This window comes from Marmota monax, unplaced genomic scaffold (assembly GCF_021218885.2).
Source record: "Marmota monax isolate L192 unplaced genomic scaffold, Marmota_monax_Labrador192_F-V1.1 WCK01_AAM20220418_F8-fsc00038, whole genome shotgun sequence".
NCBI classification, from domain to species: Eukaryota; Metazoa; Chordata; class Mammalia; order Rodentia; family Sciuridae; genus Marmota; species Marmota monax.
The window spans coordinates 1,590,548-1,657,212 of NW_026692498.1; the positions used below are offsets into that span (position 1 = coordinate 1,590,548).

Below are 66,665 nucleotides of genomic sequence, written 5' to 3' on the forward strand. Positions count from 1 at the left end.
CCCTCAGGCCTGCCCAGCCCTGGGGCGCCCACTGTACGCCTGTCCAGGACCCCCGAGGCCTTCCCAGCTTGGGGATCCTGCAGCTGGAGCCCCAACCTCATCACCTGCCCCCAGCCCTGGGCCTTCTGCCTAGTGCCTCGGCCACCCCTCCAGCTCCTGTAGGGGAAAGACAGGCCTCTGGGGAAAGCTCTTGTTCAAGGCAGGAGACTGAGGGCTAGTGGGTGCAGCTGCAGGGACAGGCATTGGCACTGTGACCGGGGCAGGTCCAGAGCTCAGGCACCTCAGGTCCTGTGAGTGGGGCCCAGGCCAGCCTGGGTTTGGGTACCCTGCATGGTGAGGTGTCGGAGCAGTCCCCAGAGACAATCAGGGAGGGAGGCTGAGCCTGAGGAACCCAGGTGTTCTGGGCTCAGGTACAGCTGGCCTTGGCCTCGTCCCAGTGGTCATCACCCACAGGGCACAGGAGGGGCACAGTGGTGGCTACCAGGAGCAGACTGCAGCAGAGCTTGGCCACAGATGTCACAGAGCCATGGAGGCCGTCCCACCAGGGAAAGAGCAGAGGGGCCTCGGAGATTGGTGAAGAAGAAGGAGGCGGGACGCTGGGACCCCGCTCCCAACAGGCAGGACTCGCCCCTCTGGTTTAGGCAGACAGACTCTGAGGGAAATTTCTTTTCATTTTAAGGCAAAGGAAGACTTTCGGCAGCCATGATCGGGGTAGGCAGGGAAAGCAGGGAGCAGAACGGGGCAGACGCCCCCGAGCCCATGGAGTTGGGCTGGAGGGTGGATATATGGACGCCTGATAAACCTTCCCATGAATGAATAAGTGAAGCCACTGAGACCTGTGGGGCCAGACCAGACCAGCAGATGTCAAAATGGGCCCTGCTCTGAGCCCACACCCCCATGCCAGGTGCGCCCTGAGGCCCACGCGGTGATTCTGGGTGTCCCAACAGGAAGAGAATATGTCCCCAGAGAGCAGGGGCCAAACAGGGCAATTCCCGCGAAGCTCCTAGCCAGCACATGGCCTGTGGGGGTCCTTGCCAGGTTTGCATTCTAGAAAGATCTCAGACAGAGAGGAGGAGGACGGGAGGGGGAATGGCATCCAAACCTGCGCTGTCACCCCAGGAACCAGGTGGATGGAGACACTGGAGCAGTTGGGTCCCCAGAACCTGGTGGCTGTGGGAGACGTGGAGCCAGGTAGGTGCCATTCTCCAGGGTTCCAGAGGAGGCAGGAGCAGCATGGGCCTGTGGGCTCGGGGCCTGCGGGGGTGGCCGGGGGCGCAGACCAGGTGTCCTGGAGACAAGGGGCACGACCTGGCAGATGTGCTGGGCGAGGGCAGGAGGATGCAGGGAGGTGAGGGGAAGGGGCACACCTACTGGGGTGGGGTGCTGGAGCCTGGAGGTCAGGGGGGAGGGCAGGCCACAGATGTCACAGCTGACCTGTGCCTGGCCACATGCCGAGGGAAGTGGACAAGGCACATAAAACCATGCTTTCCACATCGTGACTCCCGGAGACCAAGGGAAAGAGGGCTTAGTGAGCAAGGCCATCAGGAGTGCGTGTGTGGACACATGTGGGTCTGCACACTCAGGTTTCTCCTGCTGGACACGCAGGGGCACAAGGGCGGGTCTCCAAGACCGTCCCCTGCCAAAGGCACAGGCTCCCTGGAGACACAGCTGTCGCAGGGGCTGGGTAGGAGATGCACAGAAGAGTCTGAGTTCTTTTGCACCAGGAAATCCGTAAATGGTCCCAACAAAATAAAATAAAGCAGAGGGTCACGGGTCACGGGTCACGGGACAGAGCCGGGGTGAGGTAAAGTGGCGCTTCAGTGTTCCCCTGCTGGTGTTGCTGAGTGCGGGGGTCTTCGCACTCAGACTGTAAATCTTCAAGGAGGTTAGGAGCGGTCAGGCACAGAGAGCGGCAGAGGCAGAGAGGACCACAGAGGGGACATGGGGCGGGTGTGGGTGCTGGCACACGGCTCCTTGGTACCATTCTCATTCCGGAAACTTTTCTGTAAACTTGAGATTATTACTAAGTCAAACTTCTCCAAATCTTAGGCTATAGAATTCTTAAGCAACAACAGAAAAAAATAAAGCAAAAGCCAACAGGAGTCAGTGGATGGGACTTCAGAGGCCAAGATGTGACAGGAAGGTGCCACCGACCAGGGAACTGGGGCCCAGGTGAGGGTATGCCACGCTGCTCTGGAGGACCCAGGCCTCTGCCCCACTCTGGGGAGCTCCCGTGTGTTCAGAGGAGGCCAAACTGCTCAGTGGACCTCTTGGTCATCCGGAGGGGTCGCCACCTCCCGGGACAGCAGGAGCAGAGGCCACACACTGGACAGAGCGAGGGCAACAGGGTCCTTTGGGGCACAGGTAGGATCAACGGCAGCAAGGTCTGCTGGTCAAGAGGGAGCCAGCAGTGGGTCCTTCCTTCAGGCTGAGCACCCCCCAGACGCCCACCTGCAGTGGCACCTCAGCCACTGGATGCCAGGACCCAGACCAGGCTCTCCCTCCTTCTCCAGCCCAGCCTCACTCCAGTGACCTGCCTCCTCTGTGTTGTCTGGTCCCCAGTCAACAGCTCCCCTGGGCCCTGGCCGGCGTGGGGAGCAGTGGCTCTCCTCCCAGGGTCTCACCCACCTCCTTGAAGCCCTCTTCATGCCTCCGCTTTCCGCCGTCCCTGGGGCTTTAGAGCGCCCGCTCCACACAGACGGCACAGCCTCAAGTGGAGAACCGAGGCCTGGCTCACAGGACAGACCTGGACCCCCAGGGCCCACTGCCCTCGCCTGCTTGGCCCCTCCTGGGGCCGCCCCGCCTGCCTCCACCGGGTCCCCTCCCACCCAGGCCCCCAGCTCTGCGGTCTCGCGGCATCTCCCAGATCTTCCCCACTCGCTCCTCAGCTGTTTGGTTCTGTCTCCCACTGGAGTTGGGGACCTGGAGCTATTCCCTGTGTCTCTGATGCCAGGGGAGGGGCTGGCACACACCCCAATACCCCGTAACTTCCCTTCCAGCAGACAAGTCCCCAGACCCCGGGTGGGGCCGGGGGTTCGCGTGTCCGTCATCCACAGTCTCCATGGAGAGTCCCCAGCTTGCAGGGCTGGGTGTGGCTGTGCCGGGCAGCCCCTTGGTGTCCTGGCTGCGACCAGCAAGGCCCTCGGCTCTGGACAACCATCTTCAGCCACACGGCCTCTCCTCTCCTCGTCCCTGTCACCCGCTTCCTGATCACTCCTGTCATCGCCAACGTCCCTTCTCTGACTCAAAGCCTTCCTGGCCCGGATGCTGCATCCTGCCCACCCTGGGAGACTGCACCCTGGGACCCCCACCTCCACCTCTCCCCTTCCAGGTCGTCCTCGGAGGCCCTCCTGCCCCCCACTCCCTCCCGGCTCTCCTGCCCAGGCCCCTTCGTGCCCAGTACGGGTGTCTGGCACTACCCCAGGCTGCTGGGGTCAGGGAGGAGCCAGAACAGGGCAGACAAGGGGCAGCCCAGGCCCCACTGCCTGGTCCTTCTCTCTGTTCCCACCAACCCAGCCCCAAGCAGAGGCCTCAGGGCAGAGCCAAGGAGCAGCGACCCCTCCACCGGGGCCTGTCCTGGGGACCTGTCCTGTGGCTACAGCTCAGGTGCTGCGTGCAGGGGCGCCAATCTCCCTGCCTGTCACTTGGCTGGGCCTCTCTCCCCACTGCACCAAGCTGTGGAGAAAGCAAGGCCAGACTCCCCTTCACCCCAGGGCCCTTGACGCATGCCACCGCCCAGGGCACCTTCTAGGATGAGCACCGTCCGATACCACTGTTTCCTCTTTGCTCCGCTACCGCCCCTTGGAGAGCCTCTCCCACTGTCCGCCAAGTGGTCCTCACCTGTCCCTAAATCCACTGGCCACCCTCTGCGCTCGTCCTACTGACCTTTCAGCCTGTCCACTGAGTCCTGCCTCTCTTGGCCCCCACCCCTCCTCGGGGTCTCCTCACTGGGCTGGGCGGTTCCTGCCTGTTTTCTGGGGGGCAGAGCAGCTGTCAGCAGGAAGTGCCCACCCCCAGCCCTGCTCGCCACGCTAGGTCCGTCCATCCCCACATGCCCCAGGGAAGTGATTCTACAGCATGGAGCCTTCCTGGAGGCCCCTCCACCCTGTGGTGGCCCGAGCATCCCTCCCTACATCTTAAGGCCACGGAGGCAGAGGCCACGAAGGCTGGCCACACACACGCAGACTCCCTGTCCCCCAGGGAGCACACCTTCGACAGGGAAGCTCCCCGGGGACTGTGCAGGCCTGGGGACCTCCCCCGCCTTCCCCAGGGTCTCTCCACACCCGCCAGCTGAACACAGAGGACCAGCCGACTCAGGTCCCTGGAGGGAGGGCGGAGCCTGGGGTCCTAGGGTGACTGTGGCGGAGCCCCCTCCCCAGGTCCTGGCCTGAGAACACTCGGCAGGGAGAAGCTGGCCTCTGAGGTGCGGGACTGCTTGTTACGGCAGCTCATCTTTCTTCCCTGACTGACCTGACTCTGTGTGAGCTCCCGGCAGTCACAACAGCAGACCCAGAGGGCTTCAGCAGCAGACAGCCACCACTGTCCCTGTCCTGGGGCTGGAGTCTGGGTCCAGGTGCCACGGCGTCTCCTCCCCATGTCCTCACGCAGTCCTCGGGGTCTGTCCTGATGGGCCACCTGGTGACGCGTCTCAGCCTGATCACCTCTTTAAGGACCTGGCTCATTCTCAGTCGTGTTCTAAGGCACGGGGTGAGGGCTTCGTCCTGGGCATGTTTGGGGGTGCAGGCCCGCCCTCCAGCCCCCCAGCCCAGCTCTTCCCAACTCTGCACGACATCCCACCTCAGAGGCCCTCTCCTGGGCCTGAGCCCTTCCGCGTCCCTTTGCTGCTCCGTCCTGTGGACACTTCCGTGAGCGGCCAGGTGGCTCTGGCTCTGTGCCCTGTGGCTTCCTGGCTCCCAGGTGTGGCGCTGCCACCTCACCCAGGCCCTCTCGCTCCCCCAGGACAAGCCACGCCACAGACACCCGATAGCCTGCCCGGTGAGGCCAGAGCCCCCTGGCCCAGGCCGGAGCCCTGGCACCCACTGGTGCCCTGCTGCTCAGGATGCAGTCACGGTTCTGCCACCCTCCCCTTGTGTGGTGTCCACTCCTGGATCCCGTCCCCAGGTCCTGGGCTCTCCTCCTGCATCACCCCATCCACTCTGACCCATCTTGCCACACCTGCCCCTCGGCGTGTGGCCCTGACGCACTGCCCCATGTCCCATGGAGAGGGCCCATGTCCACTCCTGCCAACAGAAGGCCAAGCCTGGGATTAATAAAGGACAGCAATGCCTTTCCCCCAGTTCTGGGAGCTGAAGTCCAGGGCCAAGGCTCTGGCAGATCTGGGGTTTGGTGAGGGCTCTCTGCTGCCAAGAGGGCAGCTTGTCTCTGCAGCCCCACGTGGCAGAGGGCAGAGGGCAGAGGGCAAGGGATGCATGGCCCTGGCCAGTTCCCCTCCGCCGCTGGGCTGCTGGAATCCTGGAGGAGCAGGGCCTCCACGTGCCCCTCAGAGGACCTATGGCTGCTTCCCTGCTCCCCCGTCTGACCCTGGGGACCCAAGCACTTAGGCCACAACACCTCGCACCTGCCACCCCTCTGCCCACCTCGAGTGCCCACCTGTCTCCCAGCCAGGACCTGGAAGTCTCTTTGCCGCATCCCTCTGCCCACTGGGTGGGGCGGTTCCTTGTCCTCAGCGCCTCTTGGAGCCCCCCCACGCCCCCACTTGGCCCCACACCCCTGCCCACTTCAGGACTGGTCTGCTGTCTGTCCCCTGCTCAGCCATGGGGACAGCTGCAGACGTTGGCTTCGACCAGCTCCTCTCCTTCAAAGCATGGTCCCGGGCCCTCAGGCTCCACCCAGCTCTCCCGGGCCCCAGGCCACCTTGTCCCACCTGGTAGCTTTCTGTGTCACTCCACCCAGACCATCTGCGCGTCCCTCTGCCCCACCACCTCATCTCCCACTGCACCGGCACCTGGGCTGCCCTCTGCCCCTCGCATGTCCCCTTGACCATGAGCTGCTTGCTGGACCCTGCACCAGGGCTGAGGAGTGGGTGGAAGTGGCAAGGTCCCGCCCCCCCACATGCTGCCTCGGGGTTTGGGGAGGGAACGATTCCGAGTGAAGCAAAGTCGTGTCTGAATCTTGGGGTGATGCTCAGCTCCCAGGGCCTGTCCCTGAGCCAGTTCCCGAGTCCGCCACCAGCACGGAGTGTGCCGCTCAGGAGCTCACGCGGGTGCCCGATGGGTGATGGTCCCACCTGACACACTCCCCCGTCCACCCGCTGGTCCAGGTGGAGTGGTGACAGGGCGGCGGCCAGGTCCTGGCTGGGAGGGAGGAGAGGAGCCTGGTCTGCAGGTGGCTCTGGCTCTGAGTGTGGACAGTGGGAGGCCTGCACCTGGACGCTGGAGAAGAGGGCGGGTCCCGGAGGCAGGTGGGATCCACAGCGAAGGGCCTGAATCTGCAATGGCTGGACCGAGAGCCCAGGGAGAGCAGGGCTTCGGCGGCAGGAGCCCGCCTGCTCCAGGATTCAAGGAGTGGCTGGGTGGGGTGACAGGAGACACTGAGCTCTGGCTGCCACTTCCTCTGAGAAGCAGGAGGTGGGCAGTGTGGTCTGCTGAGAGTGACGAGGGTCCAGGGGCCTGTGGCTGGGGTGGCTGCACATGGCCCCAAGCATCTTCATGGCAGACCAGTCCTGAAGTGGGCAGGGGTGAGGGGCCAGGTGTGGAGGACAGGGAGGGCAGTCCCAACCCCCCTGGACAAGCAGAGGGGCTTCCAAAGTTCCTGCAGCGCCACAGACGGGTGGGACCGGGTGAAGGCTGGACCTGCAGGCGTGGGCCAGCCCGTCCCTCCCAGCTGCGAGGGCTGTCTCTGCTCCTCGCGACCCTTGGTTCCTTGTTCTGTGGACGTGCTCCCTGTGGGTGTCTGAGACCAGATTTCCCCTTTTCACAAGGACACCAGTCATGCCCGAGCAGGGCCTGCCCTGGTGACCTCACCTTCTCTGATACATCTGCAACCACCCTATTTCCAAATATGGTCACCTCGAGGTCCTGAGTCGGGACTTCAGCAGACATAACAGGAGGGGGCAGGCTCCACCCCAGGCCTGGGAGGAAGTTTCTCCTTCAAGGGCTGGGGTCTGGCTAAAGCTTGGAGGGTAAAAACTGCCATCTCAGATGGGGTTAAAAAGTAGGTCCAGTGGGGCACGGTGGCACATGGCTGTAGAGGCAGGATGATGGCAAGTTCAAAGCCAGCCTCCTTTAGCGAGGCTCTAAGCAACTTTGTGAGACTCTGTCCCCTAATATTGAAGCCAGATTTACAGATAGGTAGTTAGTGTAGTTAGGTAAATAGGGTCTAATATCCAGTGAGATAAAGAAAATGGAGGCCATTTTCGAGAATGGAGTCCAGGAAAGCAGAGCAGAACTTGGGGAAATTGAAATGTTAATGTCCCCAAGGCCAAGCCCATCCATTGGAACTGTTAATGAAGCAGCTCCCAGCAAACAGGGAGGGGCTAATCCAAAAGCCGCCCAGGCCCTTCCTGCCCAGGTGACTCCTCCAGCCCACTGTCCCCCACCTGTTGGGCCTTCCCACCTGCTTTCTATCACTGAGAGATGACGGGAAACAGGGCAGGAGTGTGGGAGAGCTGAAAGAAGACCTTGGCTATAAAAGAGGGATACCTCCCCTTCCACGGATTCCGCCTTTTGGGTCCCCTTCTTGCTCCGGGGAGAAGTCCTTTCTGCTGACCTTTAATAAAGCTTCCACTGTCCACTCTCCACGGGCCTCGGCCTGCTTCTCTGGTGTTATACTTCAGCATTGGGGAAGCGAGGACTCCTCACCGGTCCACAGCGGGAACAAGACCTGGGGATGTAGTTCAGTGGTGAAGCACCCCTGGGTTTAACCTCCTGAACCAAAAGAAAAAAAAAAAGTGGGTTGGACTGGGCAAGTCACAGTGGGCCTCCAGGTCCTAAGGGTCTGCATCCATTTTCTGTTGCTCTGACAAAATGCCTCAGATTGGGTAATTCATGAAGCACTGAGGTTTGTTGAGTTCAGGGCTCTGGAGGCAGGGAGGTCCAAGAACATGGTGCTGAATGTTGGTGAAGAGGTGGTGCTCCTTCATGGCATGCAGAGGCCATCACAGGTGAGACACAAACCTAAGAGAGACTGCTGAGCTATAGGACAAAAGCTCCTTCAAGATGTCCCTGTAATTCCCTGACATGCTGTCCTGAGGACCTGCTTCCAACACATGCAGGTAGGGGACATATTCAGGCCACAGGACTCTTCCCTCGGGGAGGCCCTGCCTGGGTCTGGGCCCTGAGGATGCAGAAGCTGGTCCAGCCTTCCAGCAGTGACGAGGAGAGGGAGGACACGGGCCACCACCTGACCATCCTCTTCAGTCTCACCACAGGACACTGGCTGGGGCAGAAGCCTGCTGACCAGGTGCCTGGCCAGAGGGAGGGGTGACTGGGGGCTGCTGTTTGGGAGCCCACGGGGACCTCTTAGGGTGGGTTCAGGAGGGGGACACACAGAGTGCCACTGGGCCCTCTCATGTGCCACATGTACTCTCAGCCCTGCACCAAGGGGACTCGGGGGGCCATGAGTGAGGATGAAAACGTCCAGCTGATGTAACAGGAGGGCAGCTGGAGAGGAAGCGGCCACCCCAACAGGGCCTGGGTCTTTCCTGGCAGCCCTGGGCCCCGCCTGGTCAAGCCTGCCCAGTGCTTGTGGCGTGGGGACCCGTGCTTGGGGGTGGCGTGGGGACCCGTGCTTGGGGCTGGCGTGGGCCTTTGCTGCCACTTAAGGTGTGTGCGGGTGGATGGAGGCCCCCGGCCTCCTGGGCCTGTCTCCTACCCTCTCTACCTCAGAGCCCTCCCAAGGCCTGGCAGGCAGCGGGCACAAGCAGAGCAGGCCTCGGGAAGACTTCATGCAGAGGCTAAAGTGCTTCTGCGGTGCTTTAGGGAGGGAGAAGCAGCCGCTCACAAATGCTCTTGGGGGCCAGGGCTGCTGGCAGGGGCCCTGGGGTGTCGGGGTGTCCTAGCCGGCTGCACCTGCACTGAGTTGCGGGGAGCTGCCGGGCCCCGCCCCGGCCCTCGTCCCCTCTGGTCACCCTGGGTGACGGCAGCTTACTCAACACTTCCTGATGGCTGCTTGGGTTTTAGGGTTTTTCTTTTCCTCTCCTGTTGCAGCAACAGATTAAAAAACAACCCCCAACCCAAGCCATAGGTCCCAAACCTCAACCTGCATCGAGGAGGAAGTGAAACCTAGCAGGGTGGGGGCCCAGGCGGCTGCGCGCCTGCTAGACACACAGAGTCAGGGCACACAGTGCGCAGGGATTGGGGCCAGGCGCGAGGACCATGGCAGAGGCTCCCAGCGACCTGGGCTCCGAGGAGCAGGAAGATCTGCTAGCAGAGGAAGGCACAGGGTAAGGGTCTGCGGCCATGGCCTGGGCTGGGAGCTCTGCTGAGGGTAAGAGTCTCGGACAACGCTTACTCCAGGGGTTCCTCCCGGGCCCTTCTCACCAAGAAGGTGGGTGACCCTCGGTCTCCCTCTGCAACTCGGCCTCACTGGGGAGGCCAGTTCCCCCATGAGTCTGTAGGGCCCTAGGTCCAGGGCCAGGACGGCGGGGCTGCGGGAGCCAGGATGTGGCCTGCCTGGCTGCAGAAGGCAGTACCTGCTGTGGGAGGAAGTGAGGCGGGGCGCCCTGGGCCAGGACCCTGGTCTCCTACCCGCAGGCCCGTGAGAGAAGTTGCTCTGCCCCGAGACCTGGGAGCTGGCCCGGCCTCAGGAGAAGGGCCACCTGGCCACAGCTCTTCTGGCCATGGTGATGCAGGAGGCCAAGGATGCGGGCAGACACCTGTCCTGAACGTCAGGCACGGTGCTGGGCGGCTGAGATCTTAGGGGAACATGGGCAGAGGCATGTGGGTCACTAAAAAAAAAGGACAGACCTCTGTACCCCCAGAGCTGGGCAGCGACGGGCAGGGATGGGGCTCCAGCCTGGTCTGGAGGCAGCAGCCTCCGAGGAGACACTGAGCACCCATCCTGTGCTGGGGTGGGCCTGAGCGTTGGGCCTGGCGCCCAGGGCCCCTGGGGGGGCCTGTTGGTGGTCAGGCATGGAGGCCCAGTGGGGCCATGGGCCTGAGTTGCCTGGGATCCGTCTCAGGGGACCTGGGGGCAGGCAGGGCGCTGAGGAGCAGAGGAGCACGTTCTGACAGTCAGGGGTAGGGAGCCCGGGGGGGACTCGAGGCTGGTCCAGAGAAGGACAGTGGGGCTGCTGCCCAGGTGTGTGGAAGGGAAGGAGCCAGACACAGGTGAGGGGAAGATGGCGAGACCCCTGGGGGCCTGCGGCTGCTGCCGGCTGCAGGGCTGCTGGGTAGAGGGTGACCAGCAGGGCCCTGCTGTATGCTGCCGTGTGGAGGGCCCCATCTAAGCAGTAGGGTCTCCACAACCTCGGGTGGTCTTGCCAAGCGGCTCCTGGCCCCTGCTCCTGTGCAGATGGCAGGTGGTAGCTCTGTCTGAGCCCACGAGCAGGCCAGAGAGGGGAGCTGGGTGCGTCTGGGGGTTAGGGCGGAGGAGGACTGTCTGCCCTCAGCCGCTCACTGCAAACGCCATTCTGGAATTGGCTTGTGGGCTACCGAGGGACCCTGACCGGCAGAAGGAGCATCGGAGGCTCAGCAGAGGCCAGGGCTGGCCCTGGCTCAGAACGTGTGAGCCTGGCCCAGGCTGTCAGGGCCACCCGGCCCCATGGAGGGGCTCCATGCAGCCTTCCTCCAGGTAGGGGCACGTGCAGCACGAGAGGCCATGGAGGGCCGGCACACACCCCGCCAGGTCTGTATGCCCCCCCCCCCCCCAGCACACAGGCTGCTGGTTCTGAAAGCAGGGTGACTGGGTGACAGCTGTGTCCCGGCTGGGAAGTGTGTCCTCACGTCAATGCCGTCCCCGGTGCTGGACTTCACTCCTGCCACCTCATACCCATAGAAGGACACAGACTAGGCCGCCTGGCTGGCCCCCCTTCCTCCTCAGCCCTTTCTTGGCCACCCCCCTCCCAGCTGTCTCAAATGCCAGGTCGGAGGGGACACGGTCAAGGCTGCCCGCAGCGCTGGCAGGCACAGCTGATCCCCAGGCGTCGTGGTGCAGGCCCCAGGGGCCGGGGCTGCTCTGTGCCAGGTCTGTTAGGAGCTGGAGCCAGGCAGACCCTCCTTGAGCCCTGAGGGGTCCGGGAGACCCCAGGACCCTCCCACAAAGTGTGCAGAGGGAAAGCGTGATATTGACCCGTCAGAATGAAACTGAGACCTGCCGCTGGGTGGGGCTGTCCTTCCACAAGGTGACAAGACAACTGGGTTTTCCCTCTGCAGGGTGTCAGAGAAGTCCCTGGTACCAGGAGTCGGGGGCCCCCACCTGGGAATCCCCATGAAGGCCAAGGCTGGGCAGGGTCAGCGGGGAGAGCAAGGGAGATCTTGGCATGCTTCCCGTAGAAGCCAGGGGCACTGCTCTGGGGGCTTCAGGACACATTTACCCCAGGCCCACAGCAGCTGAGACCCTCCAGTTGGTCGGGTGGGCCCCACGCAGGATGGCACTGTCCTCCTCCCACTGGGCCTGGGCAGGCAGGTCCCCTGGCCCACCCTTTGGACCCACAGAGCTTTGGTTTCTTCCTGGGGGTACTGTCTCCCTGTCCCAGCTGTCAAGACATTAGCTTGCTTGCCCTTGTTCCTTGGGGGCAGGACATGACATTTACACAGGGTCACAAGTGGCTCTGTTAGGATTTCTGGGTGATGCTGAGGGCATTTTTCCCTTCTGTGCTCCCCAATATGGCCCCTAAGAGCAGGGGTTACCCCCATACTGTGCCAAGTCTTCAGAGGCCACGGAGAGGGGCGGGTGGTCATCAGGGTCCCTCAGGGTCCCAGATTCAACACCTCCAAATCCTGGCGCTCCATGGGGTTGCATGCCCCCGGCCTCACTTATACCAGACCTGACTGTCCTGGCTGGAAGTCACCCATGCCCAAAACCACATGGCAGGGTCCTGCCACCTCCCTCAGCAGAAGTCCTGGCTCTCCCCTTGAGCTGTCCCTGGTGCAGCGCTGACCGTCCCTGGCTCACTGCCTAGAAGAGCATCTCTCACGCCCACTGGCGCCTCCCTGGCCAAGCCAAGGGGTGGGAAGGGCAGGGACAGCCCTTTCCGGGGCCATCGGACCCTCTGAACTCCACTTGGAAGTCTCAGGTGTCCTTGGGAGGCCTCTGCATGAGGACTAGGAGTCTACAGGACAGAGCCCCCAGCCCCTGCGCTGGGAGGGGGCCGGGCACCTATCCCACCCTGGAGGGGGTCTGTGAGGGTGGAAGAATGGGGGCCAGGGCCCTGTTTCGCAGGCTGCTGGGGTCTAGACCTGCAGGCAGCAGGGCCAGGGCTGCTCTCTGAGGGCTCCCTCCGCTCTTCCCCTGGGTCAGGGTCTCAGCCCAGACGACAGGTGGGCCTCTTCCCCCTGCGCCTGAGCCTGTGGGTCACCGGCTTCTCCTCTCCTCTCCTAAGCCCCACCTCTCCCAAGCCCCACCCCTCCCTGGGTGGATATCGCAGGCCCCGCGCCTCCCTGGGTGGATGTCGCAGGCCCCGCCCCTCTCTGGGTGGATGTCACAGGCCCCGCCCCTCCCTGGGTGGATGTCGCAGGCCCCGCCCCTCCCTGGGTGGATGTCGCAGGCCCCGCCCCTCCCTGGGTGGATGTCGCAGGCCCCGCCCCTCCCTGGGTGGATCTCGCAGGCCCCGCCCCTCCTTTGGTGGATGTCGCAGGCCCCACCCCTGCTGGTCCGGGAAGCCAGAAGCCCTCCCTCCTGCCCATTCATGGGTTCACCGTCCCCTTACGGAACAATTCTGGATCCCCACTTGGGCAGGGCCAGGGAGGTCTTGGGGACAGAAGGCCTGAAATAGGTTGCCTGACCAGGGTGGCATCATGGGTCTGCAGGAGTCACCCTGCCCTCCACTGCGCTGTGGCCAGCCTGCCTCTGCCTCAGCTTCCCTGGGAGGATGCCGGAGGATGCCCCTGGGGAAATGCAGGTCTCGGTGGGTGAGCATCGCCACGGGGCAGGGCCTGGGGTCTTTCCCACCGAGTGCTTGGGCTGGCGAGGCAGGTGGGGGCGCGCAGAGCCCCGGACACATTGCTTTTGCTGCAGTGGCTCCGACTGGTACTCCCTGGTGCCCTGCCTCTCCGGGGCCTCAGCCTCCCCATCTGTGACTACTCGGACGCATGGCTCTCCCACATGGGTCCCAAGACTTGAAAATGCAGGCTTTGGCTTTACCCCGTAGCCCAGTGAGGAGGGTCCAGGACCCTCCTGTTCACAGACAGGAGCGCCTGAGGCTCTGCTGAGCAGATGTCTCCTCTGGGCAGCCTCCGAGTTGGCTTGGGGCACGCAGGGTCCACGCCTCCTGGGCTCCAGCTGGGGTGCCGGGAGCCAGGGTGGGCTGCACTGGGCTGCCCTTCAAGGGAGCTCCACGCCTTCCAGGGTGTGTCTGGGCTGCAGGTGGAGGCTGCCGAGGGCCGGGGTGACCCAGGGGCGCTGCCCAGGCAAAGCGGAGGCTTGAGTTGGTTCTCGTCAAGGTCCCCAGACAGCAGCCCTTAGCTTCCCGCCCTGCCAGCCTCCTGCCTCAGGGAGCCCCTCTTGTCAGGGGCTTCTAAAGACCTGCTGGGAGATGGGCTCGGGGCCACAGGGTGACCACCAAGGGGGATTCCCAGCTGCCCCTGAGGCGGACAGAATCAGGACCTCTGGATGATGCTGTGGTGAGACCCAGATGGGTAGGAGGGGGGACCCCACCCAGGGAGCAGCCCCAGCCCCTTCCCAGGGTTAGCTTCTCTCCAGCCAGTCCTCCTGGCTCCTCAGTGCCCAGGAGCCTGGAGAGAGCCTTGGAGGGCTGTGTGGCTCAGGGTTTATAGGAGATCGGGGATGGGGACAGTCAGGTGGAGGGTGGGTGGAGGTGGGGAAGCCTCTAGTCTTTCCTTGGGGCCAGGACAGTCCTGGCAAAGCTCCTTCTGCTAACTGCCTGCAAGTTAGGAAATTGTGGGTTGGTGGGGAAAGGCTACCACTGACCCCACTGGCTGGCAGAGAGGGGTATCTGGATGCTGGGGAGCAGCCTCTGTCCCCCATAGAGTCCAACCCCCCAGAATGACTAGGGAGGGACTTGGGACTCTGCCCTCCTCAGTGCAGGGCAGGTCTGTAGAAGGCTTGCATAGGGTCAGCCCTGGTACTCCACACCACCAGCCTGGGATCTCTGGTTGCCAGGGTGTGGAAGGAGGGTGCCTACCCACGCACACACACCTACACTCACACCTGCACTCATGCGTGTGTGTGCACCAAGGGTGTCTGAGGTGTCCAGGGTGTTCAGGAGGAACCATCTGCTGGGTGAGGTAGGTCCTCTATGCAGTTCCTTGGCTTTTCCAAAGATGAGGACCGGGATCCCAATCCTGGCAGGTGGGGCCTCAGATCCTGCTCCTTCCTGCCACTGTGGAAGAACAGAATCCCTCCTCCCATATGAGTCTGGGCCCTCCCTCCTGGACAGGACCTCCTCTTGTAGGGGGTCTCCAAAGAAACCAGGCTGCCTCCTCCTCTCCCCGGTTTCTCTCCTGGAGGAGCTATGGCTCATGATATGAATGGATTCAGCCAGTGTGTTCCAGAGGAATCTGGAAAGAAGACTTTCACATTTCTCCTAGCCCCAGCCCCAACTAAAATCTGACCTTAATGACCACCATCCACCACCTGGCCCTTGCCCCCTGCTTTGGTCCACTTGCCCTTCGTTAGAGGTGCTTACTTAGACAGAGGGCTGCACTGAACTGGTGAGTGCCCAAGGCATCTGGAGGTTGCTGTCTCGGTCAATCAGAAGCTTCTCCATCAGAAGCTCCCCAGGAGCTACTGAGCCCCCAGTCCTTACCTCCTCCACCCCAAGGGACCTCACTGCTCATTGCAGCTCTCACGGAAAGCGTGTGTTTGGGGGATGATGAGAGGGTGTGCTGCTCTTCCCCAGGCTCGGCTCAGCTGCCTGTGTGGTGCTCAGTTTCCTAGGCATGAAGGTAGGCTTTACTCTCAGGCCATGAGCTCATGAACCATGTCTTGCTCACAGAAGAAATGAAATAAGACAATAATAGAAGAATGAAGGAAGGAAAGTAGGAGGTAGGAACATCTGGATGGATGGCTGGGTGGGCAAATGCATGGGTGGATGGGTGGGTGGATGAGTAGATGGGTGGATGAATGGATAGGTCTAGAAATGAGTAAATGAATGGATTGGAATCTGGATGCATAGAACAAAAGTATGGAGGTGGATGAGTAGAGAGCTGGAATACAGACAGATAAATGACTAGACTGAAGAATAGAATCATATCTAAAGAGATGAATATATATGAATGAGGGATAGATGGGCAGAAATACAACTGGCAAATATAATGAGAGAGCAATGAGTGGAAAGATAAATGTATAAATAATAAATGAATAGCTGGATGAATTGGTGCTGGGCTAACTATTGAAGACATAGATAAGTAAACGGACACCTGTCAGTCATAATGTAGCATTCTTCCTGGAATTGTTTCCCCTGCTGCGAGTGCCGTGTTCCCGCACCTCTCTCTTGTATGTTTTTCTCAACTCTCTTGAAGTAAGCTGCTTTTTCCTTCCCATGAGGCTTTCCTCGACTGTGGTACACAAAATGTCAATCCTCTCCAGAGTTTCTTATTCCCCAACCCAATTCATATTTTCTGAGCATTTGCCATCACATAATATATTACAGTATGTTTACTTATTTGTTTCCACTAAAATGCCAGCATCATAAGAATAGGAACTTTGTTAACGCTGAGTCGTCACCCCTTAACAGGGCCTGAAAATCAATATGAATTTGTTGAGTAAACACGCAGACGATGGGTAAATACGTGATACGTAAGTGGAGAGGTGAATGGAGGCTGGCTGGCTGGCTGGACGCCTGAGCTGGTGGGGGTGGGGAGTGCTTGGCCCTGGTCGAGGTGACCATTCCAGGAGCTATTTTAAGCATTAACTCACTTGGCGGACTATGTGTCAGAAGGACCCACACAGGTGGGTGCACGGCTTGCTAGGATGGGAAGCTGGAAGAAAAGATGGATGTGATGTACAACCAGCCTGGAGAAAGAGAACCTCTAGACAGATCAGTGACAACAGTGACAGAGGAGCATTTGGAGATAGAAGCTTGTATTAAAAGGATAATCCTAGCTAGCCAGACATGGTGAACATATAAACAGTAGTGATGAACACTGATGAGTGGTTGTTCTGTTCTAAAGGGATGGGCAGCTTGCAAAATGCTTCTTCTGAGTGTTTTACCTGTATTGAGACATTTAAATATGCAAATGTATGGATGAGTGGGTGGATGGATGGGAGGGTGGGTGGATGGGTGGGTGGATAGATGGGTGGATGGATGGGTGGGTGGATGGGAGGGTGGGTGGATGGGTGGATGGATGGGAGGGTGGGTGGATGGGTGGGTGGGTGAATGGATAAGTGAATGGATGGGTGGATGGATGAGTGGGTGGGTGGATGGATGGGTGGATGGATGGGAGGGTGGGTGGATGGGTGGATGGATGGGAGGGTGGGTGGATGGGTGGGTGGATGGATGGATAAGTGAATGGATGGGTGGATGGATGAGTGGGTGGATGGATGGGAGGGTGGGTGGATGGGTGGGTAGATAGATGGGTGGATGGATGGGAGGGTGGGTGGATGGGTGGATGGATGGGAGGGTGGGTGGATAGGTGGGTGGGTGGATGGGTGGGTGGATAGATGGGTGGATGGATGGGAGGGTGGGTGGATGGGTGGATGGATGGATGGGTGGGTGGATGGGTAAGTGAATGGATGGGTGGATGGATGAGTGGATGGATGGATGGGTGGGTGGATGGGAGGGTGGGTGGATGGGTAAGTGAATGGATGGGTGGATGAATGAGTGGATGGATGGATGGGTGGGTGGATTGGAGGGTGGGTGGATGGGTAAGTGAATGGATGGGTGGATGGATGAGTGGTTGGATGTATGGGTGGGTGGATGGGAGGATGAGTGGATGGGTGAGTGGATGGATGGGAGGGTGGGTGAATGGGTGGGTGGGTGCATGGATGAGTGGGTAGATGGGTGGATGGATGGATCAGAGGATGGGTGGATGGATGGATGGGGTAGATGGGTGGATGAGTGGGTGAATGGATGGATGGATGGGGTAGATGGGTGGATGGGTGGGTGGATGAGTGGGTGAATGGATGGATGGATGGGGTGGATGGGTAGGGGGGTGGGTGGGTGGAGGGATGGATGGATGCCTGCTTAGTGGACCGATGTAAAGAGAGACAGATGGACATGGGTATAGAAGGCTGGATGGCTGGATGATTGAAATGATTGACTGGAAGGATGTACCACGTTTATGTAGATAAGTGAATGGATAGGTATGTTGATGAGATGATGAACTGATAAATGAAGGATAGCAAGACAGACATCACAAAGAAAGGATGGATGGATGAAGAGGGAAAGAGGGATGGAGGGAAAGGTGGTGGGTGGATGGAGAGATTGATGGCTGGGTGGGTGGATGGATGAATTATCATGAAGCTGACGTCAATATTCTGCACCGCTGTCCACATCGCAACACATCCTAGTCACAAAACTGCATACCTGGGCTGCCATGTTGAAGATCAGCTCTTGCCACTCCCCACCATTGACACTTCTGAAGGTTGGCCACCCTCCTGAGGCAGCCCTCTCCTCTGTGGGAATATTCTTCCTTCTTTTGAACCCAAATTGCCTTGGCCACCTTTCATTCCGGTTGTCTCTCCCAGGACAGGAACAGGAGGCAAGGGTCAGGCGGACGTGCTTTCTTCCCCACCTTCCGGGTTCCTTGGTGTGAGGTGCTGAGTGTGGCCTCCACCTGAGGCCCAGCCCTCCTCCATCTGCCTCTTATCCCGGCAGAATCCTGAGGTCTCTGTGGCTCTGTGGGTGCTGGGTTGGGCAGTGGGCCAGCTGTCTCTGTTGTGCGCTCGACACTCCCTGATCCCTCCTGTGTGGTGGTGGGAGGAGAGGAGATGAGTCCCACCACTGGGACTGGCCCTGAGGCCGAGCTTGTGGGTGTGTGGCGGGTGATTCACTGCCGTATGAGCACCCTTGTCTCTTGGATGGGTCCATTCCATAGTCCCCAGGTGCCTGTCTGGCCCACTGGGGAGGTCACACTACCTGGGAATGTGAGAAGGGCCAGTCCTCTGCACATGGAGACAGAGGGCAGCTGGGGGTAGATGCAGCGGGGCGTCCAGCAGTGGGTAGATGGGTGAGGCCCTGGCTCAGCCAGGCCTGGCTCTGTGGTCTCGGAACCCGGTGCTCCTGGCTGGGCCTCAGTTTTCCCATCCAGGACGTGGGCACAGTGGCATCTGCCTCTCAGTGGTGGTGCCTGTTGGCGAGCCAGATGTGGGCCAGCTCGCCCAGAGCTGGCCCGCGATGATTCCCTATGGACGTGAGTCCAGGCCCCATTCAGCCACTAGCCTGCAGTGCTCGGAGTGAGTCACAGGGACTAAGCCCAACCAGAAGAACAAAGGGCTGGGCTGCTTGTCCCTGGGTCTTGGCCAGAGGACAGGACGAGGGGGGTCTGGCTGGCAAGGGTACTGACCGGTGCCCATGGCCACTTCTGGGGACGATGGCTCCCAACTCCAAAGACGCTGAGTGCATGGTGTCTCTGCCTCCTGCACCTCCCTGCCCTGAGGGCTGTCGGGGGGGCCTTGGGGAAAGCAGCGGGCCTCCCCACCTGGGGACCAGGAAGGGTTCCTGGGGTGCCCGGCCGCCCCTGTGGGGAGGCTAAGCAGACGGCTGGGAATAAACAAAGGGAAGATGGAGACCCAGAGGGAGGGGGAAGGAGGGAGGGAGAGGGAGGGAGCGAGGAAGGGAGGGGAGAGGAAGGAGTGGGGGAGGGAAGGAGGGAGGGAGACTGAGATAGGGACAGAGACACCAGAGGGAGAGGCAGAGGAGAGGGCTGAGGGCGGGCAAGGGCAGGAGGGGCAGCGGGGGGGCGGCAGGGCCCAGGCCTGGCGAGGCCAGAGCAGGTCAAGAGCGCGAGGCCAGGAGAGGAGGGCAGCAGGAGGCCCAGGCCAGGGCTAGGGCAGAGGCGACGGCTGGAGACATGGGGTGGCAGGGGTGTCCAGCGCCCAGAGGGAGCGGTGGGCAGAGGAGTGGGGGACAGCAGCAGCGGCCCAGGGAGCCCGGGGAGAGGCCAAGGGAGGAGGCGAAGGGAGGGAGGGGGCAGCGGTGCTGCCCATCAGCGGCCGCAGAGGTCCGGCTGAGCCCCCGCTGCGGGGCTGGGAGGGTTCGCTCTGACATTTTTACTAGTCTGGGAAGGAGGAGGAGGTGGAGGTGGAGGAGACCAGGGGGGCGGAGAAGGGGCTTGGGGGACAAAAGGGAAGCAGCTGTGAAGCCTCCTGAGGAGGAGAGGGGAGCGGGACCCACAGAGGAGGGACCCAGGCACAGTGGACGGGCCTCAGCCGACAGCTGGGAGCCAGCCCAGGACCCCCAGCCCAGGGCCAGAGGGACCGGGACAGGCAGAGAGAGGGACAGGGACAGGGGAGAGAAGGAGGGGCAGGGGGAGCAGAGGAGAGGGAGAAGGAGGGGAGAGGAAGGCCAGGAGGCAGAGCGAGCAGCAGGCCGCAGGCGCCAGCGCTGGGAACGGGAGCCTTTGAAGAAGGCGGCGGCGTCCCCAGGGCCGGGGTCAGGCCAGGTCGCCTGGCGGCCGGGCCAGCATGAGCCACTCGGTGCTCCTCAGGAGGAACTCTAGCACGCGGGGCCTGGAGACGCTCTTGAGGTAGGTCCCTCCTGGCCAGGGCAGGTGCCTGTGCAGACCCCGAGAGTGAGCCGTGGCGCCCAGGCTGGGGCTGGTGGCCCGGCCTAGCTCCCCCCGCAGGGCCAGTGCACGTGCCGCAGACGCAGCTCGAGGTCACCTCCTGCCTGGGCCCTGGTGGCCTGTGCACCCTTCGCAGACCTTCCCGTGCCCTCGGGGTGCAGACTGCAGCAGCCTCCAGGGCCCCGCGCTGTCCTGCCGACCCCGGGGGGACGGTCACCCTTACTTTACTCGCAGCCACGACACTGGCTGACCCTGGGTCTTCAGCCCCACGTGGGAGGCACATGTGCCTTGAGCACCTGGCCCTGGAACCCTGGTCATGGACACCAGGCCTGGGGCAGCACACAGCCCTCTCTCAGGCTGCGTCTTGTCCTCCGTGAAGTATGGTGGGGGAGCAGCTGCTCAGTGGGTCGCGGCGAGGCCTGCCCGGCCCGGCGGAGCCGGTCAGAGCTGCCACTCTCAGTGGCTAGCTGCTCACTGCCACCCTCTGGGCCGCCTGCCGTGTCCTTCCTCCTTCTCAGGGGGTCTTCTACAGACCCCCTGCAAGGCCGGCTCCTCCAGGAAGTCCCTGTGGTCCTCCTGAGCCGGGTGGGGGCTGTCCTCCTCTGCCAGCCAGGCAGATCCGCTCCCTGGCCCCCTTCCCTGCTCGGAGCACACGGTCTCTTGCACCCGGCCACCCCGTGCCCGCGAGTCCTGGCTCTCGGTGGTGAAGCTGCGGAGCAGAGGCCCGGGTGTGTGGCGCAGGGTTGTGCCGTCTGACAGGGCCTGGGAGCTGGCTGCCTCTTCACACCTGTCCCCAGACGCAGCTCCAGCCGGCCAGGGCCCTGAGGCAGGGCTGCAAGTCTCAGTCCAGACCCCCCCCCCCCCCCCCCCGCCACCGCAGCAGGAACGCAGTCCCCAGGGCCGGCCTGGTCCCCAGAGAGCTGTGACAGGGGCTTGGAAGGTGCCTGCATCCGTCCCCAGCACCTCTTAACAACTAGGGAAACTGAGGCCACTGCCCCCACACCAGGGCTGGGCTGCTGCCCGCTGACCAAGAGCGTTCAGAGGGCAGGCCGGGCGTGGAGCTTGGCAGGGTAGGACCAGGCAGAAGACAGTGGGAGGGGCCTTGAGGCCAGGTCCTGTGAGCAGCTGACAGGGTCAGGGGAGAAGGAACTGTCCCCTGGGAGCTGGGCTCTGAGACCGCAGGGAGAGCCGGGGACGCAGCTTTCAGCAGTGACGGGTGGGTGTCAGCCCTGTGGAGGGCCAGGGTCACCCCCAGGCACTCATATATGCTACAACCCAGGACAGCGAGCCCTCTCCCCCACCTGTGGCCGTAGTTCACATCCGACCATTTTCACTTCCCCAGGCCCTGGCAGGCAGGCCCGGCCTGGTCCCTGTTAGATGAAAAACCAGGCTCAGAGAGGTTAAGTGATTCACCCAGGGACAGCCGGCAGAGACCAGTAAGCCTGCCTCCCACAAATACCCTCGTCACCCCAGATCCTTCCCCAGGGACTCCCCAGCTCTCTCACAGGCCTGGAGGCAGGCCTTGCCTGTCTTCTCTGGGACAAGATCTAGAGGGCTCTGCTGGGCACCAGCCGTGGCCAAGGTGTAAATTGAATTCAGTTTAAGCTCATTAAAAAGGATGCCGTGGGTCAGCGGAAAAATGTGTCCTCCTGACCCACCTGCTCTCCTTGTCTACACCAGGGTGTGAGTGGGGCTTGTGCGGCCTGTGGTCACCCAGACCGTCTGTCCCCCGCCTCAGCCCACACAAGGCTTCAAGCGGACAGGGTTGGGCCCCAGGGCCTATGTCCCCACTGTCCCCGCTTTGGCAATCTGCCCACACCCCAACACCCTCCTACCTGCCCCTGGTGGAGTCCAGTCCCTCCCAGGCCCACCCAAGGCCAGGATCGTGTTAGGGTGGTCAGAGACCTGCGCCTCCTGGGTCACCCTGGTCCTGCGGCCCTCAGGGGCTGCCATTGTGAGGGGCCAGGCTGACCTAGAGCACCCCCGTCGGGCACACGGGCTCCGCTGCCCCTGGACGCCTTCCAGCCTGGGCTCCTGGAGGCCTGAGCCCCTCTGTCCCCTGGGTCTGGGGCACATGTCCACCCACAGATACTATGGTCTTCTGCATCTAGGGATCTCCCCAGGGCTCTGGGCACCCTGGTCCGAGGGCCTCTGGGGACCCGTGTGGCCAGTCGGGCAGGGGATAGGGCTGGTAGCCTGCTGGGCTGGCCCCCACAGGGGTGGGGAAAGCAGCCTCCAAACCACAGTGTCCAAAGGGGCGTGGCTGCCGGGCCCATCCAAGGCCTGCGATCCTGAGGGTGGGGTAGCCCCCGCCCTGGCAGGGCCCGGCGTCTGGTGGGCGGCACCGTCTCCGGCCGGGTGGTCTGTTGGCCAGAGCCCATCCTGCCCGGAGCCCGGCTGAGCCAGCAGCAGGGGGTACAGGGACCAAGTGGCCCAGCCCCTGGGCAGGGTGTCAGGGCCAGAACCCAGAGGGCTGCGATTCCCATTCCGGTCCCAGCCGGCAAATCAGAGCTGGGCAGACCGGGCAGCGAGCAGCCAGGGTGCCCGGGCCTCTGGGACTCACCTGCCTGCTTTTGGCTGCTGGAGCCCCCCGGGTGCCCTGCGGCCCCCGGGACCCTCCGTGGGGTTGGAGGGGGCACTGCCCCCAGGGACCTGTGCAGCACTCAGCGGTTCAGCAGAGGATGGTGGCCGGGCTGACCTCAGAGGCCTCCAGAGGGCAGGTGGGCCTGCAGGCGACAGGTGGGCGCTCAGAGTCAGAACCCTCAGTGGCCGGCCCCCGCCGGGGCAGGCGCAGGGAGAGGGGTCTTCAGGCCTGGCCCCAGGTGCTCGTGGCCCTGTACAGGTGGGCTGGTGTCCCCCTGCCACCCTCAGGGCAGGAGTGTGGCCCTGGGCTGGCTGCTGCCTGGGACAGGCGAGGAAGTGAGGAGGTGGCACCTGGAGGTGTGGTGGGGTGGAGCCTGGCCTGGGAGCATGAGGGTCTCCACGGAGGACGTGTCCTGCCAGGCCGGAGGGGACTGACAGCCGGAAGACCCTGGCGGGAGGGCAGGGCAGGGGACTTCGGAGGAGCAGGCGCAGGGGCAAGCCTCGGCGGCCAGGCGAGGGCACCGGCAGGAGCGCTGGCACGTCCCTCCTCTGTCACCTGCACTTTGCGGAGGGGCACTGTGGGCCAGGGGGCTGAGCAGGGTGGCGCCGGGTGCAGGGGGTGGTGGGAAAGATGGGAGCGGTCTGGACAGTCAGGGCAAGCCCTCATGGCAGGGACGGAGGACAAGAGGGAGAGAAGAGGGAGGAGACCAGGGGAGGACGAAGGAACCGGAGGAGGGACAAGTGGCTGCTGTCCTGGGACGGCCGCCGGTGCTGCTGGTCCTCTCCCTGGAGGTCGAGGGAGGCTCTTCCTGCCTCCTGCAGCCTCTGCCGGGCACCGTGCTGGGGCCAAGGGGCTCGCTGACCCCGTGCTCCTACCCCCCTGAGCCTGGACGGCTGCGGGGGTTGCTACGAGGACCCTGGTGTCCTGGGCGGGGTCCTACTTTGGCTCTGTCCTGCAGCAGTGCCGGTCTGGCCCTCAGCCTTGGCTGGGGCCTTGGGATCTGAAGACCAGAGTGGACCTCAGCCACTGTGACTCCCAGAGGGACGAGGGTCTCCCCAGCCGGCTGAGGCTGGCCCTTCGGGTTGGAAAGCAGAGCTTCAGGGTAGCGGAGCAGCTTGCCCAGAACCCTGGGGCAGGAGGAAGCCGGACGGGGGCGCGCAGGAGAGGGACGGAGTGACTGGCCCCTGAGGGGCTCAGCATCCTTCAGGATCTGGAGGAGGCCGAGGGGCCAGGCAGGCACCCGGGCTCCACAGGCAGACCTGGGGACAGCCCGGGGCGAGACGTGGGGAGGCAGGAAGACGGGGGGGGGGCACTGGGGGCACAGCCGGGCACAGGCAGGGGAGTGCCAGCTGCGTGGCCGAAGGGTGTCCCTGCGCCTGCTCCCGCCCAGGGGGCAGCCGAGGTTGAACAACGCGGACGCGTTTGGACAGGGCGCCCTTGGGCCGCGTCTGTGGGCAGAGCCGCATTGAGGCCACAGCCGGCCAGGGCGGGAAGAGGAGGCATGGCCGAGCCCAGAGCTGGCCAGCCACCATCGCCTGTCAGGGAGAGTGCCAAGCCTCGCCTGGCGAGCCCTGCGCAGGAGCACTGTCCAGTATGGAGAGGAGACCCAGCCCGGACCCCGTCCCCCGGAGGCGGCTCTGAGGGGACGGTGCAGACACTCCCCAGGCGCAGCCGCGTCTCGCCCCTGCAGGGAATGCTGAGCTGGGCCCAGCAGGGGCTGCTGGGCACTGAGCCCCTGCGACATGTGGTCAGTGACACCAAGAACAGAGAGGCCTGGGGTGAGCGTGCACAGTGCCGGGAGGGAGGACGGACAGGCGCAGGACCAGTGGGGACCACAGCCACACCAGGATCCAACAGGCCAGGAGGGCGAGGCCTGACCTCTGACCCTAGGTCCCCAGGGGCAGGCCTGACTGAGCAGACACTGGCAGAGACTTAGAAGAGTCACAGTGCTGGGGCGAGGAGGCTGTCAGCATCAAGTTGACCATGGAGCACATCACAAGAGGTAGGGCACCCAGACCAAGGGAGGTGACTGGCTGGACATCTAGCTGGGTTCTGGTCCCCACACTGAGGGCAGAGGTGGATGGGCCCTGACCTGATCTCTGAGGAAAGTGTGGGATGGGGAGCTGGAGGAGGCATCCTAGTTCCAGTCTCATGGGGTCTTTAGGGCAAGACTCTGGGCTCCACAGAACCCAGTCATAGCTCCGGAGAAGGTGCCGGGCCTGACCCCTGAGGTCCGAGCTGTCTGCTGGGGCGCGGCTACCTTCCCCATGGGTGTGTGGGCAGAGCTGGGGTCCGCCCAGCGACTTGGGTGGTGTGATGGGGAGACCTGGGCTGTGGCTACCTGACCAGCACTGGCAGCTGGGCTCCCCAAGGGGCAGTGTGTCCCCAGGGGGTCACCACCTCCACTCCAGGGCTGCAGTTCCAGGCACGTGGCAGGGACTGCAGGGGGCAGCTCTCAAGGGAGGGACTCTTCCCACTTCCAGAGCAGAAGGCAGAGCAGTGGTGGGCAGCGGGGGGCCGGGCAAGGGTGGGCAGCGGGGGGCCGGGCAGGCAGCTCCCTCCAGGCAGGGTGGGGGCAGGGGAGGGATTTGGTGCTGGGAACAGGATGCAGCAGGTGGGGACCCAGGGGACAGATGCCTGCCGATGACCCTGGCACTCAGGGTGGGGTGGGAAGGGCTCTGGGGTGCAGCTGCACGGCTGGCCCCAGGCCCTCCTGGATGCCCTCAGCTGCGGCCCTGCGGCTGTCCCCCTGTGCCCATTGTCCAGTGGCTGCACCCTTCTCGCTGGCGGCCTCTCCCCACACAAGCCCCCAGGGCAGGACAAGCAAGAGGACCCTGCCCCTAGGAGCCTTCCTGCCACGGCCTCCCCACAAACCTCGCCAGAGCGGCCGACGGCAGCCGTGTCTCCCGGCCCCGCCAAGGCCTGTAAGCAGGGACAGACAGCATGTTCGGGCCCTGCCCTCCAGGGAAGAACTGACCACCCTGGGCCCGGGGGATTGGCAGGTGGGGGTGGGGAGCTGGGCCCTGGGGCTGCAGCCCAGGTGGGGACCTCGGGGCCTGGGATGGCAGCAGGCGAGGCGTTGCTGTCCCCTCCCCAGGGCCAGTGGAGACGCCCCAAGGCCGGGCTCATCCTCTCGAGGTAACCTGCGGGTGGCCTGCGCGGCAGCTGAGAGCTGACTGGTAGCCGGGGGCCACCAGGGCCAGGGCGCTAAGGGGGGCCCGTGGGGCAAAGGCAGAGGGGAGGCCAGGGCTGGCTGGAGGGGTCCCCAGTGAGCGGAGCGCTCGCAGAGCCAGAGGGGAGGGAGGTGGGTGGACCTGGGCGGCGGCGGCCCCTCCCTGGGCCAGCCCCTCGTCATGAGCTCCAGGCCGTGGGGCCAGCAGGGGCAGAGCCGCCTTGGCTTTGGGGGTTCTGGCTGGAGGCAGCGGGCTCCCCACGGTGGGGAAAGAGGAGGTGCAGGGTGCCCTGCGGGGCCACACAGGCGGTGGAGGTGGGAGAGGGGCCAGCGCTCAGCAGCAGTGGCCTCCAGGTCCAGGACCCTCTGTGACAGGCGTCCAGGGAGGCTCCCAGACCATCGGCTGCCCAGGCAAGGGGGATGTGGGCAGGGGCCCTGGGAGGCCTCGGCTGGGCCCGGCCTGCTCCTGGGCGCAGGACAGCCCAGAGGAAACGCGCTGCTCAGGGGTCCCCACTCTCACCCTCCGAGCAGGGCCGTGGTCTCCCTTCTTCTGCGGAAGGCAGTGGAGGCTGGGGAGGGTGAGCCTGGGCCTGGGTGTGAGTCAGGGGAACCGGGGCCTGTCCCTGGCCACCTTCCCTGGCTGGGTTCCCTCAGGCACCCGTCCCTGCCGCGCCAAGGGCAGCCACGTGCCCGACTGGCAGCTGCCTCTGGTTCTGGTTCTGCCCGGAAACTTCCATGACTCCCACAGCCCTGAGCCACTCAGCACTCTGTGACCTTCCCCTCCCCGGGGTGTCACGGCCCTCCAGAGAGGTCCCCTCCAGGAAGGACCCTGTTGAAGTCACCAGAAGAGCCGGCCACGTGTGTGGCCAGGCTGGGCTCTGTGTGGGCCGTCCGCCTGGCCCGAAAGAGGAGACTGCAGGCCGCCAGGTTGGAGACTGAGTGTCAGGCTGGCTCCCGGTCCGGTTCTAACTCCTGCCTGGACCATGTGCTGGCCACACTAGAACCAGCAGAGGCCAGGCAGTGTCCCGGGTGGCCATGCCGACCAGGGGAGCCCCGAGGGCCATACCTGGGCCAGGAGGGTAGGGGACCCCTGTGCTTCTGCAGACCCCCAACTCAGCTCCTCTCTGCCACCTCTGACCTGTCCATGTGCTACCCTTGGGGTCCCCAGAGGTTCCCGTCCCCAGGGCCTGTGGGGCCTCCTGCAGCTGTGCCTTGGTGCTGGCTGTCCCCGGGGGATCCCCACACTCCCCCTGTGCACGCCCAGGCTTGACTCAGTGTCTCGCCAGACCATGCCCCTGGTTCTGCCTCTCACACAGACGGACGCCGGGGCAGCTCTGGAGTCCCTGCCCCTGTTCCCCATGTCCAGCACAGCCCTCCACCTTCCTCCTGCCTGGATCCCTCCTCCCTACCCACCCTGCTGGCCCTTCCCAACGCAACTGGGGCGTCCTGACATGATTCAGATCTGGCCACACCCAATCCAGCCAAGGGGACAGCCAGGGCCACCGAGGGGCCCCCCCAGCTCTGCCACCTTCCTGACTTTACCCTCACCCTTGGCCTTTCTCTGGCCCCAGGACCCCTGCCCATCTTTCAGACCGAAGTTCCAGGTCACCTCCCTCCCCTAGAGAGTGGGACAGGGTCACGGCAACTCTCCTGGGATGGTGATGGCCAGGCATCTGGGGGCGGAGGAGCCAGGTTCCCGTGCCCTCTCCCAGCCCCCAGCAGAGAACACCTGCCCACCTGCCCACCTGCCCACCTGATGGCTTGGGCTGTGCTCCTGGCTCACCTGGCACATGTGCCTCCAGTGGCCTCCCCAGGATGAGTGACAGCCAGGCAGAACCACACCCAGGCCAGCTCCCTGGGGACAAGGGGCCTGCTGAGGGTGGCCCAAGGTGCGGGTGCAGGTTCTGCTCTGCCACTCTGTCCCCAGGCTTCCAGGACAGACCTGTCCTCTGCCTGTGGGGGCCTTCTTGTGAGTATCATGGGCAGGGTGCATGCTGTCCCACTACCCTCTGGAAGCCAGGGCTCATGCCCCTGTGTCTGTCCTTTCTCCCCAGGGCTCTGCAGTGGCTCAGGGGCAAATGTCCATCCTGGTGGACAGTGTATGAGATACTGGGGCATCTGGGCTCTTAAAAGGCCACAGAGACTCTGGTGGTTGCAGGGAGCCGGCTCACCTACTCCTGGGGGCCACCAGCCACCTCCCAGGCCTCCTGGTCACCTCCAGCCTCCTAGTCTCCATTGTCCAGGAGACTTGGGGTCAGGAGGGTACGGGGAGCCTGAAGGAGAAGTTGTTCCTGGACATTCTTGCTTTGGTCCCAGTCCCCCAGCTGAACCCTCACGTTCTCCCCAGGACTGGGGACAAACCCTGCCTGATCTTCAGGCTGGGCTGGATGGGGCAGTCACATGAGTAGCCTGCAGGGGGCAGAATTGGGACGGGTACTGAGTCTTGCTGCCCCTGCAGGAACTATCCAGAGGGGGATGGTGGGGGTGGGCAGCTGGGAGTGTCCAGCCCGGGAAGGGCATTTTTGGCATCTCAGTGGGGACTGGGAGACAGGACTGGGGGTAGTGTGGAGGAAGAAAAAGAGATTGGTGTCCCGAGTTGGGGGCGGCAGATGGTGGACATGGTCACCGGGAAGCTCTGAGCTCAGGGAGCCCCACTGAAAGTGGGGAGAGGGTCTGGGGTCGGTGCGAGTCGTGCACGTGGACAGGGCTGAGCCCCGTGCTGAACCGGGCTGTGCCGGCTTGGGGAACAGGGCCCCCGGCCTGTCAGGCTGAGCCCTGGGCCCCGGAGCCAGAGCAGACGCAGGAAATGGCTGATTGCATTCAGCTCAGGAACACCAAATCCCTCGCAGCTGCGCTTGGCGGGGCCTGGCCCCGGGCGGGGTGGCCATCGCCAGAGTCCTGACAGCTCTGCAGAGCGTGCCAAGGGTCTGGGCCGCGGGCCGGGGGCGCCTTTCCCAGGCCAGAGGCCCCCACCCCACCCCAGGAGAGCGGCCCCTTTCAGTTCCCAGAACGGAGCCCAGCTGTGGAAGAGCGAGGGTGAGGTCATGGGGAGGGGGCCGCATGACTCACATCCTGGGGCAGGCGGGAAGGGAGGAGGCAGGGAAAGGGGCCCAGAGGCCTCCTTGTCCTTGGCTGCTGGGTCAGGAGTGGGGGCTGGTGGGACTTCTCCCCAGCGTGGGAGACCCTGCCCTGCACCTTCCCTGTCCCCCAAGCTTCTATCCAAGGAGGGCTAAGTGGGGGTGCCCCTTGGAGGAGCCCTGGCTCTGGAGCGGCCATGTTCCCAGAAAACACACCTTGGCCTCCCCCCAGGCCCTGCTTACTGTTGTCTGGGTGATGTGCAGGAAAACAGTCAATAGTGAGGTGGGGGCACCCCAGAAGGAGCCTGGAACGGGGCAGGACCTGCCGTTGCCATGCCCTGCTCCTACGTCCTGGGTGTGCAGGCCCAGGGACGTCCAGGTGTGGGCCAGGGTTGTGTGGGGTGCCCACTGGGCACAGGAGAGCAAGTGTGTGCACGTCCACCCTGCTGGGTGGGAGCCGGGAGCAGCTCCACGTGCTCACGTGGCTCTGCCCGTGGGCCCCATGGGGCCCCGTGGCCTTGGTTCGGTACCCCGGGGGGTTTGCACCCCTTCTTTGTGCTTTTGGAGGTTCTTGGCTTGATGGAGGGGTCCGAGGAGCAAGACTGACCCTGGTCCCACTCAGAGGCCACAAGGGAGCAGGGCCAGCCCCAAGAAGAAGCTGAGGCCCTGCCTGGGGACCCAGGCCCACATGCCCACTTGGGCACATGCGTCCTGCCCGCACACGCTCCAGAACCTCCCTCCACGTGCGTGTGCAGACTTCAAGGCACACCCAGCCTGTGCCCACAGAGAGCCAGAGGTGGGAACAGCTCACCCTGCATGGGCTTTCCCAGGGGTTGCCCGGGCAAGGCAGGGACACCCCCACCTGCCCACCCTGGCTGTCCACTAGGAGACGGCTGGTGTGCATGGGTGCTAGCAGGAACCCCAAGAGCAAGGAGCTCCCCGTCCCTGGCCGGCAGAGGCCGCAGAGCAGGAGGCTGGCCTCTCTGCGGGTGATGGGAGCCAGGTGTGGGGAGTTGAGGGCTTCACGCGCTGCAGTTGGAGGCCCTGTGAGGATGAGGCAGGCAGCTGGCCGAGGGAGGTGCAGTCCCATGTGGCTGGGGGGGGCCGTGCTGGAGCCTGAGGAGAGGCCTGGCTTTCGTCTGACAGGCTTAGGGGAGACCTGGGGAGATTAGATCATGTGCTGGCAGGGCTGCCTGGCCAGGGGACGGAGGCCCAGAGGGGAGCGGGCTGTGGGGTCATGTGGCGGACACCGGCCGGGAAGGACTGAGACCCCGGCAGAGAGCTGCAGCCCGGTACCAGCTCTGGCCTGGGCTCCTTCCCTGGTGGAGGGGGCCGTGAGCCCTGTAGATGCAGAGACCCTGGAGCCCCCCAGCTCCAGGTGAGCTGGGGGTCGGCTGGGATGGCCGAGCTGTGGTGCCTGCTGGACAGCAGTGGCTAGAGAGCTATGGGCCAGGGCTCCAGATCCCCAGGCCAGCCTTGTGCCTTCCTCTGTTTGTTCCCAACCCTGCTGTGAGGGACTCTTCCGAGAAGTCTGGGGTCAGGGCACTCTGAGGGCAGCTGACCAGCCCAGAGACTAGGGCCTCCACCTTGAACCAGCCCAGAGACTCCACAGAGGACTCTGAGGTGAGGGTGGGGTGCCCGACAGGGGGACCAGCTGTGGACTGGACACATGCTCGGTGGACGTGCGAAGGGGCTGAGGCTGGACAGGACCACATGCTGGGAGGCTGACGCAGGCCTCCTACCGTGACTTGGTGGCAGGGCCACCTCCTCCTGACGCTCGGTGCTGAGGAGCAGGAAGGCCTGCCTAAGTCAGGTGGGGTGAGGGTGGCTGGCTGGCCGGCCACCTGGTGTCTGCTGTCCAAGGTGTGTGAGCACAAGTGGCCATGGCCATGACCCCCAGCCATCTCTTCCCAAGCCCTGGTGCTCTAGGTCCTCGTCCAGTTGGGCCTAGGGAGGCGGGAAAGTAGGAGGGGACAGTTTTGAGTTCCATTTTGGTTTCTTCAGGCCCACCTGGACACTGAAGCCCCTCCATCCCCAGGAGAGTACCTGGATGCCCAGATGCATGGGGCCCAGGGCCTCCACCTGGACCAGAGGCAACTTCGTGGCTTGGTGCATGGCCTCTATTTTAAAGATGGGAAAACTAAGGCTGAGAGAACTGGTCCAGGGCTGTCCACCGCTCTTACCAGGTGACACCCTGTCTCCGCCGTGGCGTGACTGTCCCTCTGTGTCTCCCTCCAGGCTCACCACTCAGTGGAGTGTGGAGGATGAAGAGGAAGTGGCCCGGGAGCAGCGCCGGCGGGAGCGGGAGAGGATGAAGCGGGACCAGGATGAGGGTGGCCCCCACCCAGAGCAGCCGGAGCAAGAGGCTCTGTAAGCCCCCTGGCCCTGGAGCCCTGTGTGCTGTGGCCCAGGGCCTGGGTACAGGGTCAGGCCCTGGGCTTTGAGGTCCCAGGGTAGGACGACTCAGAGCAAGGCAGTGCTCTTAGGGCAAGGGTGGTCAGCAGCCTTGGGTGACCCCATCTGCCAGATGCCTGCCTGGCCAGAGGGTGCGCAGAGCCACGAACGGCCGCCCCTCCCAGCCAGGATCCTGGGGTCTGACTCAGGCTCTGGACACTCTGCCTGGTCCCAGCCCTCGCTTGGACCGGTGCTGACCCCAACCCCGGCCCTGGCCCCCGAGCCCCCCGCCCAAGTTCCCTGCTGCCGGTGACTCACAGAGGCCACGTCCAAGTTGGCGGCCACAGGCCTGCTCGTTTCCTCCCCGGGCCCAGGAGGCCTCCGCGGCTGGGCTGGGCTGTTTCTCCAATAATGCTCCCCTTCCTCCTGGCCCTGTTTTGTTCCATTTTCTCCGAGTCAGCAGCTTAGGGCGGGGTGGGGTGCAGCAGCGGTCATGGTCCCTCGGCCAGGTCTCTCAGTCACCCTGAAGCCTGAGAATCCCTTCTAGCCCCCAGCCCCTGCTCCTGCAGAGCTCACCTTGTTACACTGGAGAGCCCGTGAGGACGGCTCAGTGCAGGAGTCTGGGCCAGGGCAGCTTGGAGAGCCCTAGCCCTACTCCAGGGGTGCCCTAGGCCCATGGGGGAGGCCCAGCCCTGCTCCAGGGGAGCCCTAGGACCATGGGGGAGGCCCAGCCCTGCTCCAGGGGAGCCCTAGGACCATGGGGGAGGCCCAGCCCTGTTCCAGGGGAGCCCTAGGCTCATGGGGGAGGCCCAGCCCTGCTCCAGGGGAGCCCTAGGACCATGGGGGAGGCCCAGCCCTGCTCCAGGGGAGCTCTAGGACCATGGGGGAGGCCCAGCCCTGCTCCAGGGGAGCCCTAGGACCGTGGGGGAGGCCCAGCCCTACTCCAGGGGAGCCCTAGGCCCATGGGGGAGGCCCAGCCCTGCTCCAGGGGAGCCCTAGGCCCATGGGGGAGGCCCAGTCCTGCTCTAGAGGAGCCCTGGGCCCATGGGGGAGGCCCAGCCCTGCTCCAGGGGAGCCCTAGGACCATGGGGGAGGCCCAGCCCTGCTCCAGGGGAGCCCTAGGACCATGGGGGAGGCCCAGCCCTGCTCCAGGGGAGCCCTAGGACCATGGGGGAGGCCCAGCCCTGCTCCAGGGGAGCCCTAGGACCATGGGGGAGGCCCAGCCCTGCTCCAGGGGTGCCCTAGGACCATGGGGGAGGCCCAGCCCTGCTCCAGGGGAGCCCTAGGACCATGGGGGAGGCCCAGCCCTGCTCCAGGGGAGCCCTAGGACCATGGGGGAGGCCCAGCCCTGCTCCAGGGGTGCCCTAGGCCCATGGGGGAGGCCCAGCCCTGCTCCAGGGGAGCCCTAGGACCATGGGGGAGGCCCAGCCCTGCTCCAGGGGAGCCCTAGGACCATGGGGGAGGCCCAGCCCTGCTCCAGGGGAGCCCTAGGACCATGGGGGAGGCCCAGCCCTGCTCCAGGGGTGCCCTAGGCCCATGGGGGAGGCCCAGCCCTGCTCCAGGGGAGCCCTAGGACCATGGGGGAGGCCCAGCCCTGCTCCAGGGGTGCCCTAGGCCCATGGGGGAGGCACAGCCCTGCTCCAGGGGAGCCCTAGGACCATGGGGGAGGCCCAGCCCTGCTCCAGGGGAGCCCTGGGCCCATGGGGGAGGCCCAGTCCTGCTCCAGGGGAGCCCTAGGCCCATGGGGGAGGCCCAGTCCTGCTCCAGGGGAGCCCTAGGACCATAGGGGAGGCCCAGCCCTGCTCCAGAGGAGCCCTAGGCCCATGGGGGAGGCCCAGCCCTGCTCCAGAGGAGCCCTAGGCTCATGGGGGAGGCCCAACCCTGCTCCAGGGGAGCCCTGGGCCCATGGGGGAGGCCCAGCCCTGCTCTAGAGGAGCCCTAGGCCCATGGGGGAGGCCCAGCCCTGCTCCAGGGGAGCCATAGGCTCATGGGGGAGGCCCAGCCCTGCTCCAGGGGAGCCCTAGGACCATGGGGGGAGGCCCAGCCCTGCTCCAGGGGAGCCCTAGGCCCATGGGGGAGGCACAGCCCGGTTCCAGGGGAGCCATAGGCCCATGGGGGAGGCACAGCCCAGTTCCAGGGGAGCCCTAGGCTCATGGGGGAGGCCCAGCCCTGCTCCAGGGGAGCCCTAGGCCCATTGGGGAGGCACAGCCCAGTTCCAGGGGAGCCCTAGGCTCATGGGGGAGGCCCAACCCTGCTCCAGGGGAGCCCTGGGCCCATGGGGGAGGCCCAGCCCTGCTCCAGAGGAGCCCTAGGCCCATGGGGGAGGCCCAGCCCTGCTCCAGAGGAGCCCTAGGCCCATGGGGGAGGCCCAGCCCTGCTCCAGGGGAGCCATAGGCTCATGGGGGAGGCCTAGCCCTGCTCCAGGGGAGCCCTAGGACCATGGGGGGAGGCCCAGCCCTGCTCCAGGGGAGCCCTAGGCCCATGGGGGAGGCCCAGTCCTGCTCCAGGGGAGCCCTAGGACCATGGGGGGAAGCCCAGCCCTGCTCCAGGGGAGCCCTAGGCCCATGGGGGAGGCCCAACCCTGCTCCAGGGGAGCCCTGGGCCCATGGGGGAGGCCCAGCCCTGCTCTAGAGGAGCCCTAGGACCATGGGGGAAGGCCCAGCCCTGCTCTAGAGGAGCCCTAGGCCCATGGGGGAGGCACAGCCCTGCTCCAGGGGAGCCCTAGGACCATGGGGGAGGCCCAGCCCTGTTCCAGGGGAGCCCTAGGCCCATGGGGGAGGCCCAGCCCTGCTCTAGAGGAGCCCTAGGACCATGGGGGAGGCCCAGCCCTGCTCTAGAGGAGCCCTAGGACCATGGGGGAAGGCCCAGCCCTGCTCCAGGGGAGCCCTAGGACCATGGGGTAGGCCCAGCCCTGCTCCAGGGGAGCCCTAGGCCCATGGGGGAGGCCCAGCCCTGCTCCAGGGGAGCCCTAGGCTCATGGGGGAGGCCCTGCCCTGCTCCAGGGGAGCCCTAGGCCCATGGGGGAGGCACAGCCCTGCTCTAGAGGAGCCCTGGGCCCATGGGGGAGGCCCAGCCCTGCTCCAGGGGAGCCCTAGGACCATGGGGGAGGCCCAGCCCTGCTCCAGGGGAGCCCTAGGACCATGGGGGAGGCCCAGCCCTGCTCCAGGGGAGCCCTAGGCCCATGGGGGAGGCCCAGCCCTGCTCCAGGGGAGCCCTAGGACCATGGGGGAGGCCCAGCCCTGCTCCAGGGGAGCCCTAGGACCATGGGGGAGGCCCAGCCCTGCTTCAGGGGAGCCCTAGGCTCATGGGGGAGGCCCAGCCCTGCTCCAGGGGAGCCATAGGCTCATGGGGGAGGCCCAGCCCTGCTCCAGGGGTGCCCTAGGCCCATGGGGGAGGCACAGCCCTGCTCTAGAGGAGCCCTGGGCCCATGGGGGAGGCACAGCTCTGCTCCAGGGGAGCCCTGGGCCCATGCGGGAGGCCCAGCCCTGCTCCAGGGGTGCCCTAGGCCCATGGGAGAGGCCCAGCCCTGCTCCAGGGGAGCCCTGGGCCCATGCGGGAGGCCCAGCCCTGCTCCAGGGGAGCCCTAGGACCATGGGGGAGGCCCAGCCCTGCTCCAGGGGTGCCCTAGGCCCATGGGAGAGGCCCAGCCCTGCTCCAGGGGAGCCCTAGGACCATGGGGGAGGCCCAGCCCTGCTCTAGAGGAGCCCTAGGACCATGGGGGAGGCCCAGCCCTGCTCCAGGGGAGCCCTAGGCCGATGGGGGAGGCCCAGTCCTGCTGGGGGGACCTCCGATGGAGGCAGTGTTGCCCTCAGGGGTTCTGACCATGGGGAGCAGAGCCTAGCCATGGGCCAGCTCTGAGGCAGATGGGTCTCCCTCTCTTGGGGCCCAGGGTCGGCTGGAGGGAGGCCGGTGAAGGGGAGCAGGGGCACATCTAACACCTCTACTTCTCTCTAGCCTCGGAGTGAAGCCCTCGGAGGCCCCTGAACAAGACGAGGAGGACGAGGGTTTTGGTGACTGGTCCCAGAAGCCACAGCAGCCACCACAGCAGCACTGGGTTGAGGAGGGGGCCTTGGATGGCGGAGAGTGCCCCGGGGCTGAAAGTCCAGAGGGCAAGCAGGACAGGCAAGTGGGGGTGGAGGCCCCAAACTGCACCTACCCAGCAGCCTCTGACTGCGTTCCCAGCCCGCTCCCCAGTGCCCATGGCTGTGAGGGAGGAAGGAGGAAGGGAACGAGACAGCAGGGCGGCGGGGAGGGGGCTGCAGGGCGGGCGGTGAGGAAATTTCATTCCTGGGCTCCCCAGGGCCCCTGGGCCCCATCCAGACCAGCTGCGGCGGGGGGTGGGCGGTGGGAGTGGGGGGCTGGGGGCGGCCACATCAGCGCACAGCTGCAGCCCACTTACGTAATGCTAGCTCTGCAGCCCCGGCCGCCACCCCCCTCCCTGGGGGCTGGCTGATCTCCATTCCCACGGAGGGGAGCAGGTATTTCCAGATGTGTGCCTGCGAGTCAGCCTGGGGAGGGGGGACACACTTTCCAGATGTTTGGACGTGTGTGCCTCTGAATTAGGGCGGTTGGGGCCCAAAGCAACTCTGGGCCCACGGATGGGGTCTGTTCCCAGACCCTCACCTTGCCCTCCCCCAGCTCGGTGTCTGAGCTGCTCTTCGTAACCCAGGAGCTATTTGCAGGAAGACCCCCAGCCCCAGCCCATCAGGCCTGGGCATGGTGGGCCTCCAACCCTGCTCAGAATTCTGCCCCCAGCTTGGGGCCAGAGCCTCAAGTAGCCAGAGCCTGTGGCCGTGCTGCCCACAGTCCCTGATCCAGAGCCCGAGGCCCCTCTGAGGCCCCCAGCCAGCCAGAGTGCTGGTTCAGCCCTCCCCCGTGTCACTGCTGCCCCTTTTCACCCACAACCAGGCTCCCACACCTGAGGTCCCCTGCCTGTCCGGGCCCTGGTCCTGCCTGCCCACTCCTCAGCTTCCCTGTGTGGCCTTTGTCTTCCCTGCACACTCTGCATCTCTGAGAGGGAGCGGCCGCCCGACTGGCTGGCTTCATCCTGCCCCCGCCCAACAGCAGGGGGCGCTTTTGCTCTTCTGGTGGATCTCTGGGCCCCTGCAGCCTCCACCCCACCCACACCTGCCTAACCACAAGGACAGTCAGCTCCTGAATGGCCTCTCTGTGTGGCTACCCTGGCTCAGACCCCGGCCCACCTTGGGCGGCTGGGTCTGGGTCTTGGCTGGCATGTACACCAAGGGGCCTGAAATCATGGAAAACCCAACAATTCACCATCTTCTTCTCCAGGTTCAGTCCCGCTCAGATGCAGAGCCACACCCGTGGCCAGCAGGCCGCCCTGTCTCCCTGTGGCCCCCCTCTCCAGTCAGGCCGTGTGTCCCGACCGTCGCCTCGCCCACCACCAGACCCAGGCCCCCAAAACTTCCCCCGACTCCTGCCTCCCTCCCTCCCCTGGACGTCCTGCTCTGCGAGACACTTGCCCACACACAGAGTGGGGCAGGAGCAGGCAGGAGGTTGTGGACAGACGGGCTGGCCTCAGAGGGGGCTGTAGGGAGGGGTCCAGCCCCAGCGCCTGGGTGGCCCTGCACAGCCTGGACCAGGCAGTGGCTGCTCTTCTGGAAGGGACCTCGGGCCTCAGCACAGGACTAGGAAGTGGGGCTGGCTCTGGGGTCCTCGGGCCTCCTTACCCCAAGAAGCTGGGGTCCCAGAAGAACTCAACTCATTGGACTGCCGTCGTTTTATAGATGGGGAACTGAGTAGGAATGGGAGAGGACTCGGGCCAAGCAGCTGGGTGGCCCTCAGTCGGTTTTGCCTGTTCAACCCACAGGTCCTGCCAGCGAACCTGTGGAAATGAGATCAGTGATGGGCTGCGTCAAGCCAGTGTCCACCTGGAACAGCTAGGTTTGAGCCAGGAGGGGTCTAGCCCAGAGGAGCCTGTCCAGGGCCACCAGGAGGTGGCAGAGGCTGGGGAGGCAGAGGAGGTGAGGGCTACTCCAAGGGTCCGAGCCCCCGCCCACCCCTACAACACCCCGTGGGTCCCGTGATCAGTACAGAGAACCAGCTCCCCTGCCCCAGACTGTAGCTTCCCAGGCCCACACTGTGGGGGTGGTGGGGCTGGGCGACCTCTGGGCAAGTTCTCTCCACGTCACCAGGACACTGCCCTGCTGTTAAGAATTCCAGAACTGGAGTGTGTCAGGGAGACAGCACCTGAGGCCCAGCCAGGGGAAAGCGCCGGCTTCAGCAGGGCCGGGGCTGGAGGAGGGCTGCAGGAGGGGTCACCTGGTTGTCTGGGCTTTCTATCCACAGCACCAGAGATGTCAACAGCCCAGGACCCCCAGTCCCTTGGGCTTGGAGGGGAACACCAGACCAATCTCACCTCCCCTGAGCCCTACCACCAAAGTACGTCACCTCAGGCTCTTGCCCATGTCCTCTGCGTCCACTAGGCTCCTGCCCCGTGTCCTCTGCCCCCCAGCTCCTGCCCCATGTCCTCTGCCCCCCCAGCTCCTGCCCCATGTCCTCTGCCCCCCCCAGCTCCTGCTCCGTGTCCTCTGCCCCCCCAGCTCCTGCCCCATGTCCTCTGCCCCCCAGCTCCTGCCCCGTGTCCTCTGCCCCCCCAGCTCCTGCCCCGTGTCCTCTGCCCCCCAGTCTCCTGCCCCATGTCCTCTGCCCCCCCCAGCTCCTGCCCCGTGTCCTCTGCCCCCCAGCTCCTGCCCCGTGTCCTCTGCCCCCCGAGCTCCTCTCCCGTGTCCTCTCCACCCCCCCAGCTCCTGCCCCGTGTCCTCTCCCCCCCCCAGGCTCCTGCCCCATGTCCTCTGCCCCCCCAGCTCCTGCCCCATGTCCTCTGCCCCCCCAGCTCCTGCCCCATGTCCTCTCCCCCCCCAGCTCCTGCCCCGTGTCCTCTGCCCCCCAGCTCCTGCCCCGTGTCCTCTGCCCCCCGAGCTCCTCCCGCGTGTCCTCTTCCCCCCCCCAGCTCCTGCCCCGTGTCCTCTCCCCCCCCCAGGCTCCTGCCCCATGTCCTCTGCCCCCCCAGCTCCTGCCCCATGTCCTCTCCCCCCCCAGCTCCTGCCCCGTGTCCTCTGCCCCCCCCAGCTCCTGCCCCGTGTCCTCTGCCCCCCAGCTCCTGCCCCGTGTCCTCTGCCCCCCGAGCTCCTCCCCCGTGTCCTCTCCACCCCCCCAGCTCCTGCCCCGTGTCCTCTCCCCCCCCAGGCTCCTGCCCCATGTCCTCTCCCCCCCCAGCTCCTGCCCTATGTCCTCTCCCCCCCCCAGCTCCTGCCCCGTGTCCTCTCCCCCCCCCAGCTCCTGCCCCGTGTCCTCTCCCCCCCCAGGCTCCTGCCCCGTGTCCTCTGCCCCCCCCAGCTCCTGCCCCGTGTCCTCTGCCCCCCCAGGCTCCTGCCCTATGTCCTCTCCCCCCCCCAGCTCCTGCCCTATGTCCTCTCCCCCCCCCAGCTCCTGCCCTATGTCCTCTGCCCCCCCAGCTCCTGCCCTGTGTCCTCTACCCCCCAGCTCCTGCCCCGTGTCCTCTCCCCCCCCCAGCTCCTGCCCTATGTCCTCTCCCCCCCCAGCTCCTGCCCTGTGTCCTCTCTCCCCCCCAGGCTCCTGCCCTGTGTCCTCTACCCCCCAGCTCCTGCCCCGTGTCCTCTCCCCCCCCAGCTCCTGCCCCGTGTCCTCTGCCCCCCCAGCTCCTGCCCTGTGTCCTCTGCCCCCCCCAGCTCCTGCCCTGTGTCCTCTGCCCCCCCAGCTCCTGCCCCGTGTCCTCTCCCCCCCCCAGGCTCCTGCCCCATGTCCTCTGCCCCCCCCAGCTCCTGCCCCATGTCCTCTGCACCCCCAGCTCCTGCCCCGTGTCCTCTGCCCCCCCAGCTCCTGCCCCGTGTCCTCTGCCCCCCCCAGCTCCTGCCCCGTGTCCTCTGCCCCCCCCAGCTCCTGCCCCGTGTCCTCTCCCCCCCAGCTCCTGCCCCGTGTCCTCTGCCCCCCCAGCTCCTGCCCTATGTCCTCTCCCCCCCCCAGCTCCTGCCCCATGTCCTCTCCCCCCCCAGCTCCTGCCCCATGTCCTCTGCCCCCCCAGCTCCTGCCCCATGTCCTCTGCCCCCCCAGCTCCTGCCCTATGTACTCTCCCCCCCCAGCTCCTGCCCCGTGTCCTCTGCTCCCCCCAGCTCCTGCCCCATGTCCTCTCCCCCCCCAGCTCCTGCCCCGTGTCCTCTGCCCCCCCAGCTCCTGCCCCGTGTCCTCTCCCCCCCCCAGCTCCTGCCCGTGTCCTCTCCCCCCCCAGCTCCTGCCCCATGTCCTCTCCCCCCCCAGGCTCCTGCCCCGTGTCCTCTGCCCCCCCAGGCTCCTGCCCCGTGTCCTCTGCCCCCCCAGCTCCTGCCCCGTGTCCTCTGCCCCCCCAGCTCCTGCCCCGTGTCCTCTCCCCCCCGCAGCTCCTGCCCCGTGTCCTCTGCCCCCCCCCAGGCTCCTGCCCCGGGTCCTCTGCCATCCCCAGCTCCTGCCCCGTGTCCTCTCCCCCCCCAGCTCCTGCCCCGTGTCCTCTGCCCCCCCAGCTCCTGCCCCGTGTCCCCCCCCCCCCCCAGCTCCTGCCCCGTGTCCTCTCCCCCCCCCAGCTCCTGCCCCGTGTCCTCTGCCCCCCCCCAGGCTCCTGCCCCGGGTCCTCTGCCCTCCCCAGCTCCTGCCCCGTGTCCTCTCCCCCCCCAGCTCCTGCCCCGTGTCCTCTGCCCCCCCAGCTCCTGCCCCGTGTCCTCTCCCCCCCCCAGCTCCTGCCCTGTGTCCTCTCCCCCCCCAGCTCCTGCCCCGTGTCCTCTGCCCCCCCAGCTCCTGCCCCGTGTCCTCTCCCCCCCCCAGGCTCCTGCCCCGTGTCCTCTGCCCCCCCAGGCTCCTGCCCCGTGTCCTCTGCCCCCCCAGCTCCTGCCCCGTGTCCTCTGCCCCCCCAGCTCCTGCCCCGTGTCCTCTCCCCCCCCCAGCTCCTGCCCCGTGTCCTCTCCCCCCCCCAGCTCCTGCCCTATGTCGTCTCCCCCCCCAGCTCCTACCCCATGTCCTCTGCCCCCCCAGCTCCTGCCCTATGTCCTCTCCCCCCCCAGCTCCTGCCCTATGTCCTCTCCCCCCCCAGCTCCTGCCCCGTGTCCTCTGCCCCCCCCCAGCTCCTGCCCCGTGTCCTCTCCCCCCCCCAGCTCCTGCCCCGTGTCCTCTCCCCCCCCAGCTCCTGTCCCATGTCCTCTGCCCCCCCAGCTCCTGCCCTATGGCCTCTCCCCCCCCAGCTCCTGCCCCATGTCCTCTCCCCCCCAGCTCCTGCCCTATGTCCTCTCCCCCCCCAGCTCCTGCCCTATGTCCTCTCCCCCCCCCAGCTCCTGCCCTATGTCCTCTCCCCCCCCAGGCTCCTGCCCCGTGTCCTCTGCCCCCCCAGCTCCTGCCCAGTGTCCTCTCCACCCCCCCCAGCTCCTGCCCTATGTCCTCTGCCCCCCCAGCTCCTGCCCTATGTCCTCTCCCCCCCCCAGCTCCTGCCCTATGTCCTCTGCCCCCCCAGCTCCTGCCCCGTGTCCTCTCCCCCCCCCAGCTCCTGCCCTATGTCCTCTCCCCCCCCCAGCTCCTGCCCTATGTCCTCTCCCCCCCCAGGCTCCTGCCTGTGTCCTCTGTCCCCCCAGCTCCTGCCCCATGTCCTCTGCCCCCCCCAGCTCCTGCCCTATGTCCTCTGCCCCCCCAGCTCCTGCCCCGTGTCCTCTCCCCCCCCCAGCTCCTGCCCTATGTCCTCTCCCCCCCCCCAGGCTCCTGCCCCATGTCCTCTGCCCCCCCAGCTCCTGCCCTATGTCCTCTCCCCCCCCCAGGCTCCTGCCCCATGTCCTCTGCCCCCCAGCTCCTGCCCTATGTCCTCTCCCCCCCCAGGCTCCTGCCCCATGTCCTCTGCCCCCCCAGCTCCTGCCCCGTGTCCTCTCCCCCCCCAGCTCCTGCCCTATGTCCTCTCTCCCCCCCAGGCTCCTGCCCCATGTCCTCTGCCCCCCCAGCTCCTGCCCTATGTCCTCTCCCCCCTCCAGGCTCCTGCCCCATGTCCTCTGCCCCCCCAGCTCCTGCCCCGTGTCCTCTCCCCCCCCCAGCTCCTGCCCTATGTCCTCTCCCCCCCCCAGGCTCCTGCCCCGTGTCCTCTGCCCCCCCAGCTCCTGCCCCGTGTCCTCTCTCCCCCCAGCTCCTGCCCTATGTCCTCTGCCCCCCCAGCTCCTGCCCCGTGTCCTCTCCCCCCCCAGCTCCTGCCCTATGTCCTCTGCCCCCCCAGCTCCTGCCCCGTGTCCTCTCCCCCCCCCAGCTCCTGCCCTATGTCCTCTCCCCCCCCAGCTCCTGCCCTATGTCCTCTCCCCCCCCCAGGCTCCTGCCTGTGTCCTCTGTCCCCCCAGCTCCTGCCCCATGTCCTCTGCCCCCCCCAGCTCCTGCCCTATGTCCTCTGCCCCCCCCGCTCCTGCCCCGTGTCCTCTCCCCCCCCCAGCTCCTGCCCTATGTCCTCTCCCCCCCCCAGGCTCCTGCCCCATGTCCTCTGCCCCCCCAGCTCCTGCCCTATGTCCTCTCCCCCCCCCAGGCTCCTGCCCCATGTCCTCTGCCCCCCAGCTCCTGCCCTATGTCCTCTCCCCCCCCCAGGCTCCTGCCCCATGTCCTCTGCCCCCCCAGCTCCTGCCCTATGTCCTCCCCCCCCCCCAGGCTCCTGCCCCATGTCCTCTGCACCCCCAGCTCCTGCCCCGTGTCCTCTCCCCCCCCCAGCTCCTGCCCTATGTCCTCTCTCCCCCCCAGGCTCCTGCCCCATGTCCTCTGCCCCCCCAGCTCCTGCCCTATGTCCTCTCCCCCCCCCAGGCTCCTGCCCCATGTCCTCTCCCCCCCCCAGGCTCCTGCCCCATGTCCTCTGCCCCCCCAGCTCCTGCCCCGTGTCCTCTCCCCCCCCAGCTCCTGCCCCGAGTCCTCTGCCCCCCCAGCTCCTGCCCCGTGTCCTCTCCCCCCCCAGCTCCTGCCCGTGTCCTCTGCCCCCCAGCTCCTGCCCCATGTCTTTTCCTGTTTCCTACACCTCCTCATAGCCAGCAAGCAGTGCCTTTGTGTCGTGGAAGTCACAGTCCATGACTGGATTGATGGGTGGGGTCATTGGGGGAGGAGCATGGCCTACTCTGGCTGCCTAGGACCCACAGCCCTCTCCACCTCCACAGCTTGCTGACAGGACCGAGTCCCTGAACCGCTCCGTAGAGAAGAGGTGTGTCTGTCCTCCAGGATTCTCAGAGGGGGTGGAGACCTGGGACCTGGGGCGCTCCAAGAGGGTCTCTTGGTGGGTTGGGAGGACTGACGGGGACCTGAGGCTCATCCCTCCTACCCTCCAGTAACACTGTGAAGAAGTCCCAGCCAGCCCTGCCCATCGCCAAGATTGACGAGCGGCTGCAGCAGTATACCCAGGCCCTCGAGGTACGCCTGCCCGCGTGGCCCGTGCCCTCCACTCCTGCGTAGATTTCCCATGCCACCAACACCCTGTATCCAGCTGACACTCCTCCAGTCAGTGATAGAGGTCTGGTCATGACCATTTACTGGACCCATGTCTCCCTGTCCAGCAGATACCCTTTCATCCAACCCACGCCCCTCTGTCCAAACAAACCTCTCTGTGCAATCAGTGACCCTCCACTCCACACGGATTCCTCTAGCCTCATCCCACGAGCAGCGTGAAGACAGACCCCTAATGTCTCGCGTGCCTCGGGCTCCTGAGTGCTTCAGGACCTGCACACCGTGGGAAGGGGAGCACCCCATTCCAGCAGGCTGTGGGGAAGCCCCCCTGGGGAGAATATGAAGACTGAACCGCCCAGCGTGCCCCATGGTGGCTGTCCACTAAAGCTACCCTGGGGCTCTGTCTCCTCCGCAGTCTGCTGGCCGGACGCCCAAACTCTCCCGCCAGGCCTCCATAGAGTTGCCCAGCATGGCGGTGGCCAGTACCAAGAGTCTATGGGAGACAGGAGAGATGCAGACTCTGTCTTCTGCCAAGACCCCCTCCTGCAAGGTAGGGCCCCTCGGCAGGCAGAGCAGAGCTGGGAAGGCAAAGCCTGGCGGGCGTAGCGGCAGAGGTCCCTGGAAGAGCCAGTGTGTGGCCACTCGGGGTGAGGGAGGGAGGGCAGAGGGCTGGCCTGTGGAGAAGCCCTGCGGGAGTGGTGTGGAGAAGGCTGGGCCAGCGGTCAAAGCTCCCCCCGGGTCTCCCTCGAGATGCCAGGTAGGCAGGTCCCCTTGACCAGGTGAGACCCAGCCAAAGAGAGGGGCCAGGGCTGCCAGCCCCACGGCCTGGGTCTGCCCCGTGACTGCCCCCTGGTCTGCCCAGGATATTGTAGCAGGAGACATGAGCAAGAGAAGCCTCTGGGAGCTCAGCGGAGACCCCACGCCCTCATCCTCCATCAAGGTAGGGCCTGATGTGACCGCACAGGCCGGGCCAGGCGAGGCGGGGTGCCCTTTCTCCCCTCCTCCCCTCTCCCTTTGACTTGGCCTTCTTCCCCCACAGGCCACCCCATCTGGAAAGAGGTACAAGTTTGTGGCCACCGGACACGGGAAGTACGAGAAGGTCCTGGTGGACGAGGGCCCGGTACCCTAGGGCCTGCGTCTCGGTGAGTCTGGGATGGTGACGAGTGCCGTGTGTGAAACGTGGGAGAGTACAGAGGGAACAGGGCCCACTGGCCATGTCTCAGGCTGTGAGGCTGAGGCCTGCGGGCTGAGGGCCTGACCTCCCAGCTGGCCGCAGCTCAGAGCCAACTCAGCCTCTGGCCCCTGGCAGACTTGGCCCCTGGTCTCACATGAGCCTGGAACCGTCCATCAAGGTCAGGATGGCTCAGCCACCTCAAAGTGCCCTTCAGGAGTCCCCTGTGTCCCAGGAGTCCTCCAGAGAGGAGAGGGCGGCCTGGCCACTGTGGGACCTCGAGCTGGTGGGATGGAGCCCCCAGGAGTGTGCTCCCTGAGCACCCAGGCACTGAGGATCTTAAAGGAGCAGAACCTGTGTCTCCCCCTCCCAAGGGCCACTGGAGGGTTCTGCTGCCCTCCCCGCCCAGGTGGAGACAGAGAGCGACACCATGGCCGGGCACACATTTATTAGTGGCCTGGGTCCCAGGCTCCCTTCACAGTCCCCTTCCTGTCCATCACCTGTGTCCCTCCCCTGCTTCCCAGGGCTGGGGCTGGAGGCTGCTGCTAGGCTGTGGGGAAGGGCTCAGGGCTCAGGGCTCCTCTCCCGTGGCGCCAGGGAGCCCCTCAGTGCCCCGCCCACCCAGCCTCTCTTCAGCACTGCGTCCCTGCCCCACTCTTCCACCAGAAGGTCCCCAGCCCTGGTTGCCGGCAGGGAACCTCCCGTCACCCTGCTCCCAGGGCCAGCCCGCTGCACCTGGCCCTGCCCTCCCAGGCCCCTCAGGACCAGCGGCGTGCTGACCAGCGGCCAGGGCCAGTGCTGGGTCCCCTTGACCAGCAGAGGGAGGGGGCAGTAGGGCTGCCCGACAGGAGGCCCAGGCCACCTCTCCTGTCTCCCCCCAGCCCCACGCTGACCCTGAGGTGTACCTCCTCCGCCTCCCCACACTGCTGAGACTGCCACTGCCCCTCGCTGCACCCTCTGCACCCCTTCCCCTTCCCCAGAGTGTCCTTACCGCTCCTGTCCCCTCGACCTGCCCCAACCACCCACTGGACTCCATGGCACCGGGCCCGCCTCCCCAGCCCCTGACGCACGCTGTCCTCCTGCACCTCCTTCACAATGGCCATGGCCTCCCCGAGCCCCAGCCTGTCCGCCTCCTCCTGGGCCTGGGTCCCAGGGGGCCACTCTGCCCCTCACCGGAGCCTCCAGCCTGCTGCCGTCCGATTGAAGTTCTTGGGTTGGGGGCTCAGCTCCAGGTTGGAGTGGAAGGAGGGAGGGGGCCGAGTGGCCTCCTGCAGCTTCCGGGCATTGAAGCGAGGCCGGTGTAGGAAGGGCAGGCGGGCAAGACCAGCTGGGGGGCAGCTCCCACCCCTGGGCCCCGCCAAGCAGCCACGGGACTCGGCCACGGACATGCGGTAGAGCACAGCATCCCACATTCTGGAGGCCCGGGAGGCAGGCGGCCGGGGACTAGCCACAGCGGGCACCGCTGGCTGTGTGGACCCCAGGCTGGGCTCCGGCTCTGGGAACGAGGGATCCTCTGCATCCTCCATCAGCTGCTGCTTGAGGCGCGTCCAGCCGCTGAGCCGTGGCTTGGGTGCAACTTTGGGGGCAGGGCATGGGTGGGGACCCGATGGCAGGGCCAGGGATGAGCTTCCCAGGGGCATGGAGATCCTCTCAGCCTCTAGAGCAGGGCTGGACCGGGGAGGCTCCTCTGGGCACTCGGCCTCAGGGGCCACAGCGGCCAGGGGTCCGGGAGAGCGGTAGGTCGGGGCTATGGGCACCACCACCCGGGTGCTGGCCTCTCTGGATGCTGAGGCCTGGAAACTGCATGGTGGCCTTGCTACAGAGGGCTCCTCGGGTCCAGGGCTGGCCTCCTGGGTCCTGACAGGCAGCGGGCGGATGTGGGCCACGGGGATCAGAGACTGGGCACTGTGGCTGACTGGAGCCGGGTCCCCCTCCTGAGCCCTGGGCCCCCCATCGGAGGCCGTCTTCAGAGGCTCAGGGGCTCCGTCATGTGGGGATGGTGTCAGCTGGATGAGCACACGGGTGATGTGTGTGCCTCCCGATTTGGGGGCTGAGACGGGGGCAAAACCACTGGGCAGTCGTGTAGGTTCTGGGGCCAGGGCTTCAGGCCTTGGAGGGGCCTCCCAATGTGTGGCCAGAGCGCTGTGGTCAGTGAGGCTGAAGGAGAAGGTGGGCCTCTGCTGGGGTGAGGCCCCGTGGTGGATGACAGGCGTGTGCGGGGAGCGGGGCAGGGGTGCTACCGTGCGCCGGGCCTGGGTGGCACATGGGGTCGTGGCCTCCAGGTCATGGCTGGCCTCACTCACAGGGGACAGGGAGGCGCGGAAGGCTCCGGGCGGGGCGGGGGCAGCCCCTGCCGTCTTCTTCCGAGCTGCTTTCCTCAACAGCTTCTGCAGACGCAGGTTGTCCTTCCCTGGCTTTGGCAGCAGGGGTGGTGGAGGTCCAGGTGGCCTCTGGGGGCTGGGGCCACGGGCCTCCAGGGTCACGGATGCGGCCGAAATGAGCATGGCTTCTCCCTGGATGGGAGGAACCGTGCTCAGGCTGGCCTCCTGCCCCACGGGCTGGGGGGCTCGGAGTCTCCGGTTTCCCCGCCGGCCTGGGGATGAGGAGCCCTCCCTTAGCAGCTTTCCGGAGCCCCGGACTTGCCAGATCCTTCTAGGCCTGGGCATCAGTGACTACGGGGGGAGGGGGGAGCCGGGCGGTCCCTGGGGCTGACGAGGGGGCCAGGCTGTAGTGCCGCACAGTGCAGGACAGGAGACCCACTTGTGAGCCCTCCGGGGAGGCCCCAGCGAGGGTGGGAAAAGCAGGCTGCCCGCAGACACGTGAGGGGCGCCAGACCGACGCCGGCCTGACCACAGGCGCGTCCGTCCGCTGCGAGCCAGTGGTGAGGGGAGGCGGCCAAGAGGCCCGGGGAAGCTGAGGCCGCATGGCAGAGGCAGGTTGGCTGGAAGGTGGGAGCAGATTTCGCTGAGCTGTGTTGAACGGGTACTCCTGCAGACCGCCTCGCCGGGTGGTCCTGGCCAAGCTACCCGCCTTGGTTTCTGGGCGCCACGAGTTTGCAAGGACGTTGACAAATGGCATCTGGTTTGGGGAGGAGGGAGGCCCCGCTTCCGCAGTGGGGCTGGCTGCAGAGAGCCGTTGGCCTGAGGCGGGGCTGGGGGAGTCTGCCCGGCGCGCTCCCAGCCTCTGGCTGCCTGTAGACAGCCGGCCTGTGGGACCAGAGCCCCAGGTCCAGCTCTCGGGGCTGCTTGGGCGGGTGGGCAGGCTGAGCCCGGCCCAGATCCAGGGCCTCAGAGTCCACCCAGGGTGCGAGTGTCCCAAGAGGCTGCAGCAGGTGCCTGTGACACGGGGAGGAGTGTGGGCCGGGCCAGGCAGCCACCAGAGACAGAGGCAGGCTCACGGAGCCAAGGCCTCGCAGGGCAGGCTGTAGCCCGTTCTCGGGTCCACACTAATGCTTCCCGTGCTCCACGCCCGTGTTTTGGCAGGTACACACCAGAAGCACCTCTGTGTCCCCAGACTCACCAGCCCCCGGCCTTAGCTAAGAGATTGCTTCCTGTTGCCACTGTAGCCTGACCTTGTCCCTCTGACACCCCCACTGCTGTCACCACCCCCTTTTGCTTCTGGACCCTCCCACCCCTATCCCACCCCACTGATCCCCCAGCTCTGTCTCTGGCATCTCAGAGGAAAGAGATTCCTGACGGTTGGCTCAATGGCCCATGCCCTGGAGAGGCCGAGCCTTCCCAAGGAAGGCCAGAGATGGAGGCCAGCCTGTGCAAGAGGGCCGGTCACCCGCCACACAGCAGGAGCCCTGCGCTGGGACGGACACGGCCTCATGCCCTCCCTGCTCTGCCTGCGGAAGACCCACTTTGTACAATAAAGTTCCTTGAGCAGCCCCCACACTGGCCTCCTGTGCTCTCTGACGGGAGGGATGGGGAGTGGGACTGGCCAGGACAGAAGGACCCTACTGGTGGGCCAGTCTGCCTGATTGCATAGCACATCGGGTCTGGATTCAAGCACGGAGTTCTGCCCCATAGCCTTCTGCAACAGCCAACTTCAGAATCTGAGCTGTGGGGTGGCCTAAGTTGGGGTGCGCACGATGGGTGGGGTCCCACATTCCTTTTCTAGAACGTCTATGACACCACCCCCTGACTGACCCAATACAAACCTCATAGCACCGGCACCAGTGCATTCTGGTCTACGCCCACACGGTGCACCCCTGGGGGGCCAGAGTCACCCAGCACCTCCCAGTACTCAGCAGGTGCTCAGTGAGGTTTGGGTGGACAGACAGAAGGACAGGTAGATGGATAGATGGGTGAATGGAAGGATGGATGGTCAGACAGGTGGATGGATGGGTGTATTGGTGTGTGTATCAATGAGTGGATGGATGGACAGACGGATGGATGGATATGGATGACGGATGATGGATAAATATGAATGAGCAGAAAGGTGGGTGGACGGATGGATGGATGGGTAAGTAGGTGGGGAGTAGATGGGTGGATGGGGGATGCAGGCAGGTGAGGGGTGGACAGAAGGACGGGGAGAAGGCCCGTGGACCTGAGAGGAGGTGAGACGAGCACTCGGCTGGCTGCGGGTGGGGTGTCCTCCCCGCACTCCCTGCTCATGCTGGACTGCACTCTGGCCTGACGAAGCCCCTATCCCCCAGTGCCTGGGGAGCCCCGGGGCCCTGGTTGGTTCCAGTCTGACCCTGCCACTCACTCCGCTGTCCAGGGCCTCCACTGTCTGAAACTGCCTCACAGAATCCCACAGCTTCTCAAGTTCAAGCTCAGGGGGTACAGCTGCCCAGGCCAGGAGGCGGCGTGGCCACTGTCCCTTTTGCTCACAGCTCCACCATGGAGAAAGCAAGTAGGGCCACACCCTGCCCACCAGGGCCCCCCCCTTCCTTCCTGCTCAGTCTGATGGGCTGGTGGCCAGGACAGCTGGCTGAGGCCACCCCAAAGTCCACAGTGGGCAGGGGGCTGGACATGAGCAGAGGACCAGGCACTGGAGGCAGAAGGGTCACAGCTGCCATGCTCCCCTGACCGGCCGACCCCTTGGCTTAGCCTCAGGGTTGCGGATCCAGCGTCTGGGCCCCTTTGCCTCAGCCCTGCTCACTGTGTGATCCACCCCACGGTTGCCACTGCTCAGGCCCAGGGCCAAGGGGCCACTGCCCAGAAGGCACCTGGGCAGGGATGCTGGAGCACTGCCCTTCTTCATCCTGCCTGCCTGGGAGCCCTTGGCAGTCCACTGCCCCCCTCCAGGCACCTGCTGCGGCCCCAAGAGAGGAGCCGCCCCGAGAGCCACACAGCCAATCAGGGCACCTGCACCCGGGAGAAGCGCGCAGGCCTGGGCGCCAGCGGTCGGGGTTGGAGCGGCTGTGTCCCAGGGCCTGTCAGCAGCTCCTGACCAGAGCCTGGCAGGCTCTGCCTATGGCGGGTCAGCCCAGGGCACAAGGCAGGGCACAGGGTCCGTGCGCTCCTCCACTCCCAGCCACAGGCACCGCGGGCTGGGACCCCATCAGAGACCTCTGCCCAGCTGCCTTACTGGGTCCACTGGAGGAGGCCTCCGGAGCCAAGGTACCCAGAAGGCCTCCTCTCCCTGGGCTCAGCTTGGCATTGGCCAGCTTTACAGTCCCCTGTGGCCTGCAGCTCAGGTCCAGCGCTTTTGGCCCTCAGCCTCTGGTGTGGAAATCAGTCCCCCACCCAACAAAGCTGGTCCACCCCCTTCTTCCTGGCCTCCACACAAGTCTCTAGTCCCCCACCCTACTCCCCAGGGGAGGCCAGGTGGGACCTGGAAGGATTACCTGTGGTAGACCCTCAGCGACCAGCTGTCCATCCAGCAGTGCCCACTCTACGCTGTCCTGCTGTACCCTGGGCCTGGTGCCTGAGGAGGAGGTGGCCATCACCCAAAATAGGACCTGCCTGCCCCTCTGACCTCACGGGAAAGCACCTGCCAAAGGCTGAGTCTCACTAAGCGGGCAGCCACCGTCCTCTGCTGGCTGAGCAGGGCCACTGCAGAACCCCTGGCTTGACCGCCTGCAGGCACAGCTCCTGAGGATGCCCACCCCAGCCTGGCCAGGGCTGGTGGCCACGGGACTTCCTGGGAAGCAAGGCTGGAGAACAATGAAATCCTCCTGCTTTTCATGTGTGCCCTTGAGAGCGGTGCTGCGGCCAGTTGGCAGAGCCTGGAGGGGAAGCCAGCCCACCACGGGAAGGTGGTCCCCAGGCCCAGCTCCCAGCCTCACAGAAATGGAGAGCTGGCCAGGGTGGCCCAGGGGTCCGGGCTCTGTCTGATGACCTGGACAGGTAGAGGGAGAAGCGCAGGTTCTGACTGGGAGGCAGGGGTGATCCCAGCAGCTCCAGAGGATTCCAGGGCCAGGCACTCAGGGCGGGTGGGCAGCTGCCCGTCCTGTGAGCCAGCAGCCTGAGGGGCTGCTTTCCCTTGCTTGGTGACCCCAGGCATATCTCTGCCTGCTGCCAGCCTCTATGGCCTTGGCTCCCACAGGTAGGACTGGTGAAGTGTCCACAGCCTCCTCCTCCTCCTCCTCCTCAGGGCACAGGGCCAGAAGCTATGGGTCTGGGGCTCCTTCCAGGCCATCCCCATGTCCCTAGCCTTGGGACTCTGGAGGGCAGGGGCCTGCCTGCCTCTTCTGAGGCTCACACTGTCTGGACTCTGGTCCACCCTTGACAGCAACTTCCACCCTGGGTGGGCAACTCTACAGGCCCCTCGGTCGTGACAGTCCTGGGCTGCAGAGGCATGGGACAGCAGTCAAGATGCCTCCTGGCACCTGGGACCTCAGTTTCCCTAACCCCAGAGGCAGGACCACAGGGGCACGTGGCCTTGCTGGCAAGCATGGGGGCTGTGGGAGCCCACGAGGTGTGTCTGTTGGTTGGATGGTGCCCCCTGGAGTCCCAAGGAAAGCAAGGTCAGCCTCCACGGGCACATGGGCCCGTCAGCTCAGAGCCAAACACTGCATGGGGCCCCTGGGGAGAGAGAGCGCCCCCAGGGTCTAGACCCCCGAATAGAGAGTCCCCAGGCCAACTGCAGAGGAGTGACCCCCCCTAGGGAGGAAGCAATGACTGGAGGAGGCACCATGGACAGGAGTCCCCACCCCAGGATCAGGGGAGGAGACCCCATGGACAGGAGCCCCTCCAGGATCAGGGGAGGAGACCCCATGGACAGGAGCCCCTCCAGGATCAGGGGAGGAGACCCCATGGACAGGAGCCCCCACCCCAGGCTCAGGGGAGGAGACCCCATGGACAGGAGCCCCTCCAGCTCAGGGGAGGAGACCCCATGGACAGGATCCCCTCCAGCTCAGGGGAGGAGACCCTATGGACAGGAGCCCCTCCAGGATCAGGGGAGGAGACCCCATGGACAAGAGCTCCCACCCCAGGCTCAGGTGAGGAGACCCCATGGACAGGAGCCCCTCCAGCTCAGGGGAGGAGACCCCATGGACAGTAGCCCCTCCAGGATCAGGGGAGGAGACCCCATGGGCAGGAGCCCCTCCAGGATCAGGGGAGGAGACCCCATGGACAGGAGCCCCCACCCCAGGCTCTGGGGAGGAGACCCCATGGACAGGAGCCCCTCCAGGATCAGGGGAGGAGGCCCCATGGACAGGAGACCCTCCAGGATCAGGGGAGGAGACCCCATGGACAGGAGACCCTCCAGGATCAGGGGAGGAGACCCCATGGACAGGAGCCCCCACTCCAGGCTCAGGACACAACTTCTCTTGTGTATTCTGCATGCCCCAGTAGCGTCCACTCAAGGGAGCAGTCTGGCCTTTCAGGCACTCAGATGTGGGGGGCTTGCTGGTCCCCTATGGAGGAGGTGGGGCTGGGGCCAGGTGCCACCCTGGGGTAATGATCCCTGGATGCAGACCCCTGGATGGGCCAAGGGCACACCCCACACAGTGTGTCCATCAAAGGGGAGGGGGCTGGGGGAATTGGGGCCCCAGCTCTGAGGACCCCACACTAGTCTGGCCCAGAGATAGCCCTCTGCCCTGTCCTGGGGCCACCAAGCTCCTTCCTCCTCCCTCCACAGCCCGTCAAGAATGTGCCTGCCCAGGGCGGCAAAAATAGCAGCTGACACCTTCCTGGGGCAGGCGAGACCCTGTCTCCTTCTCAGGCACGTCTCCTTGTCCTCACTGCCTTCGCCTCCTCCCCTGGCCATTCCTATACTTGGTCAGGGGACTGCCTGGGCACACCCTGCCCCCCTTGCCCCGGCTGCCCAGCTGCTGGCCAATGGGCTGCTGGGAAAGCTCAAATGCCGCTATAACACGAGGGTGCAGCCGGGAGGCAGTGCCCGTGCTGGACCTGTCCACAGGGAGTTCCTGTCCTTCTCAGGCGTGACCACAGGTGGGTACAGCAGTGAGCAGCTCTCTTAGGAGGGTCAGAGCCTCCTGCATCGGGACGGGGCCCCTGGCATCCAAGGAGACACTAGTCCTGGGGGCTGAGGTCCTTGGCCAGCGAACTGCCCAGCCCCTCACCTGGAAGCACGGTGGCCAAGACCAGGCCGCCACCCAGCACCCGCCTGGGATTCTGACATTGCACCTGGGTGTTCTCTGAGCTTGGGATGGTGCAGGACACCTGGCTCCAGCCCAGACCACAGGGTGTGGAGGTGGGGAGGGTCCCCAGGAGCTATGAGGTGAGGGGCCACTCAGAGCGGGGGCCGAGAGGAGAGGGTCAGGGAGGAAGAGCCCCAGAGCAGCTGTGACGCAGCTTCCCCGGGCCCCTCTGGGCTTTCTGTGCGCGGCCCATGGAGAAGCACAGTGCGTCCCCAGGATCCCTGGGGCCCCCGCCTTGAATGGCCCCCGCCCCGATACTGCCACTTTGTATAGATGACAGCAGGGCCAGGAGCTGTCTCAGGTCACCCCAAGGAGGAATCCACAGGGAGAAGCCCTAGGCTGCTCTCCGAAGCCCCGGTCAGGAACACACAGGGGCTGGGCTCCAGGCAGGGGCTGGACACTCCTGCCTTGTTCTTGGCTGGAAGGAGCAGTTTCTCCCAAGAGGCCCCTGCCAGCCCTCCTTGGCCTCAACGCCTGAAATCCCCTGGCCAGGTACCCTTGCCCACCAGGTCCTTTGCAGATTTCTAGAGGTTCTTGGGCATCCAGGATGAGAGGGGGCCAGGTGAGGCTGGCCACAGGGGAGCAGGGCCCAAAGCAGGGCATGGGTGCAGTCCTACTGCAAGTGATTGGCAGCGCCTCCTGCCCCTCCTCCTTGGTCCTTGTCACCTTCTTAGGAGGGAAAGATGGCATGTGGCCCCAAGGAACTTGACCTGACAGGCTATTTTCTGACAGGCTCTGAGATGGAACATGAAACTGGACAACTGGTCCCCCCTCAGCTGTTGCAATGCCATCCCCGTCCCCAGCACCTCCACCTCACTCTCCCCAACCAACAGGGATGGTGACCCAGACCGTGGAGGGGCACCAAGGAGCCCTGTAGGCCTCAGGCACTGTGAGGAGGAGCAGGAGCCTCAGTTTCCCCACTGGTAGAGTGGACCCTTGCTGGGGTCTTGGAGGAGACTGGAGATAAGGGGGCTGGCCCCTCGCCCGCCCCCGCCCCCTGCCCCTGTCTTGGGTTTCTGGGCAGAGGCGTCTTGCTGATTTGGGTGTCTATTTCTGGACACTTCAGCTGTCACTGCTCCTTGTACATAACTCCCTGGGTGTGGTCACTGCCCCCTCTGTCGGCACTGACAGGTGTTGACCCTACTGGGTCAGAGGTGGCCACAGAAGGGCACGACCTCTGCAGCCCCTCCCCAGGGAGTGGCACTAAGGGGAGGTGGAGGGGTTAGGGCCTGGACCTGAGGGGTGGGCGGTATCCAAGGATGAGGAGAAGCAGAGAGTCACAACCCCATAGGCCACATACCCTGGAGGTCCCAGAGAGTCTGGGCAGGGGTCTGGGAGGACCCGGGCTGTACCCCGGGCCCGGACGAGGATTCTGAAGACACACGTCAGCTAATTTTGCACGGAGCTTAAGTGGCTCTGGGAAAACCCGTGTTCCCCACAGAGGGCTTGGGAACAGCTCCCGTCTTAGCAGCGGACTGCAGATGCCAGTCCACAGATGTGTGGCGCCTTCTTAGGGAAGTTCTCTGGGGACTGTAACTGTCCTCTTCCAGTCAGCTATGACATGCTGTGGAGAGTCTGGTTTCTCAGACCCCAGGGCCCACGTTCTGACACAGCTGCTCAGAGTGATCCCAGGCCACCGTGGGGGTGTGTGGTGGCCAGTTCCTGCAACCCAGGGAGCCCAGGGACTGTCTCTGTCTCCTAAAGAAGAGGGAAGACGAGGAGACAGGCCACTTGTGCACTCTGATTTGGAGGAGGGGGTCCTCAGGGGCCTGAGGCGCCCTGTAGAGAAGCTTCTTCCTCCAGGAGGACATGTGGCATGGAAGTCCCACTGGGAAGAGGGACTCTCATGGGGGACAGTGGAGTTGACAAGCCAGAGAAGATCCCTATTACCCATTTGGGGAGCCAAGCTCAGCCATCTTGGGGCTCCCAGGGAGGCCCCCAGCCTGGGCAGTGGCAGAGGCCACCAAGAAGCAGGTCCTAATCACATCAGCCAGACTTCCAGCGTCATTGGGCAGCCTGTTCTGCATTCCCGGTGACATTCCTTGGGGGTTCCCAGGGAGGGGTGGAGGCCATGACCTTCCAGAGTCCCAACTGGCTCCTGGATTCCAAGCTCCAGGCTGGAGCCACGGCAGGAAGGAGCAGGTCTGGGTCTAGGGGAGGGCTCATGGGGCTGGGTGCCCAAGGGCAGACCTGCCCCAGGACCAAGGGTCTGCTCTAACCCCATCCGCAGGAGTGCCCTCTCCATCCCAGCTCTGAGAACCCCCTGCTTCTGAACCAGGGCCGTTCCTAACTCTCCCCCTCCCCCCGCCAGAAACAGCCCACCTCCACCATGTCTGACGAGGAAGTGTGAGTACCGCTGCCCACTGCCCACCGCCCGCTGCTGCCAGCTGCCTGCCCAGTGGGGTGTGGGGCTGGGCTTCAGCGTAGGGCTGGCTCTGCCGTCCACGCGGACCTGCCAGTAGAAGTCCACCTCACCTCCCTTTCTCTCTCCCCCTCTCTCCCTCCCCGGCCTCTGCAGTGAACAGGTTGAGGGTGAGTATCAGCTATTTCTCTCTCTTTACTTCTACCTCTAGACGGAAAAGTCTCCGCTGGGGAGGGGGGTCACCATGGATGCCATGTGTCCTTTGGGAACCCTGGGCCTGAAAGTCCCAGATCTGCTATGTGGTGGGCTTCAGAGCAACCCCTCTGGAAGTGGCCCTGCATTCCGGCCTTCCCCGGCCTCTAAGAGGTGGTCACATCTCAACCTGTTCCACCTACTGGGGAGCCTGTTGGGGGCTGTATGGCCCTGAGGACCTCAAGGGTCTGGTCTCATTCCACTGCCAGACAGGCTTCTTTGGTCCTGAGGACCCCTGACCCTCATCCCTGGCCAGCAGAAGCTGCTGGACCTCAGGGTCCGGGCAGCTGGCCCCTGCTAACATGGCTCCTCTCTTTTGTTCTATTCCAATGCAGAGCAGTACGAGGAGGAAGGTAACTAACTCAGGCAGCCCTCGAGGCCCTCAGCCCACCCCAGACCTTCCTCTTAACAGAGCCCTCTCCACCTGGACCTTGGGTCCTCCTCAGCTCATCCATTAACTGTCCATCTTCCTCACCATTAACCATTAGCATTAATCATTAACTTGTTTAATGATTAATGTGTCACCTAGTTAATGGTTAATGACTTCATCATTAATCAAGTCATCATTAACTTCCCATCACTCCAATCCATTAACGGACACTCATTAATTGCTCACGAATGCCTTGTGGTTGTCTGTGCCCAGTGTGTGGAGTTTCATCTGATCATTAAAACTCTCACCCGTGAATATCAGGGCCGGGGCGCACAGCTGCCATCTCTCAGCTCCTCCCCGTGTCTCTGTCTGTCCCTGTCTCTCCCGGTCTCTGTCTATCTCTCAGTCTCTCTCTGTCCTCTTGTTTCTGACTCCCTGTCTCTGTGTCTCTGTGTCTCTCAGCATCTGTCCCTGTCTCTCAATCTCTCTCTGTCTCCTTGTCTCTGTCTCTCAGCATCTCTCCATACCACCCCCCACCCCTGCACCCTGGGGCGCACTCAGAGCACCTCCCTGGATCTGTCGAGCCCGGGCAGGCGTGGGCGGGTGGGGATCACTGGGCGCGGGCGCACCTGGGAGCGCTGGGCCGTGGCAGTTCCCAGGCGCGGCGGGCGCTGCTCAGGATCCTGGCTCCCACTCAACGGGGGGCGGCTTCCACTGCAGCTTTAGCCGGCGAGGTCTTCTGGGTGTTATGTTTCGAAAATATTTTGAAAACATTCGCTACCTTAACAACGTCAGCAAAATGTTTCTTTTTCTGCCGAAAAGGTGGCAAGGCTCCTTTCTGAGTGGGAAAGAGGCCCTGGGCGCTGGCCGTCCCCTGGGGATGCCACAGAAGGGTCTCAGGCCGCGCTTGCCTCCAGGCACCCCCGAGACAGGGACCTTCCCTGTCAAACAGGCCACACACCCAAGCTTCCTCAAGGCACAGAGGTCACGAACCCCAGGACCCTCTGTCTCCTGCAAAGCCCGACACAGGCAGGGCCTCTGCATGCACCACGGCTCCCGGGACACACAACGGCCAGGTCCGAGTGGGGAGTGCAGGGGTGTGACTGCCCCTGCAGGGAGGCCCAGGCCCAGGCCCAGCCAGGCTGGGCACTGTGCAGGCTGAGTGTGCCTGAATGTCTTGGGAGGCCCCTGTGGACTCCCCACACAGGCCACCTCCTGTCCCCCCCGCCACATCCCTCTAATGACGGTCCTGTTCCTTCCCTGCTCGCTCCTGCTCTCGGCTTCTCTCACCTCAGAAGAGGCCCAGGAGGAGGAAGGTGAGTGGGTCCAGGGCCCAGCCCCGGCCAGCTCCAGGCGTCCTGCCCACTGTCCTCACCCTCACAGTGGCCCTGGTGTGCTTGTCTCCCCGCGGGGTCCGACCCTGGCCCCCGTCTCTAAGGACTCGGGGACCTCCTGTCTAATCCTGTCCTCTCTCCTCCCTGCCACCCTGCACGCCCTGGCACCCCCCCGCAGCAGAAGTCCAGGAGGAAGGTAGGAGCACGTGGACTTCTGGTCCCCATGTGGGGCCCGGGGCCTGGCTGGAGCCCAGGGGGTGGGGAGAAGGGGAGGCAATGAGGCGCCAGCCAGCCAAGGGGCCCCACATGTGGCCCCCAGTAGTAACCCACTAACCAAGGCCGATGCTTGACAGAGAGGGTGCAGGACCCCAGTGGGCCCCAGAGGCGGCCAAGGCCCCCCGAGTCCCTGCTGTTGGGGACCATGCGCCGCTCAGCTGGGAGCAGCTGGTGTGAGGATCGGGGGAGATGGGGCCAGGGAACTGAGAGTCCCCATGGTGGCAGCCTCTGACCCCGCAGCCAGACCAGGACATGAAGCCACACCTCAGGATAGCTCAAGTGTCGGGAGAGGCCCTGCGGCCTGGCGATGCCTTCATCCCAGCCTTTCTTGGGGTCTGGGCCAGGCAGGGCAGCAAAGGAGGTCTGCATCTGGCTGTTAGGACGGCAGTAGACGGGGCATCCCAGGTGTGCACCTGTCCCTGGGGCCTGCGTCCCTGGGCTACAGCCCCTTCGCAGGTCCCTGGAGCCACTACCAGGTTGCAGGCCTGGACACTCTAGGGGTGGTAGGGAAAGAAGGGGGAGCCCAGCACGGCAGCTCCCTGGGACAGACAGCAGGGAGTGACCAGGACAAGACACGGCCTGCGTCCCCAACCCCCCTGCCTCCATTTCCCTGATTCTGAGACAGGTCAGGCTGAGGGTGGGCTGAGGCTTTCCTGCCTCTCCTGCTCCCGAGTGGGCCACAGGAGTTGGGGGAAGCAGGGCTGGGGGACAGCACCCCGGCTAACTCTAATCCATGTCTTGCTCACCCTGCACGTCCCCTCCCCGTGGCCTTGGTGACGGGCTGTTTCCACTTACCCTCGGACCCCTCTCCTTTGGCTCTGACCCGCGGTTTGCCTCTTGCTCTGTGGCCTCCTTAGCCCCTGAAGTTCATGAACCAGGTATGTGACATGACTTCAGAGCCGCATGGCCGATGTGAGTGTGTGCAGGAGCAGGGCCAGAGGGACAAGAGGCTGCCGGCCCCGCACCCGGTCACCCGGTCCTGTGGTTGGCGGCTCTGCCCCCCCACCCCACCCCGCCCCTCCACTCACGGTGTCTCTCCTCTTTCTCTCCCCAACCTGGTGCTGCCTGACGCTGCTTCCAGAGGAAGTCCAGGAAGGTAGGCCTCGCACTGCAGTCAACCAGAGCTGCCACCTCCTCCTCTGTCCCCTGGCCCCCTGTGTCCCACCACACTTCCAAGTCCCCCACCTTGGACTGAGCCTCAGGCCTCTAACTGAAGTCCGACTCAGGTGGGACTAGAGACAGGTGAAGCTCCCCCTGTCAATCTGGCAGAGGGTTCAGGGGCAGGGACGGTGAAGCAGATCTTGGGAGGATGGTGCTGGGGTCCACTGGGACCCTCTGGACTCATCAGGTGGAATAGAGAAGAGCAGAGAGGAGGGGTAGGGTGCGTGGCCTCCGCCCTGCCACAGATAGGAAGCCAGCGAAGTCAAGTAAGGAGGCGGTGAGGTGGCAGGGAGGGTGGAAGGGCAAGTGGGGTGAAGCAGAACAGCAGGCTGAGGCCCAAGGTGGGGACGTCAGGGAGCTGGAACAGCCGGGGGCCGTGCATGCAAATGAGCCGTCAGTCAGGTCCCAGCATCCCACCCTCGCCTGGGCCAGGGCCAGACACACCCGGGCAGAGGCAGGCGAGAGGGGACCTGGGGGCCTGCCCTGCTGCAGCAGGCTGGTGTGCTGGGCGGAGCCGCAGACCCAGGTCAGGACGCTGCTGGGGAGCTTCTCGGTGGGCCGCGGGGCCTTCCCGCTGGGCCGGGGACCCCCACTCCAGCCCTGCCTGCCCAGAGAGGTCACCCAGACATGGAAGGAGAGGGACGGGGGGGTGGACTCCCAGGCCACGCAGGAAAATGGTGTCCAGGAGCCAGTCTAGTGGGCGACAAGGTCACCAGGCCATCCTGGGACCGGCCCTGAGGCCCAGGATGGACACACAGGAGGGAGGGAGTCGGGGGGGGGCAGGCAGGCAGTGCCACACAGGAAGCTTTGCCGCTGGCCACGTGGCCGCCCTGCGGCTCTTGCTCCTACCCTGCCCTGGGCCCCAGACCCTGCACAGGGCCTCACAGGAGACTCCACGTGCATCCGGGCATCGGGAAAGGGCGGCGCGAGGCCCACCTGCCAGTCAAGGCCACACTGCAGGATCCACCACCTGCGTTGTCCCCGAGCAACTGCACGGTCATGAGCCGGAGCACACGCTGCAGACCCCACCAAGCACAGGCGCTGTCCAGGGTCAGCGGGCAGACCCCCACCTGCCTCAGATGGGGACGGCTGCTGGCCCCAGATGCCCTCTCAGCAGGTCCTGCTCGGCCTGGCAGAGGCAGGGCAGGGTCTGCAGATCAGCTGCAGACCCCTGCGTACCAGGCCAGGCCTGGCCAGCACTCCCCAGGCTGGGCCCAGGGGTCGACACCCGCCAAGGAAGCGGCCCCCACTAGCTGGGGGTGGCTACTCGTCGAGGCTCAGGGGCCCTGGCCTGGGGGACAGGCCATCTTCTCGAGGCAGAACCTAGAGGTAGCTCAGGGAGAGGAAGGCGTGGGTGTCCCAGAGAGGCCGACCCAGGGGAGAAGCACGGCTCCCCTGGGCCAGGAGGCCGCTGCCCTGGGTGAGAGAGCCCTCGGGGCACGGTGGGGGCTGCGGAGGATCTTGACCTGGGGTGGCCAGGACTGCAGGGTTAGGGGTGGACAACAGGAGAGGCTTGCACCCTCCTAGGCTCAGAGTCAGCGTGAGGGTTCCTTGACCCACTGGCATTCAGCCCAGCAAAACTGACCTTGCGGACAGAGGGCCTCTGGAACTGCCCAGGGTCAAAAGGCTGTGCCCAGCCCAGCCCAGACTGAGAGGATAGGAGAGCAGGGCCCACTGAGTGGGGTCCCTGGGCCTCCCGGCACCCTTTCCAGGAAGGGTCTCCACCGCACCCAGCTCTCTCCGTGCCCTGGAGAGCGATGCTCGGGCTGCAGCTGGGGTGCCCATGGGGAGCCTGGGCACAGCCCGCCCCCTCCGGCTGCCCTGCTGGCGCCGCACCAGCGTCCTGGCTTTTCTCTTGCATGTGCGCTTAGCCGATCCACGGAGTCGCCACAGAGGAGCGCCCCCCTGACCAGGTCCTGGGGACCCTGGCCCTCTGGCTCTGCGGTCCTCCTCCCCGCCTGTCTACCTGTCCGCCTGTGCTCTTGGCACCACACGCCTAGGCCCTTAGCCAAGGGCCTCTCTGCTTGGCACAGTGTCCGCCGTGGGGCTTGGGTGCCGGGTGAGCTTCTGCCTGCCGAGGTGGGCAGTCGGTGGGACCAGCGCAGACCAGCCGCTCCCAGGCTCCTCCAGGCCCCCACCTGTCTGGGCCTCTTCCCTCCCTGGCCTCTGACCTTTGGCAGCAGGTCCTCCCTCTCTCTTCACCCTGCACTTCAGCCCTTCTCAGAGCCCCAGGGACCCCGAGTGGGGGGCCGAGGGGTGGGCTCAGCTGGAGAGGCAGGTGGCCCCCACAGGCCAGAGCAAAGGAAGACCCCACCTTGGTGGTCCCTGTCGGCAGGAGGCAGCCACCCCTCTCACCGGGTCTCTCTTTCTCCCCCTCTCCCCACACTGGTGCCGTGGTGACCAGAGAAGAAGCCAAGACCCCAGTGAGTATGGCGTCCGCTGGGCTGGGGTGGTCAGTGGTTATGGCCCCGGGTGGGAGGCCTGGGTCTGCCCTAGAGGAAAGGTCCAAGTGCTCAAACCACAGGGACCGATGTCGCCCAGGAGACAGACAGGAAGCACAGGAGGGTGTGACGCTGCAGGCCCCGGGGGCTGCCTGCAGGAGGAGGCCCCAGCCGAGGGAAGAAAGGCAAAACGGAGCTCAGGCTGCCCCCCAGCCTTGCTGTGCCCAGCTCTGCTGGGGGGTCTCCCAGGGCCCCAGATGGGAAAACAGACATGGAGTGCGTGTGGTGGGATGTGGAAGGAAGGGCTTCGCCACATCAGATGGACCCTGTCCACACCAGCTTGCTGCCTGGGCACTCTTACGCAGGCCTCCTGGGAACCCTGCTTTCAGGGAGGGTCTTGCCCTCCTTTCAGGAGATTTAAAAAAAATCCAACCCTGACTTCCTGGCTTTGGTGGGACGCACAAGCCCTCGGCCCTTCTGCAGAGCCTCTCCTGCCCCCCAGCAGCCTGCCTGCCCCCCACTCTGCCCCCCCAGCAGCCTGCCTGCCCCCCACTCTGCCCCCCCAGCAGCCTGCCTGCCCCCCCACTCTGCACCCCCCAGCAGCCTGCCTGCCCCTCCCCCTCACTCTGCACCCCCCAGCAGCCTGCCTGCCCCTCACTCTGCCCCCCAGCAGCCTGCCTGCCCCTCACTCTGCCCCCCCAGCAGCCTGCCTGCCCCCCACTCTGCCCCCCCCAGCAGCCTGCCTGCCCCCCACTCTGCCCCCCCAGCAGCCTGCCTGCCCCCCACTCTGCCCCCCCAGCAGCCTGCCTGCCCCCCACTCTGCGCCCCCAGCAGCCTGCCTGCCCCTCACTCTGCCCCCCCAGCAGCCTGCCTGCCCCTCACTCTGCCCGAGGTGGGACTCAGGTTTGCTCCCGGGGGTGGGGGTGGGGTCTCTGCAGAGTCGCAGGAAGGTGAAGATGCAGGAAGGGTTTGGCCAGCTATTCACGGCCTTTGCACTTTATTTTTTTGGCAATTTTAAATAAATTGATGCCAGAGCACAAGATATTTTCTCATTTTAGAAAATATTGTTTGTGTTTTCATTATGAAAACAAAACACCTTATTAAAGGAAATTTGGAAAATACATAAAAGTCAAACGAAGAAGAAGAAATTCATCCATCATTCTCCCACCCACCCACCAGCCCGCCAGACTGTGGAAAGGAACAGAAAGAAATAAAAATACTTATTTCTTCCTACTCTTTTTCCATGCAAAGGGCTCGGAAAAAAAGACCTCAACTCTAGCTGTTTTTCAAACATCAGACTGTCTATACAGCCTTGAATTCTGCTTTTTTAAAATTTAGCACTATTCATAAGTATTTTTCCATATTTTTATATAGTCTTCTTAAATATTTTGAATGGCCACGTAATATTCCATCGATTGGACAAACGGTGGTTTTCCTGCCCATGCCCTGCTGCAGGCTCCCCAAGTTCTTCGCTATCATTAGTGACGCCGGGTGGAAGCGTTTTCCGTCTTCAGGGCTATTTCCCTAGGCCACATTCCCAGAACTAGAATTACTGGGTCAAAGAGTATGAGCGTTCTTAAGACTGCCATGTCCCTTGCCAAATTGCTCTCCACGAGGGCTTGGCCAAGCGGGCCTCCTACGTGGGATGTGAGCCGTTCTGTGTCCCACACCCTCCTCACCCGAGGCAGAGGCTGCCTCCGCGCTAGCCCTTGATGGATGGCAAACGGCATCCCACGGTTGTTTTCCTTTGCATTCCTCCGATGGTGCGAGGGCCAGCCTTTCCCCGTTTGTGAACGGGTTGTCTTTCTTCTCGGAGAGGCAGTACTTTGTGCCCTGTGCTCATTTATCTCACAGTGGACACGTCTCTATGTTTTCTCAATCATCAGTTTGCATAAGGATATAAGTCTTCTCTGTATTTGCTGAAAATATTTTCTTAGTCTGTGCTTTTCCCCTGGCTCCCGAGTTTGCCTTCTTGCACATACATAAGTTTCTCATTTGCATGGGGCCATCTGCACATCTCTCCCTTGGAGGGAACTTCTGATGCTTCCAAGCTCAGAAAATCCCTTCCCACTCCAGCGTTTGATCGACACCCCGCTCCACTTTCCTCTGTGGTGGTTTTAAAAAGCCCTTGTCTCAACTCTCCGCTCCATCTGGAACATATTGGTGGGAGGAGGGGGCTGCACGGCCGGTGGACCGGGGGCTCCTTCCTCCTAGAATGCCTCTTTCCCTCCCTGGGCCCCAGAAAGAGAGATTAAAGAGTGGCCAGAAAAGCGGGCAGGGTCTCCACGGCCGGTCCCGACCACAGAGGCAAACGCCACCCTTGTTCCCCGAGGGCGGCGGGGGCCACCGTGCCCCCTTGGTTTGAGACAGAAGCTGAGGTGCCTTTCCTGCAGAGACGGAGAAACAGGCAGCAGAACCCGGGGGCTGGGGTGGTTGAGGCCTCCTCCAGGGGGCAGGCCCTGGGCGTGAGGGTCATGAGTCTGATGAGAACAAAGCTCAGGTGAATGCACAGTCAGGCGCAGTGACCTCAACAGGGCACCAGGCCAGGGCCAGGGGGACTGGGGCACCAGGGCAGGACAGCCCCCTTGGGTGGGCATCTCGGTATCCTCTCACCAGCCTCTCTCTCTTCCTCAGACTCACTGCTCCTAAGATCCCGGAAGGGGAGAAAGTAGACTTTGATGTAAGTGTATGGGACTCAAATCAGAGCGCCCCAAGTCTACCACTGAGCGCCAGGTGGGCCTCTGCCCCCTCCTCTCAAGTAGCAGAGCCAGGGCTTCATAAGCCAGCCCTGGACCACACTCCTAGAGTATGCACCTCTCCCTTCTCCCCACCCATCCTTCTCTCTCTCCACTCGTCATCCATCCACCCACCCTCCATCCTTCCACCTGCCCACGCTTCCTTCCACCCACCCTCCACCCATCCTTCCATCTACACACCCTTCCTTCCACCCACCCTCCACCCTTCCATCTACCTACCCTTCCTTCCACCCATCCACCCTCCATCCTTCCATCTACCCACCCTTCCTTCCACCCACCCTCCATCCTTCCATCTACCTACCCTTCCTTCCACCCATCCACCCTCCATCCTTCCGCCCACCCTCCACCCATCCTTTCTTCTACCCTCAGTCCAGCTCTTTCCATCATCCATCTTCCTTCCTTCCATTGATCTATCCATCCATCATTATCTGCCTATTCATGAGTCTACCCACCCACTGCCTGCTCACTGATCCCACTGTCCACCCACTGTGCATCCACCCACTGCTCCATCGTCATCCGTCCATCTCTCCAACCCCCGTCCCGCTCACCCACCCATTACCTCCTTCCTTCCATCTACACACTCATTCATCTGTTCACACAACAAGTGTGCACAGCTCACTCTCTCCCCCAGGCTCAGCCCCTGAAGGGCATCTCTGAGCATGATGACAGGGTCAGTCCACCCTAGGGATGCTACTGACCTCATGGTACAGCCATGCCTGGGTCACCTCCAAGAAGGGCATCATCCAACCCTGAGGCTTGGGGATCAGGCCACCCACGGCCCCAAGAGGGCAGCAAGAAAGACAGTTGCCCTGGTGGCCCGAGCAGGCAGGGCTTTTTTGGGGCACAGGTGCCACTTTCCCCAGGGAGAGGCCAGGCCGGGCGGAGGGGTGGAAGCGACAGGCCTCTCTGCCCACAGGACATCCAGAAGAAGCGCCAGAACAAGGACCTCATGGAGCTGCAGGCCCTCATCGACAGCCACTTCGAAGCCCGGAAGAAAGAGGAGGAGGAGCTGATTGCCCTCAAAGAGAGGATCGTGAGTGTGGCCATGGGTGGAGGCCGCCGGGCGCACTTGGAGGGTGCCGGTGGCAAGGCTGGACTGACCTGCCTCCTGGCCACAGGAGAAGCGCCGGGCGGAGAGGGCCGAGCAGCAGAGGATCCGGGCAGAGAAGGAGCGTGAGCGCCAGAACCGCCTGGCGGTGAGTGGGGTGTCCGGCCCCGGGCCTTTCCCCAGTGGCCAAGCTGTGGGGGCCAGCGGTCAGAGCCAGGAGTCAAAGCCCTGCCCCCCGAAACACTGACCCTGGAGATTCCTCCCGGCAACCTCTGCGTCCACAGGGTGGGGGGCGGTCTGCCCCTGCCCCTGAGGGTCTGGGGGTGTGGTCTCCACAGGAGGAGAAGGCCCGCAGGGAGGAGGAGGACGCCAAGAGGAGGGCCGAGGACGACCTGAAGAAGAAGAAGGCCCTGTCCTCCATGGGGGCCAACTACAGCAGCTACCTGGCCAAGGTAGGCGGGCGGGGCCAGGAGGGGCCTGGGGCCTGGCTGGTGCCCGGGCCCCTCCTGAGACCCCACGTCCCCTTCAGGCCGACCAGAAGAGAGGCAAGAAGCAGACGGCCCGGGAGATGAAGAAGAAGATCCTGGCCGAGAGACGCAAGCCCCTCAACATCGACCACCTCGGCGACGACAAGCTGAGGTGGCAGCCCGTCGGGGGGCCAGGCGGCCTTGTCCCTTCCCGGGGCTGAGGAGGGTGCAGGAGGGGAGGCCCCGGCTCTCAGGCCGGCCCACCTGTGCCGTCCTTTCCCCCTCAGGGACAAGGCTAAGGAGCTCTGGGAAACCCTGTACCAACTCGAGACTGACAAGTTTGAGTTTGGGGAGAAGCTGAAACGCCAGAAATACGACGTGAGTCCAGGCACCGCCAGCCGGGGGCCGCTGGGTCCCACCCCCTGCGCCCCGCGGGGACTGTTGCTTGAGGCCACCTTCTGGGGCAGCCACTTGGCCACCCGCGGCATCGGCCAGACCCCCTGGGTACATTGGCAACCCTGCCTGAGGGCCAGCATGAGTTTAGGCCACAGGGGCCCTGAGTTGTCCTCAGAGCAGGCCGAGGGGGTGGCACATGCACAGCTCTGGACGGTGGCTCCTGGGGCACCGGCTGCCTGGAGTTGTGTGCAGGGCTCGAGACCTTGAGCGACCTTCGCTCACAGACCCCGGCCCGAAGGCAAAGCTGGAGTCAGAGGCGGGCTGCCTGGGGTGGGGCATCGAAGGCTCGGGGAGGCCCAGCTCTGGCCCACGCACAGAGGCCCAGGTGGCCCAGGGAGGGCTCCAGTCCTGGGTGACGAATGTGCCCTGGGACCTCACAGATACCTTGAGCTTCCCCCTCAAGGTGAGGTCACCCACCTGAACGCCCCCGCAGCACCCCTCGGGTGAAGGACACGCGCAGGGGTATCTCCCGTGACCAGCCCCGGCTCCCCGGGAACCCTGGGCAGGCCTCTCCTGGGCCTCCACGTCCTCCCGGTGCCCGCCCTGAGTGGTTCCCAGGAGAAGCTGCATCCCTCACCCTCCAGGCTCCCCTGGGGCTGGCCCACACAGAGCCCGGCCAGCTCCCCTGTGTCCACCATGCAGTCAGGTGTGGTGGCCTCCACACACACACTGCCCACATCAGGGCCCAGGGGCTCAGAACCTCAAGGGCCTTGTCCAGACTAGCCCAGCGCACGGCGGGGCCTTGAAGCCTCAGCCACCCACCCAGCCCTGTAACCATCTCGGTCTTTCTAGATCATGACCCTCCGGGCCAGAGTGGAGATGCTGGCCAAGTTGTGAGTAGCCAGAATCCGCTGCGGGCCCGGCTCGCGTGTGCAGTGCACGGTGCTCCTCTCGCATGGCAAAGGCCAGGTCACGGAGTCGGGCAGGCAGGCTGGCCCTCCATGGCCTTGGTACTCTCCTTCCTGCCCCTGTCCCCTCCTGCCTCCAGACGTGGCCTTGAGGCTGGCCTGCTGCCCTTGTTGGCAGGAGAGGAGGGGCCTCTGCTTCCCAGGAGCTTGGGAACCAGGTGCCTTGGCCACCAAGCTGGGAGCAGGGGTGGGGCCAGGAGCAGGAGGGTCGCAGTCAGGGGCCGGGGGCTGGAAGGAGGGTCTGCGGGCCTCACCTCCACCCTGCCCCATGGCCTGCTGCAGTGGGAAGGTAAGTGGCCAGCTCTGCAGCTGCTGTGTGTGGCATCGCAGGCCAGTACAGGCCAGCCAGATGAGTCGGGTCAGCAACCCGAGGGCAAGGGACAGCGCCCTCCCGAAGCAGCCATGAACAGGAGCCAGCACGGAGCCACCGCTCTGCTGCTGTGGCTGGGCCCCCGGGTCCCCCTCGCGGTAAGTCGCCTGTGTTGTTTGCAGATCACCACCCTCAGGAGCCGCATCGACCAGGCCCAGAAGCAGTGAGTAGCCTGGCCCACCTTGCTCTGCCCTGGGCACAGGGGCCACAGGGCCTGCTGCCACTGTCCATGCAGGCCCGGCGTTTTAGCCAG

At 64.7% G+C, this 66,665-nt stretch overlaps 3 protein-coding genes and 1 long non-coding RNA gene across 14 annotated transcripts in view; 2 read left to right on the forward strand and 2 right to left on the reverse strand.

The window, feature by feature from the left end:
* Nucleotides 1-1,774: 1,774 nt before the first annotated feature.
* On the reverse strand, nucleotides 1,775-5,663 carry LOC124092848 (uncharacterized). The gene is made up of 3 exons (XR_006851707.2): nucleotides 4,798-5,663; nucleotides 4,471-4,695; nucleotides 1,775-2,003 (listed from the first exon to the last, which is right to left on the reverse strand). It is a non-coding gene; the product is annotated as an uncharacterized LOC124092848 (long non-coding RNA).
* Nucleotides 5,664-9,237: 3,574 nt separating this feature from the next.
* Nucleotides 9,238-47,548, forward strand: Lsp1 (lymphocyte specific protein 1). Of its 3 annotated transcripts, none has more exons than XM_046444822.2 (11): nucleotides 9,238-9,403; nucleotides 30,880-31,011; nucleotides 34,990-35,157; nucleotides 36,866-37,019; nucleotides 37,345-37,437; nucleotides 42,201-42,244; nucleotides 42,369-42,450; nucleotides 42,899-43,033; nucleotides 43,346-43,423; nucleotides 43,523-43,625; nucleotides 47,137-47,548. In XM_046444822.2, the coding sequence occupies exons 1-10, from the start codon at nucleotides 9,336-9,338 to the stop codon at nucleotides 43,610-43,612; spliced, it is 1,044 nt and encodes a 347-aa protein (XP_046300778.1). In that variant the 5' UTR covers nucleotides 9,238-9,335; the 3' UTR covers nucleotides 43,613-43,625; nucleotides 47,137-47,548. The 3 variants fall into 3 exon arrangements, with proteins under 3 accessions (XP_046300778.1, XP_058435349.1, XP_046300779.1); XM_058579366.1 differs by lacking the exon at nucleotides 9,238-9,403 and adding an exon at nucleotides 12,987-13,027; XM_046444823.2 differs by lacking the exon at nucleotides 9,238-9,403 and adding an exon at nucleotides 19,594-19,769.
* Nucleotides 44,555-46,430, reverse strand: Prr33 (proline rich 33). The gene has a single exon (XM_046444818.1). The coding sequence runs from the start codon at nucleotides 46,318-46,320 to the stop codon at nucleotides 44,824-44,826; it is 1,497 nt and encodes a 498-aa protein (XP_046300774.1). The 5' UTR covers nucleotides 46,321-46,430; the 3' UTR covers nucleotides 44,555-44,823.
* Nucleotides 47,549-56,492: 8,944 nt separating the features above from the next.
* Tnnt3 (troponin T3, fast skeletal type) overlaps nucleotides 56,493-66,665 on the forward strand; it is an 11,649-nt gene continuing 1,476 nt past the window's right edge. The window contains exons 1-12 of one of the 9 annotated variants that reach the window (XM_046444824.2): nucleotides 56,493-56,511; nucleotides 56,708-56,725; nucleotides 57,663-57,683; nucleotides 57,887-57,901; nucleotides 60,371-60,389; nucleotides 63,042-63,087; nucleotides 64,080-64,196; nucleotides 64,282-64,359; nucleotides 64,550-64,663; nucleotides 64,741-64,850; nucleotides 64,966-65,056; nucleotides 66,535-66,575. In XM_046444824.2, coding sequence (XP_046300780.2) covers nucleotides 64,113-64,196; nucleotides 64,282-64,359; nucleotides 64,550-64,663; nucleotides 64,741-64,850; nucleotides 64,966-65,056; nucleotides 66,535-66,575 — 518 coding nt within the window. In that variant the 5' untranslated portion in view covers nucleotides 56,493-56,511; nucleotides 56,708-56,725; nucleotides 57,663-57,683; ... (2 more) ...; nucleotides 63,042-63,087; nucleotides 64,080-64,112. The other 8 variants (XM_058579368.1, XM_046444831.2, XM_046444827.2 and 5 more) reach the window with 8 other exon arrangements.

Excerpts from the sequence above, each read along its gene's own strand:
- Lsp1 (XM_046444822.2), top strand. The coding sequence starts at position 9,336 with ATGGCAGAGGCTCCCAGCGACCTGGGCTCCGAGGAGCAGGAAGATCTG. Across the intron at positions 37,438-42,200 it reads CCCTGAGCCCTACCACCAAA|CTTGCTGACAGGACCGAGTC; the intron begins GTACGTCACCTC and ends CCACCTCCACAG. Across the intron at positions 42,245-42,368 it reads AACCGCTCCGTAGAGAAGAG|TAACACTGTGAAGAAGTCCC; the intron begins GTGTGTCTGTCC and ends CCTACCCTCCAG.
- Prr33 (XM_046444818.1), bottom strand. The coding sequence starts at position 46,320 with ATGCCCAGGCCTAGAAGGATCTGGCAAGTCCGGGGCTCCGGAAAGCTG.